This window comes from Erythranthe guttata, chromosome 7, assembly GCF_056151865.1.
Source record: "Erythranthe guttata isolate IM_541 chromosome 7, IM_541, whole genome shotgun sequence".
Classification (NCBI taxonomy): Eukaryota; Viridiplantae; Streptophyta; class Magnoliopsida; order Lamiales; family Phrymaceae; genus Erythranthe; species Erythranthe guttata.
The window spans coordinates 6,758,080-6,827,954 of NC_142539.1; the positions used below are offsets into that span (position 1 = coordinate 6,758,080).

A 69,875-nucleotide genomic window follows, 5' to 3' on the forward strand; every position below is an offset into this window, starting at 1 on the left:
ATAAGAAGTATCTCCAATTTCTTCGGTTGTTCCCCTAACAAAGCATCGCAGATATTGTTCAAGGCAGCGATTTACCATTTCCGTCTATCCGTCGGTCTCCGGGTGATAAGACGTACTCGTCCTTAGCTCTGTTCCCTTAATGTGAAATAATTCCCGCTTGAAATTGCTCAAAACATTTTGATCGCGATCAGAAACAATGGATTGTAGCTGCTCGTCTTTTATTTTTGGCAATTCTATTCTTGTCAAGAGATTTCTAGGTTTGAAAGTCGGATATCATTGGCTATTTCCTCCTTTAAAACAGCCATGAAAGCCCATGTCAAGGCCGCTTCTGACCACTCCGGTACACAGGTCATCAACTTCTCAAATTCACTAAGAAATTGGTAAAAGCTCCCTTTTTGTCGCAGCCTACAGATCGGTTCATTAGGGTCCTCATAATCCCCATGCTCGAATTGTAGCATCACCCCTTGCTCGAAACTTCTCCTCGGTAATCGTCAGTCGCGATTGGTCCGCTCGAACCTTGCCACAATTGATTCGCGTCCCCTTCTATATAATAATAGGCGACTCTACCTTCTTCTCCCATGAACTTCGTTTGCGCTGAAATATTTTTTGGCACGATTAAGCCATGTCCATGGTTCTTCTACTATAAAACATAGAAAATCCATACGAATGGAATTTTATCGCCGTTCTCTTTCCCCATTGTGTGATTCCCTACTTCTCACTGATGTACGTGATGTGTTACTGCCATCGCTCTCGTCGCCAAAGGATCCATCTGACGTCGGCGCTGATCGGTTGCCTCGCCTACCCCATGGATTTTGGCGCACCTCGTTCACTATGTCAAGAAGTTTTTGCATAGATGTGCATATTTCTTGTACATAATATTCCAAACTCTCTAAACGTTCTTTATTTGTTCTCAAAACTTCAAATGTGCGTTGATATTATCTCTTCCTAGATGTTAAGTGTATATTTTTACACTTAATCATATCTTTTAGTTGGAGCTTTTGGTGTATTTTATTGATACTTGGTGCTTAAAGTGTTAATTTATTGTGTTTCAAGTACAAATTGAAGAATTGGATAAATACCTGGTCAAATCTGCAATTCGGGAGAAAATGTGGGCGAAAAGTGAAAAAGTGAAAAGTCTGAAGAACAACACCCTAGACGGCCGTCCGAGAAATACGCTTAGATTTTGGACGGCCGTCCGAATATCCTCCTTGGAAGAATAAAGTCTCTGGAACTGAGACGGCCGTCTGGAATTATAACTGAAAATCCAGACGGACGTCCTAGAAGGCGTAGAGGCACAGTAAATGAATTCTAATTGCACAAGAAAACTGCCTTTTTCTCCAACTTTTCCACCCTATAAAAGACCAATTCAAGCACACAATTGAAGGATCTTTTTACGCAATTTCAAGAGCAAAGAAGCGATAACGAAGACCAAGAATTCGAAGACTCCAAGCATAGTTTTATCTTCTATGAATTATTTTAATTTTTTTTTACTTTAATCATGAGTAGCTAAATCTTTTAATTCCAGGATTTTATTTCGAACCCAATATGGGATTTATGAACCTAGTTCTATGATTTTGTGCAAGTTTTAATTCCGAATTATTTCTTCTACTTGTTTTATTAAGTGCGTGAAACTGGTCACTTTATGTGCTTTTATGTTATTATTAATCGTATGAATCAAAAGGTCGGGTTAATAATTAGAGCATTGGTAGAAGAGCCAGTATGGTATTAACATAGGAATATAGTTAATCTCTTAGGTAGCCATTATTGTGCTTCATGATGTGTTCTAAAATTAATTGCGTGGGAATACAATAATTGAATCTAGAGTATTAGAATCGTAATACACGCGGAAGCGGGTTATGATTAATTTAGCATCTCGGGTTAGTAATCCGATTTAATAACTTGCATAATTGAAGGAATCGGGAAATTAATAATCACATTGGGGGAGAATAAAATCCTAGGCTTGTTTTCTCAGATTAATCTTCGTGTTTAATTGCTTTCGTTGCTTTTTATTGTTTAAATTGCTTTAATTGTTTTAGTTTAATTTAGTTTATTTTCTCAACTTTCGACTGTGTAGGGTGGGCTTGATCATAATAGGTATAATTTAGCGTCTAGAATTAAATAATTGAATATTCTCTGTGGGATCGATACTCGGACTTTTTGGTCCATTATATTACTTGTACGATATTTGCACTGTGTAGGTATTTCCAACCAACAAGTATTTGGCGCCGTTGTCGGGGAATATTTTAATTATTTATTTTATTCTAGCTCTAGATTTGAACAATTTCCAAGCCCCCCACTCTATCTCGTCATGGCCTCAACTCCTAAACCTTTTTTTTCATGAAAGTTTACAGCTCACTAGAGAAGGATGAGAGAATACGATGGGAAATTCATAATTTCGTCCAAGATCAAGGGGAAGCATTATTCGAGGCGTGGGAGCGATTCAAAACCCTTTTGAGGCAATGTCCAACTAACGGAGTGGAGCAATGGCGACAAATCCACATCTTTTACCAAGGAATTAACGAGAATGCGAGAACCATTTTAATGCATCAACCAGAGGTAATTGTATGAGTCAATCTATACCTGATGCATTTATTATGTTGGATCAGATTGCGCATAACCGATTTGCCAAATTAAGCGAAAGGACGATTAGTGGAGCCAAGAAAGTTCCCGGAGTTTTGGAGTTAGATGCAATTACGGCCCTTCAAGCTCAAATGACCCAAATTGCTCAAGAAAATCAACTCCTTTTATAGCACATCAAAGTAAATCCACCACAACAAGTCCAAGCCGTGGATTCTCCATGCTGTGAAACTAGCGGTAGAACTCACCACAAGCTCCAATGCTAACAAGATGTGGAATGGCTCAACTACGTCAAAAATGTGCCTCACCAATTCCAAAAGCAAGGGTGGAGATCACAAGGGAAATACGGAGGAAATCAACAAGGCCAAGGGGTATCAAAGACCGCAATGTCAATTTCCAAATCAATCCCCTCCTCAACAAGGTTATCAAGGCAACAATCCACCGGCCCAAAAATCACAGACGAATGAGGTATTGGCCCAATTTATAACCGCAACTCAAGCCTCGCTGCGAAATTAAGAAACTCAATTGGCACAACTAGCATCCAGTCAATAAAATCGCCCGGCAGGAGCATTGCCATCGAATACATAAGACCCTCGAAAACAGAAGTTTGAGACTTGCCAAGCCATCGATTAAAAGATCAAGGAAAAAATAAGAAATTCAAAGAAAGCCGCAAGTCACTGTAGCTGAATGGGTGGAAGCAATCCCATACCCCCAAAGATTACAAAAGAAAAAGATCGAGGCCGAGACTTGCCAAGCAGTCACCTTGAAGAACGGTAAGCAATTGGAGGAAGCCCCACGAAAAGAGAAGAGAAACACGGTAATCGAGAAGCCAAGAGTGATTGAGGAAAAGTAATCAATTCAAGAAGAACCGCCATCAACAGTGATTGCACAAGCCCGACCAATTCCATATCCTCAAAAGTTTCTAAAGAAGAAGCTCGATGCCGAATACCAAGGATTTTTGGAAAAGTTAAAGGAGATTCACATAAATATCCCTTTTATCGAGGCACTTCAAAAGATGCCAAGGTGGGTGAAATTTCTCAAGGACCTAGTGAGAAGGGGAATAAACTGCAAGGGAACGAGATGATCCAACTCACGGAGCAATGCAGTGCAATTCTTACACGGCCCCTTCTACAAAAACTCGGTGATCCAGGTAAGTTCATTAAACCTTGTACTATAAGAGGTAAAAAAATTGGATCGCTCATTGATTTAGGCGCTAGCATTAATCTTATGCCTTGTTCCACTTATAAAAATCTTGGGTTAGGTTAGATTGAACCGACGGCTATAACTCTTTAATTAGCCGATAGGTCTTTAGTTTACGCAAAATGTATTTTAGAGAATGTGCTGGTAAACGTTAACAAATTTATCTTCCCTGTTGATTTTATTATACTTGATATAGATGAGGATAGGGAGATACCTCTTATTGTATGGAGACCGTTTTTAGCCACGTTGAAAACTCTAATTGATTGTGCTAGTGGTGATCTTACAATGACGGTGCATGATAAAACGATCAAATTTATGTTTTAAGTGCTATTGATCTTATGGATTTATTGTTTTGCTATTGATCTTATGGATTTTTACAAATCTTGAAAATTTTGATGTTTTGATCTTGGACCCTAGGAAAGCATCTTTGAGGGCATGAGATGATGGCGGAAATGGGAGTCGAAAGGAGCACGTTTGTTTTGTGGACTCAATCTCAACTCTTCCAAGAGATAGTCATAAGATTTGGGTTGTTGACGGCAATGAGAGTGCAAGGAATATATTGCCACCCAAAGAATCGAGCAAGCCACTAGAGAAGGCCTATTCAAGCTATTAGGGTCGTAAGGATAAATTCAAAGGGAAATTTCGCAAAGGACAATTGGTGTCATTGTACAAATCCCGTTTTTGGTTATTCCCAAGAAAGCGCAAATTAAAATGGTCGGAACCGTTCATTGTCCAAGAAATTATTCCTCACGAAGTAGTTAAGATAAAGGAGCGAGATTCGGATCGCACGTTCAAAGTGAAAGGGAGCCGGCTCAAGCCTTATTGGGAAGCGAGTAAAGAACGCCAAGTGGCTTTGGTCCCTTTTGCTTGAAAATAAGAAGCAATGTCCCACTGAAGACTCTAAACTTAGCGCTTCTCAGGAGGCAACCCGAACTTTATTGTTTTTCGTATTTTTCTCTAATTTTATGTGTTGTTTTTATTTTTTCTAGGCATGCATACTAATTATATTTAATTAATTTTGATTTTTTAGGATCGAAATTGTGATCAGAGGGTCCAAACAGCCGTCCGAAAATCCAAGCAAAAGCCAAGACGGTCATCGGGGAGACAGAAGGCCAGACTCAGTAGGACAAAGTTTGAGACAACAGTCCGCATTTTAGTTCAAATTCTCGGACGGCCATCTGAAATCCAGAGTCCGAAATTCAACTTTCGGCCTTTGAGATGGCCGTTCGAAATATAACTTACTTTTCCAGACGGCCGTCCAGAAGCCCAGAGTCTGAAAACCCACCTACGGCTTTTGAGAAGGCCGTCTGAAAATTGGTTCAATTTGTGAGACGGCCGTCCGAAAAAAAATTGGGTGTATTAAGAAGGGGAATATCAGATTTATTTCCCAGAATTTCTCAAACCCTTCTACCTTATCTAAAACTCCCGCACCACAATTTTCAATTTTGAATTTCACTTCAAAAATTCACAAATTTCACACACAATTCTCAATCGCCACTTCTCTTAATCATATATTCTCTTAACCAAGTTTGGGGGTTCGATTCTTTTCCAATTCTCACTGAATCTCTTCGAAGCCTTCCAACTTTGTCGTCGAACAAGAGAGGCCACACTAGAGAAGCATCATATTCAAAAGAGAATGGCAAAGGAAAGAAAGGATCCACCAAAGCGACGATTCCCCAACCAGACAAAGAAGCTTTTAGTCTTGAAGGAGCCGCCGCCCTATTCGAGAAACAAACTAAGAAGAATGTCTCAAGGAATGAGCCTTGACGATCACCTTACCACACTTTGCCAACCTTAATCAAGAAATCATAAAACGAGGGTGGCAAAAGTTGTATGAACTGGAGCCAATTTACAATATCTGGATCGTCCGAGAATTTTATGCTAACACATTGGTACTCAAACCTCTAAATTATTCCACAAGTGTAGTACGGAACATATATGTTGGTTGGAAGACGGACGACATCAAGCAATACTACGGACTCCGCTACTTAGGTCACAATTGGAATGTGATGCCAGATGAAGTCACCAAGGATCAAATTGGTGAGGTGTTATGTGATGGGCATCCGAAGTGGATTGAATACACGGATAAGAAGATATATAAACTAAGTTGCAAGAGCATCAACTACGAAGGCAAAGCATGGTTGACATTCATTTGCGCCAACGTGATTCCGACTACATATTTTAGTCGAATCAACCAGGAACGGTGTGCTCTTCAATATTACATCATCACGAGGAAGCCGGTCGATGTCGGTTCCATTATTTACGATCAACTATGGCGGACAATGCACGACAACTCAAAGGGAATCTTCTTCCCTAGCCTCGTCACGGGGTTGTGAAAAAAGAGAAAGTCCCCAAGCAACTGAACGACATCGAGCTCAACATCCGGAAGCTAATTTTTTATTTTGCGGCCTCACAATTCAAGAAAGAAATCCATGAAGAGCCACAAAACTTGGACAAAATTGAAGCCGCTACTCAACCTCAAGCAAGAAATGACCCCGAAGCCTCAAGCTCACGTGCTGATCGACGATTCCGAAAAAAGTTGGAGCGAGAGATGATACTCACGAGGAACCGGTAGGCTACTATCCAGCATATAGTCCACATGGTGGAGGCACTTCAGCGATGGTCGGGCAAGATGCTACAAGCCATCGTACAACACTTGGGATGTGGGACGCCCGATTGTGTCGAGCTGAGACCTTTACCGACACCGATTCTTGAGCCTCTACCCGAGCTTTCCGATGTTGAGGAGCATGAGAGAGCTAGGGAGGAGCACCCCGATCACATCGACTCCGACTAGTCAGTTGTTTTCTATCCTTACACTTTGTTCTAATTTCGTCGAGGGCAACAAAATTTTTATGTTTGGAAGTGGAAAAACATGTTTTTTTTGCTTATTTGCTTTAGTTTGCATGCCTTTGGTTTTTTATTTTCGATGTTTTTATTACTTTTATCGTTAAAAAAAATTTGTTGAGTTGAATGCGTCGATGAGTTATGATGATCAGAGATGACCAATGTTTGATGATGAGATTGCTTGTTTTGTTGTGACAAGGATTATATGTTTGTTTACCATTCGATTCAATGGAACTTAGAAACGAATTATTGCTAGGAATCAGACTTTGTGCATTGTTTTGGTTGAATGTTTTGTATTTTAAATTTAGAATTAATTTGTGTTAGATCATGCTATGTTCGGTTTTAGAACTCACCTTAGGATACTTATGATACGAAGTATTGAGTAGTGAGTGATTTAGGCCTTCTTTCAACCGTTTGAGCCTTTCAAGCCGATCTTTTTATCAAAATTATCTTTAGAACCTTGATTTGAGCCTCCCAGAAAAGGTGTGCTTTCTTTTAGCCAATACGTTTAAGGTAGAATAGATGGAGATTCTTGGAAAATTTTATAAAAGTCCTTCTTCCTCTTCTAAATATATATATATATATATATATATATATATATATATATATATATATATATATATGTAGCACCCCCCTTCTAGACGGGCGATATATCGAACCGGTTTATCGGAATTTCTATTAAACTAGCGGAAGCAAAGGATCTCTTTGTAATTTTTGAAACGTTGGGATGGGGTGAAAATGCAATTACCGAAACTTTGTTCTTATGGGTATTGAAGGCTTTGCATTTTCAAAAAAAACTTTGTTGGATTGATTTAGCCGTTTATAAATCTTGATTTGGAGATGAGTTTCGAAAGGAGGTTTCTTATTTGAGTGCTACATTCTCACTAACTATTCTTTTCGGTTCGAGAATAAATCAGAGTTCGAAAAGGTTATTTTGGTGGATAATTTGAAGTTTTCCAACGAAGGCATGAAAATAGTAATTTACGGAACTTAACATATTAAAGTAGGAAATAAGTACGATTCATAAAGAAATGAGTTCAAAAGTACGAAAGGGAAATATTACGGTTTTAGAGTTACACCACCAAAAGAAATTAACCAAAAGTCTAGCATCATTCATAGGTCCTCGTACGTCTTCCAAAACCCCGGGCAAGACCTCGATCCACTACTCGATCCATCCCGGTTGAGGATTTCTACTACCTGCAATTAAAAGACATCTATATGAGCTATAAAGCTCAGTAAGAAATCCGAGTATTATCAAACTTTAGAAATACGTTATATATAATATATATAATAGCGTATACCCGTTTTTACCCACGTTTCGCACAACAACACAAGACAATCGGTCAAATCATATAACTCACGAAAACACATCATTCACACAAAATCACGTACTTATGCAAAAATGACTAAAATGCCCTTTTTGTGAAAATCATGAAAAACACATTTTTCGGTTTATCGGATCCGTGAAAGATTAATTTCTGTACCGAATAATAAACCTGTTACGAGCCCGTTTTCACTAAGTGGAATCAAACCACTACCACATCATCCTAGTTGGATACCGGCCCACTATATCCGAGTTGTTTATTACCCGATATTCCATTAATCTTTCAAACAAAACTCATTTAATGCAACTTTTCGAAATTATGCTCATGACCCACACATAACATCACAAATGTCAATCAAGTGCCACAAATCACCAAAATACCACAACTTACCACATATTAATGATTTGGGCAAAACTCCCAAATTCACACGCATAAATATACAACCACACACGGTACACACACACCATGCACAATCAGCACCCACTCATTCACACATTTTCAGCATACACACACATGCACAATCAACACATTAAACTTCACTAATTACTCATTAAGGCAAACTCAAGAACAAATACCTTTTTACCTTCATTTAATGGACTTATTACCACATCTAGGTAATAATCCATTTCAATCAAATTCCCACAGCCATTAAACACATCCAACAGCACTTAAAGTACAAAAATACCAAAATTCATAATTCATGACCATTAGATCAAAATATGAACACTTAAGGCACAAAAATATGTAAATGACATGCAATTATCCTAATTTCGAAATATTAGCAAACTAATTCCAAAAATTCTCAAATTAAATCCTAGAACTCCTAACCGACTAATTTTCCAGATTCTGAAATAAATTTGAATTTTCACAAAGTTTCGAATTTTCTTGAAATAAAAACTAGAAAATTCCCTTTATCAATTTAAAAATCAAAAACTCTAGTATACCTCTATTTGATTTAAAAACTTGCTAAATAAAACTTTTTCCTAATTAATACTTGCTGAAAAACAGATCCAAACTTTAAAAATTAGAGATTTTTCAGAAATTGCAGTTTTGACCCAAAAGTTTCGGAATATACACATGCAACCACACTAGAAGTTCAAATTCAACTTTTTCATGAAAACCCCTAACAAATCTGAAATTCCACTTTACTAGATGCAGAAAATGAAGTTGGAAAGTCACTTTATGCAGAAATTTCGGAAATTGCATAATTTGCCCTAAAATTTCTAGATCTACACATGCAAGCCTAATAGAATATTCAAATCAACCTTTTTCTTACAAAAATCTTTTAAATCCGAAATTTTAGTTCAATAAATGTTTGAAAACAGTTTTGAAAACATTTTTCGGACAAACTTTACAAAATTTACAGATTTGGCCCAAACTTTCGAAGATCTACACATGCAACCACAAAAAGTTAAAAATTTCCTTTTTCTTGAAAACCCCTTTTTGAAATCTGAAATTCTCAAGGCTTTTGGCCAATAAATGATGCATCTAACCACTATCAACATAGATTATGCATGCAAAAACAAGAATTTAATAAGAACACTTATTTTCCCATTTTTCATCAAAAAGCCCTAAGTTTTCGAAATCTTCCCCAATCTTTTAAAATTTTATGAAAATCATTTTCATACTATTTGATGTCCCTTAATTACAGCAAGAAATCGAATTTCTTACCTTAAACTCGAAGAAAGAAAAATAACCGAAAGGGATGAGAGCTTTCAAGCACCAAAGTTCATCCAAGCAACCTTGATTGTGAAGGAAATGGTGTGAGATTCAAGGAGGGAGGAGTTGTGGTCTCCCGTAAGAAGGCAAGTGGTTTTGATGGTATTTTTGGAGTAGTCTATGGCAAGAGTTAAATAAGGGATTCTCATTGTTAAGTTGGGGATTGTTTTGAAAATGTGAAGTGAGGTGGAGAGAGGAGAGCCGATGATGGTGGTGATGGTTTCGGTGGAGAGAGGGGAGAGAGACAAGTAATGTGGTTATGTGTTGGAAGAAGAAAGATGAAGGGTGTCTCTTCATCTTTCAAAGGGAGTGTTGAGTGTAGGCTTAGGTAAAATGATTAGGGGTTGCCAAGTGTAATAACATGCACAATTATTCACTAATTAATTTATTTAAAATAAACACAACTTGCATAAATACCACACACACACATAATCCGAATACACATACACACAATTCGGACATACATATATATATATATATAAATGTATGATGCAAGTATTAGTATATGTGTAGGTATACGTATGCATGCATGTATGTACGTGTATATATATATATATAATCATACTATATACATATTTCCCCTAAGTTATCACATTTCGAGAAAAATCTACCAAATAATTAAGATACGCAATTATTCATCTAAGTTACGTAATTCACGAAATTTCCTAGTATATCAATCTACGAAAATATAAATCACACATATAATAGCGCACGTAATCATTCACGTAAGTAACATAATTAAATTCACGTAATGCATATAATTAATTTCACGTAATAATATTACCTAAGGGTTCTCGAGTTAGAAATATTAGTCTCGGGTTTTAGGATTTTCGGGTTTTGGAAAGGTGGGGTGTTACAATATATATATATATATATATATATATATATATATATATATATATATATATATATATATATATATATATATATATATATATATATATATATATATATATATATATATATATATATATATATGTGTGTGTGTGTGTGTGTGTGTGTGTGTGTGTGTGTAAAAGAAAATAAAAGGAAGAAAAATAAGAGTAGAAGAAGAAGAGACTAGAAGGGAGAAAAATAAAAAAAAGACTAGTTGTTGAAAGCTCGATTCACTGCCTCAAGAGAAAAAAGTGGAGACTTTGAACTTTTGAGAATCTAGTTTATTAAAGTCCTTAGAGATGAATTCATTATTTCAAACGCCTATCTTTCAAATGTTGGCGTAATCACCTCAATTCAAGAAGAATAGCCACTTATACCCATATTTCCTACCTCGAACCAAAGAGCCTAACAATTGAAAGCCAAAAAGCCCCAATGATCCCAATAACTTAATATTCGGTATTAGTAGAGTAGAATAATTTTGTTAGTATTTGGAGTCAAACATATGTATGTATGCATAATCTGTTTCTATTTTTAATTTACAAATATTGGATGCTTGAAGCAATTGCATGATTTGTGGTTTTTGGCAATGGTAAGTAAGTAATGGCTTTTGAATTTTGAGCTTTCGAATGCCTAAGAATTTTCATTATAATTACAAGTTCTGAAAACGTGAAGTTGATCATTAATATATTTGATGAGATGCATAAGTTGGGTTATTTGCTTGCGATTAGTTTTTGCTTGAGGACAAGCAAAAGTTCAAGTTTGGGGGTGTGTTAAGTGTATATTTTTACACTTAATCATATCTTTTAATTGGAGCTTTTGGTGTATTTTATTGATAATTGGTGCTTAAAGTAGTGATTTAATGTGTTTCAGGTACAAATTGACAAATTGGATAAATAGAGGGTCAAAACTGCAATTTAGGAGAAAATGTGGGTGAAAAGTGAAAAGATCAAAAGTCTGAAGAACAAGAGCCCAGACGGCCGTCCGATAAATACACTTAGATTTCGGACGGCCGTCCCAATATCCTCCTTGGAAGAATAAAGTCTCTGGAATTGAGACGACCGTCTGGAATTATAAATAAAAATCCAGACGGCCGTGTGAGAAGGCGTAGAGGCGCAGTAAAGGAATTCTAATTGCACAAGGAAACTGCCTTTTTCTCAAAATTTTCCACCCTATAAAAAACCAATTAAAGCACACAATTGATGGATCTTTTTATGCAATTTCAAGAGCAAAGAAGTAACAACGAAGACGAAGAATTCGAAGACTCCAAGCATAGTTTTATCTTCTATGAATTATTTTAATTTTGTTTTTACATTAATCATGAGTAGCTAAATGTTTTAATTCTAGGATTTTATTGTTAGAGTAGGTGACCAACAGGGCAACTTGTGGCTGTGGTCTTTCAATTTATTCTTGTAATAAATAATCATTTTTCGTATTAATGATAAAACACCTTGGCATTCTATATCTTTGTCCCTTGACACAAATATAGACATAGTCCTTACAGTTATTACAAGTACTAGTAATTGATCTTTTAGGATCGTGAGATATTTACTAAAGTATTATAACTGTTAAATCGTGTTCCTAGTTTAAGGGTTACGCCACCAAATAGGATATCGGCATTTTCCCATTAAGAGACTAGCACTTGGTGTATGTGTATTGCGTGTCATCTGTAAACGATATTGCAGTAAACTGTATTGCGATATCGGCATACATAAGTGGGTGCTCATAAGTTGACGAGTTCACTGAACTCTCTCATCCTAGAAATCTCTAAGTGGTTCTCATTAATCGAGTAGAGATCTCTATAGTATATATGTACACCATTAGTCCTTAAAACCTAGACATCACCGTGACTTCACTAGAGGACCAGCTGTATCGTGACTTGTCCCTGAGTTCCAGTGAGAACCGCTCGAAGGGCCGGTGTTCGTGCAGTCCGAAATCTAGTGGAAGGTCTGTGCATTGTAGTCGGGGATTCGATCGCTAGAATAGTCTTGGATGTCATGTGTGCTCTCATAGTTTGTAATCTTAAAGTCTCAGGCCACAGATGACTAAGTGATGATTAGGGAATTCGATTCTCTAAGTCATGCACGTACCGATTACAACACTTAGAACGATCGCACAGTTATTGAACTACTAAGGAGGTCTCGATGAACCAATGCCTCTAGTTCAATCGGGACATATGAATTGAAGGGATCGTACTGTACATTAACTATATCACACGGTTCTTGCAGGCACTTCATTTGTATCTAGGGAATCATGACGCGTAGTTGCTAGACGCTAATCTTGATTGGTTGGGTCATTAAGTTGAAACAAGATTCATCTTAATTGTAACTCTAGGGATGATTTTTAAACATGAAAAAGTAGTGGACCCACGACTATCTTACACCTGAACCATCGAGGGTCGCACTGCTCGTGCACTCAAGTTCTTTGAATAGACGGTCAAAGATAAAAAAAAATAATCTTTGCATGATTGGAAATCGATATTACTGAGTCCAACATTCGTAGTTTGGAATTGTGAATGAGAATAAAAAAAGGAAGGAACTAGGCGAACATCTTAGTGAACTTTCTAAATTGGGAAGTTTACAAATTTAGAATGTCCACTGAATTAGGGTTTCCACTTTTAGAAATTGGAAATCGAGAATTGGCATTCGTAATGACGTGGACGTTTCAATGATTCCGAAAATATAATTGTTATAATTTTCCAATCATTGAGGTGTGAGAAACGAGCGAAGAAAGACTAACGAACTTAAGTTGTTGGGCGCGGTCCAACTTAAGCCCGTTAGGGCTTTTATACAAGACACTATAAATACAAGATTTATAGGTCATGCAAAACACACAACACACATCACAAAACCCTAGCCGCTCACCTCACCTCACGGCCGCTGCCTCTCCTCCGTCGTCGCCGCCCCGTCACCAGAAATCGGTGCCCCACGCGCCGATATTCATTGGTAGTTCTATTCCTTTTGTTTTATTCTTCAGTTTATTAAAACTTTTGCGTGTCTAGTGCCATGTATTTAGGAGAACTTGGTATACGAGGTGAAATCCGAGAGGAGGAAAACAAAGGAGTCAACCTGCCAGAACGGTGCCGCCAAACCACCGTCACACGTGCCCTCACGCGCCACCGCTGCTTCGTTGTTGCTCCTCCTGACTCCACGGATTGGTTTCCGTGGCAGTTTGCTTCAATCCTAGAACTCGCCTCACACTTCAAGAGGTACATTTTTGGATCCGTAATGTATTAGGTTTTAATTTAATTAGATTAAATTAAACATTGATATTCAAAGGAATGGTTTTGATTGAATGTTTTCGTGAAATTGTTTATGTATGATTTTGCTTGAAAATTTATGTGAAATCATTTGTATATATAATTTGATTTACTGCGGGCATGCTACATGTTTTAATTATTGAATTAATATGCATGTTGTAATTTAAATTTCGTTGGAAGTGTTAAGGTACGTAATTAATTGCTATTATCGAGTACGTGTTTATATGAATGAAATCGTTTTTCATATAAACTTTTTTGTTTTCTGATGCGTACACGTGCTCGATTCCCAACAGTGGTATCAAAGCTCATTGCGCAATTAATTGCGTTAATGTATTATGCTTATTTTAATGCATGTTCGATTTATTAAAATTGTGATGGTTGTATTATTTAATTAGGTGTTTTCGAAAGTTTAAAATATTTTTGAAATAGTGTTTAGAATTTTTTCAAACTTATTTTTTTTTAAATTGGAAAATCGGATCTGAAATTTAAATAAAACTGTTTTTTTTTTATTTGGTTTGTCCGGATCGAACCGGTCAGACCGGCCGGTTCGATGGTTCTTTTCGATCCAACTGACCGAATCGACGTGGATTCGGGTGGGTCAGACCGATTCTCGGTCTGACTGACCCAACCCACTGATTCGGCCAACTGGGCCGAACTAAACCGGACCGTTGCGGTCGGAACCGGTCAGACCGGTCGGACTGGACCGGTTTACTGAAATAAAAAAAATTAAAAAAAAAAGCAGATTTCTAAAATTAAACTTAAAACAAATTGATTTTAATGTTTGGAAAATTATTTTCAATTAAACTCAATTAGATTATCGGAATATTTAGTTGTGAAACTTTTGGAACCCTAGCGGCTCTCTTCTCTCTCATAACCCTAGCGGCTCTCTTTTCCCTTTCCGGCGGCATGGAGCCACCGGATCTACCAACAGCTTCGACGGGGCAGCAACACTTTTTGCTTGCTGCCCGACCTTCATTCGCCGCCATGATCTCCTCCCCTCGTTCTGCTCCTCCCCCTCGCCTCAGCCCCGTCCCCCTGGCAAATCGTACATCATCCATCGTTGAACAAGCGCTAGCGGTGTTCTTCTCACCACTCGAGATCGATCAACTCAATAAACAGGTAGATAATACGTTGATCATGAAGTTTTCGGCAGGGCGTCCAAGTCTGCAAGAAATCCGCAGTCATATCAACGCGGAGTGGAACTTAGCTGCTGAGCCAGCAATAGGGTTTTTAGACCCTCGTCATATTACTATTCACATGGGTTCTATAGGCGATGCGAAATTGGCTCTATCGCGAAACACAAACAGCATCAAGAACTGTATGTTCCGGCTATTTAGATGGACGCCGGAGTTTGCTTTAGAAAAATATAGTAATAAGGTAGCGGTTTGGGTCCGACTTCCGAAGCTGCCGCTGCCTTATTTTAATGTATCTTCGCTTGAAAGAATTGGAGGAGCCCTAGGTACTGTTCTTTGTGCCGATGATCGTACCCTCGCTTTCACTCATACGAACTATGCTAGGGTCTGCATAGAAATCAATGTTGCTCAAACCCTACCAGAGGCTATATTCGTTGGATCTTCAAAGGATGAAGGCTGGTGTCAACGCATTGAATACGAGGGAAATCACATGTATTGTTCACACTGTGGACTTTTGGGTCATCTGGTAGGCGCCTGTCGAAAGAAAATTGGAATTCTTAAACATACGCCAGACAAGAAAAAGCCCATAGTACAACCGACGAAAATTCTCCGACGGGGAGAAGATGATCCACCCTCAGACGATCGAACCCGTCAGAACCACGTTCACAATACTCGAACACCTGTTAATCCATCAGAGCTCCTAGTTCCCACGGACCAGACCACGAGGCAAGATAGTGCGGCGCAAGAAAACACTAATTCCACGTTTAACAATACCTCTGAAATGCCACGCACAGAAGTTAGTTTTGAGGCTATTACTGTCAAGGATTTTCGCAAGAACGATGTTATTGCAGATGATGTCATATTACCGGAGAACGTGGAGAATTCTGAACAACATGGAGTTAATGGATACTCCCCTAACAAACACCCAGTTACTACAACATGTCCCCGTGAAGAGAGTGTCTTGGCTGCTAACAAATTCCAGGCTCTGACTGATGACAGTTTGGCTCTGGCCATAATTCACTCGAACGGTGAGCAAGATGACGAAGTTGGTGTCTCATTGTCGCCTAAATCTGATAGTGAAGTATTCTTAATTGCGAAAAAAGCAGCCACTGATAAGAAAACCCACAGTAGAGCATATGTTCCACCTACTGATCGGATTACCAGATCCCTGGCAAAGTTTTCTACCAACCCCAATGTTTAAATGTCGTGTCTCATTTGGAACGCTCGTGGAGAAATCAATCAGCCACGGTGAATCATCTTAAAATTATTATCAGGCAACAACATATTTCTCTTTTGGTTATATTGGAGCCTAAATTACCTTCCTCAAAATTGAAGAATTTTGCCTGGAAGTTAGGTTTTTCCTCTTTTTTGCACGGGAATGATATCAACACTTTTATCTGGATTTTGTGGAAACCGGAGATTGATGTTCAGTGTTTGAATATCTTTGCGCAAGCTATCACGGTGTCTATAGAAATCCCGCAAAAACCCCTTTTTACGGCGACTTTTGTATATGCGAGTTGCTCTCATCGAACTAGAAAGGACCTTTGGGCTCATCTTGATGACTTGAATGGTACTATGGGCACGCCGTGGCTAGTGGGTGGCGATTTTAATACAATCTTGGATGCCTCGGAGAAAAAAGGGGGTCTAGCCGATATTTCCCGCATGCATGATTTCCAGGACTTTGTTATGCAAGCCAGACTTTTGGATGCAGGTTTTATTGGTAACCCATTTACGTGGAGTAATAATCGATCGGGTCTTAATAGGATATGGAAGAGATTGGACAGAGTGTTAATCAATTCTGATTTCTAATTATTATTTCCGTCTCTGCAGGTGCTTCATCTAGAGAGAACAATGTCCGACCATGCGCCGCTTAGTGTTCGTTTTGAAAAGGGCCAACAGATGGCTGGGAAAGGGTTTACGTTTCAACGTATGTGGGTTGACCACCCTACTTTTCAAGCTGTGGTTTCTCATGCATGGTCCATTCCAGTTCATGGTTCCCCTTTTTATGTATTTCAACAGAAGCTTATTTTCGTTCAGAAAGCTCTCCAACAGTGGAACTGGGAGGTGTTTGGAAATATTACTAATAATATTCGGTGTTGCCAAGCTCGCATTGAATCTCTTGAAAATAAATTGCAACAAGGCTGGAGTGAATTAATTTCGGAAAATATTACTTTGGCTAAAAAACAGCTAGTTCAGTACGAAGACTGGGAGTTAGAGCTGCTTAGTTCAAAGGCCCGTATGGCTTGGGACAAATCCGGAGATCGTAATACTGCCCTCTTTCACGCGACCATCAAAGATCGCCGAAAGAGAGCTCTTATCCAAGTCACTTGTGGTGATGGCTCCACATCGACTCAACCCCAGGAAATTGGCGCTCTCGCACAGGATTTCTTCTCCAATCTATTCAAGGCATCAGAGTATGATCTAGACGAGAATCTATTTCTTGGGGTTCAACCTGTAGTATCCGATGTAGTGAATGAAGCCTTTTGCTGTCTCCCAGATCTGGAAGAAATTCTTGAGGCGGTTAAACGGTTGAACCCGAATAGCTCCCCTGGCAGAGACGGTTTTACCGGGCATTTCTATGTCGCCTGCTGGGATATTATTAAAGTGGAACTATCGAATTTTATAATTGACTTTTTGCGAGGGGGTCACATTCTTAAAGAGATGAATTTAACCACTTTGGTTTTAATTCCTAAGATTGATAATGCTCGGACCGTTGGTGACTATAGGCCAATAAGTCTCGGTAATTTCTCCGGAAAACTCTTGTCTAAATTCCTTGCTACTAGACTGGGGAAAATTCTTCCGTTTCTAATCTCAGAGGAGCAAGCAGGGTTTGTCAAAGATCGTAATATTATGTCGCACATAGTCATGGCTCAAGAATTGACGCGTGATATTAATCGAAAGTGTAAGGGCGGCAATGTTATTTTTAAATTGGACATGGCAAAAGCATATGATCGACTAGAGTGGCGCTTTCTTCTTCGGGCAATGCGTGCTTTTGGCTTCTCTCATGCATCATGTGATCTAATTTACAGAAATATATGCAATATATGGTACTCCTTTCGCATTAATGGGGAAATGGTTGGCAATTTCAAATCTTCGCGTGGGGTTCGTCAAGGGGATCCGCTCTCGCCTCTCTTATTTATTCTCGCCCAACAGATATTAACATTTAACGTTAAAAAAAAAATTGATTCTAAGGAAATCTCCCAGTACAAGGTTGGCCATAATGAACTCTCGGTTTCACACCTACTGTATGCGGACGACATTCTCATATTTACGAATGGAGGGCGCCACTCTGTACAATGGCTAATGGAGATTTTTCATTCGTATGAAAGGTCCTCGGGGCAGCTCGTTAATGTGACTAAAAGACATCTTTATGTGGGTAAATGGGCAGAAGTGGAGAGTAGAAATATTGAGCAAGTTACGGGGATCAGTCGGAAAACCCTCCCTCTCATGTATCTAGGGGTTCCCATTTATTCCGGTAGGACTAAGGCGGAATTTTTCGAATATCTCGTCACTCAGATTCGAGGTAAACTTCAAGGCTGGAAAGGGAAATTCCTTTCTTATGCAGGTAAAATTACGTTACTCAAGGCGGTGTTGAGTAGCATCCCGATTTACTCGTTGGCTTGTTAGAAGGTGCCTATATCGGTTATTACTCGGCTCGAGCAATTACTGGCTGCCTTTTTATGGAGTTCTGGCGGTGCTTCGAGGACTCACTGGGTGAAATGGAAAACTATTTGTACTCCGGTTGAAGAGGGGGGTTTGGGTATCGGGGCCTTAATCAGGTGATGTGGTGTTTGCATGGGAAGCTATTGTGGCAGGTTATGCAAAAAAAGTCTTTGTGGGCGAAGTTCGCTAATGCCAAGTATTGCGATAAACGTCGGAACAGTAGCGGCCAATCGACCTCCCTTTTATGGAGGTCGATATATAGTCATAGTGATTCACTTGCCGAGTGTTCCAAGTGGAATGTGGGTTCCGGAGATATAAGATTTTGGGCGGATAATTGGGTTGGTGAAGTGCTTGTTGGGCCTCTTCCAAGTGACCACACTTTAACTGTTGCAACCGCCATGCAACATCTCTCGGAATATCTTAAATTAATTCCTCCTTCCCTGCATGAGTCGGTAAGGAAAGTTACGTTGGATCCTGATCAGCCGGATCGGTTGATATTCACTCTTACACAATCTGGGGATTTCCCGACTAAAGAGTACTGGAGACATATTCGGGTTTTGGGGCGACGAGAGGCGTGGACAAATCGCATATGGCACCAGTTCTTGCCACACAAGACAGGTGGATTCATGTGGAAATTGATACATCACGCGCTCCCCGTTGATCAACGAATTATCTCTAGAGGAATTCCGATGGTTTCCAGATGTGTTTGCTGTAAAAATCCTCAACAAGAAGACGTCCAACATCTTTTTTTCCAATCGGAAGTGGCGGGGCAAGTATGGCAGCACTTTAGCCTGCTATTTCATCTCCCATCGCAGTTTGTGTCGGCGAAGCATGCTCTTGCTGTATGGGTCCCCAAACCACAAATACAATCGCAGTACACAATGGTTCGAACCTCTACTGTGTGTCATATTCTTCGTGAGTTGTGGGTGGCTCGATGCAAAGTAATTTATGATGGGGGAGTCATGCATAGAGAAAATATTATTCGTCGAGTATTCTCTCACGTTCAGCACGTGGTCATCAATCATGTTCCTCGACAGCCGTCTACGAAGCTTCAAAGTCTCCAACTCCAAGCCATTGGAGTCTATTTAGTGCAGCCTAGCTATAAGCGTGGAAAATGGTTCAAATGGGAGCGGCCCAAGGGTGGTGCTTTTAAACTTAATACTGATGGCTCTTCCACGGCGGAGGAATGTACGGGCGGTGGGATTGTTAGGGATTCGGAAGGAGGAATAGTTGCTAGTTTTTCAAAATATTTTGGGGTTGGCACCAATAACTTTGCGGAATTTTCGGCGGTGGTTCATGGCCTTAGATTGTGCAAGCTTCTCGGTCTCTCACAAATTATAGTGGAAAGTGATTCCTTACTGGTCATCAATGCAATTCGGACCAAGTACATTGCATGGGAGCTTAAGTATATTTTTTGGCAATGCTTGAAGGAGATAGAGCCTTCCTTCTCGTTCCAGCACGTCGTGAGGCAAAAAAACACGGTCGCGGATAGATTGGCTAATTAGGCGTATTCTCATAAGTCAAATGAAGAATATTTCTCTGAAATGAGTTTACCGAGGGAGGCCCGGGCTGCATATATAAGTGATAAGTTGGGAGTCGCCAATTTTCGTCCATGACTTTCTTCTACAGTCGGTTTTTGAAGTGGAGTTGGGCATATATTGCATCTCTATCTCCTAGGGTGCAATCTGCAATTACCAATTCTAGAGTTGGGGTTAATATGCAATTTCAGGAGTTGGCTTTGGGAGTTTGCTGGATGAGTAAGTGAAGCTACATGTTTACCTCCACCAAGGGCCACTTTTGCAATTTTAATAGTTCTAGCTTTGGAGGTTGTCATTTTTACCCCGCTTTGGGGCTTTCTTGTAATAGCTTCGATAGGGTAGCTTCTGATTTTTTATTACCATTGTAGGGGTACTCTTTTTCCTTGTGTAGGCCCACAAGGTTTTAACGAGGCCCCATCTTTTATCATAATGGAATAATAAAATCTTTTGGCCAAAAAAAAAAATTAGATTATCGATTCAACAATCATCTATTTTAGTAATTTTAAATTGTTAAATGGATCTTCATTAATAGAATACATATATAATATTGATTATACTTCAACTTAATTATTAGTACATCAATATTATTTGATTGATTTATGCTAATTGCGTCCTGTAATTATTTTGAAAATCCCGATAATTAATTAATGTAATTAATTATATAGTTAGGTCGTATTTTCCTTGTAGGACAATATGCGTTTCCATATACCTTTAGAGAACATAGATGTAGGAATCACATCGACCAATCCAAACCTTCTGATGAGATAAAACTTTCTCAAAAATCCCTCATATATGGGGATCGTCCCCTTTTTTTGTGCCTTTTCTTGGTCATTTTTTTGGCCCATCTAATGCCGAAACGTCGTCGTTCGCCTCACTCTCACCAATCACCGTCTCCAAATTTTTTCTTTTCCTTTTATTTTCCAACATGCTCAACGGTGACATGTGTGCTTGATTTTCACTTTTTTTTTTAATTCTTAATTTAATTAAGAACTATTTCAAGCTATAAAGAAAAACCAAGCTGTTGAATTTTTCTTTCCTTCTGCCAATGGTTGAATTATGTGTAGCCCCTTGCAATAGTGCAGTAAGCCGTGTTAGCGGGGAGCACTATAGTAAGCTAAGCTGTAATTCAGTTGACATAAAGATGATATGTCTGATTAACGTGGTCGGCTAGATTAACTAGGGACTGCATTAGTTTGGTATAATTAAGTTCTATGAGAATCTTTGATTGGTAGGTTAGACTTGACACACGAATATTTTGAATTTTGCGAGATTAACTTAGGTCATTATCAAGTGTGAGAAAATTACTTTAGGGTCATATAAATGATATGATTGATTGTGATCTACCTTTGGGCAAATATAATCGGGCTAAATTAACTACTGGTTATATTTGTCTATTGGACCTAAATCCCATTAAAGAAAAATCGGTTTTCTCGTTTGTCTACTAGAGGGAAGTGGAACTCTGTAAAATTAGTGGGAGAACAATTAAATAATAAAAGTCCAAATATTTAATTGTAAAATCATTTAATATGAATCTCTAATAACCTTCTTCTCTAACCTCTTAGATAATCATGTCTAAGAATCCCATAATATATATCCTCGACCAAAAACTCAATGGCCCAAACTATCTGGATTGGTTACGTAGTCTAAAACTTGTGCTCACTGTTGAGTGGAGTCTCTAAGTGCTAAATGAGAGACTTCATTCCACTATATCTGACACTGCGACCGATGCTGGAAAGAATACTTATGAAGCATGGAAAAGGACGACACTCATGCTAGATGCTACATGATAGCAGCCATGGAGCCCGCGCTTGCGAGAAAATATGAGTCTCACTTACAAGCTTTCGACATCAAGGCTCTTCTTGATAGCATGTATAGTGATAATATTAGGGCGTCTAGGTACTCTGCTAACAAAGAGTTGACCACTGCGGGACTGTGAGAAGGTGCTTTGGTCCACGAGCACTATCTTAAAATGATCACTCTCCTTGAGAAGCTAGTGAACCTTGACATCACCCTCCCTGCTGAGCTCTCGTCGAATTTGATCCTGTTGTCCCTTCCTAGTTCCTATGAATCATTCATAGTGAACTTCAACATGAACAAACTTGATCCTCCATTGGATGAGTTAATGAACATGTTAGTCAGTTTTGAGTCCACCATCAACAAAGAGAAATTTGTTCTCGTTGCTGCCACTTGTGGAAAAAAGAATTCTTTCTAAAAGAAGATAAAGGAATGAGTTCCCTTTACAAACAGCATGTTCGAAGTGGGTGAAGGTAGTGGAGGCCCTAAAGCGAAAATTAGCAAGCAGACTTTTGATGCTTGCCATCACTATGGAAAGAAAGGGCATTGGCGCCGCACTGCAAGGCTTACCTAAAGAAGAAACGTTATGAAAAGGGTACGTATTTCATTGACGTAAATTTGTTTGTAAATTATTCTTCTTGGGTATTAGATACGGGCTGTGGCTCACATCTATGTAATGATTTGGAGTTAATGAAAAGAAGTAGAAAGCTTAGAGCGGGTGAGACCTACCTACGGATGGGGAATGGAGCAAGAGTTGCTGCTGAAGCCATTGGGACTATTTACTTAAATTTATTGGATTCCAGTTTTCTTATTGTTTTGAACGATTGTTTATTTGTTCCGTCTCTCATTAGAAACCTTATTTCTATTCATGTTTTGGATATTGAAGGTTTTACTTTTATTTTTGGAAATTCAATTTGCATTATACAAAAGAATGAAAATGAGATTTGCAAGGCACGACTATTAAACAACTTATATAAACTAAATCCAAGTGAAATACCTATTAATGTTATATCAGCAAAACTTAAGGAGATAGATCAAAACCCCGCACAACTTTGGCACGCTAGATTAAGTCAAGTCTCTTTAAGAAGGATGAACGATTTTGTTAGTGAAGGATTGTTCACTTTGGACAACGTGAAATCACTACAAACTTGTGAATCTTTCCTTAAAGGGAAAATGACCAAGTCACCCTACAAAGGGAAAATGGAGCGGGCCGAATGTCTTTTGGAGTTGATCCATACAGGCGTACGTGGTCCACTAAGTGTTAGTGCGAAGGGTGGTTACAACTACTTCGCCACCTTTACCGACGATTACTCTAGGTATGGATACGTGTACTTGATGAAGTACAATTCTGAAATATTTGAAAAGTTCAAAGATTTTAGACACGAAGTAGAGAAACAACTCGGATGAAGTATTAAAAAACTACAATCCGATCGTGGTGGAGATTACTTGAGCATCAAGTTCTTTGACTATCTAAAAGAGAATGAAATACAATCTCAATGGACTCCACCTGGAACTCCTAAACTAAATAGATTTTTCTGAACTTTGGAATAGAACCTTGTTAGACATGGTTCGATCTATGATGGGATTCACCAACTTCCCGGCATACTTGTGGGGTCACGCACTTCGCACTGCCGCATATTTGCTGAATACAGTTAACACCAAAGCAGTTATATTGGGAATCGGGCACGTGTACGCAGCGGAAAATTTTTTTATGCGAATTAAAAGAATTTAAATCACATAATCACATGCCCGACAATTATTAAACAATTAATTGCGTACCTTTGCGCTTCCAGCGAAAATTAAAAATGACAATCATGCAAATTACTTTAATCGACAGTAAATCAATTAGCATGCTTGCATTAAATTATTTAGCATGCTCGCAGTAAATCATGAATTTCATATAAACACGAAATACATATTAATTCATGAAACATACTACGAACATGGATAATTTAATCTAATTAAATTAAAAACCTAACGAATACCGGATTCAAGAATTACCTCTTGAAGCGTGAGGTTGACGCACGAATCGAAGCAAGACTGCCATGTAAACCAATGCGTGCAGTCGGGGAGCGGCGACAGCGAAGCTACGGTGGCGGTGGCGACGGCGACGGCGGCGAGTGTGGATCACACGCTATCTTCGGGCGGCGCGTGGGAGCGCGTGCATCGTCGGCTCGGGGCTGCTCCTCGGTTCTTCGAATCTTCGATCTTCCTCCTCTCGGATTTCACCTAGTATACTTCGATCTACTGAATATGTGGCACTAGACACACAAAAGTTAGTATATATGGAAGAAAAGAAAAGAGGAAAAGAACTACCAAGACAATCGTCCAAGGGGGGGCCGATTCTGGCGACTTAGCGGCGGCGACGGTGGTGGCCGCGGGAGAGATCGGCCGAGAGAGAGAGACCAGCGGCTAGGATTTTGTGATATGTGTTGTGTGTGTGAAAGACCTATAAATCAAGTATTTATAGTGTCTTTATAAAAGCCCTAACGGGCTTAAGTTGGACCGGGCCCAACAACTTAAGTTCGTTAGTTCTTTACTCGCTCGTTTTCTCTCAATTCAATGATCGGAAATTTGTAACGATTACATTTTCGGAATCATGAAAATACCCTCGTCATTAGGAGTGCCAATTCTCGATTTCCAACTTTCTAAAAGCGGAAACCCTAATTCAGTGCACTTTCTAAATTTGGAAACTTCCCGATTTAGAAAGTTCACTAAGATCTTCTCCTATACTTTTCCTTTTCTTATTCTCATTCATAATTCCAAATTACGAATGTTGGGCTTAATTCCACTTTGCACCCTTGAAATATACCATTTTGGCACTTTGCACCCTCGAAAAATAATAATAGCACTTTGCACCCTTGAAATATAATAAATCATTCACAATGCACCCTCAATTGAATAATAAAGGCAATTTCATTTTTCATTGGTGTTTTTATTTTCCGGGTACAAAATAAAAAAAAAAATTGTTATTTTCTTGAACTTCAAACATAATTTCGAGCGGACAAAGTGCGAAACAATAAAAATTACACCGGATTATTAAAAACAACTACATTTTCTTACAAAAGAAAAATAAAAAATAAGCTTTTATCACTAAATTATTCGATTAATGGATCTTTTATGTAACTGTTTAAAAATATTAGGTGAAAATATTTAGAAGGAAATATGATTTTCAGATAACTTAATAACGGAATAGCCGAATGATTTTTTTTTCGTAAAATATTTTATTTTGATAAAAATATAATTTTTAAATATGTTGATGAAATGTATTTTTATTATTAAACTTTATATTTTCACAATGATTGATGAATAAAACAAATATTTGACATTTGGCGTTCTAAAAAAATATCACTAAAAATTTTAAATTTATATTTTTTAGCTTTAAAAATTCATTTGGGATGCATTATGCATGATTTATTGTATTTCGAGGGTGCAAAGTGCTATTAATTTATTTCGAGGGTGCAAAGTGCCAAAATGGTATATTTCAAGGGTGCAAAGTGGAATTAAGCCCGAATGTTGGACCCAATCATATTGACTTTCAATCATGCAAATATAAAACATTTTTATCGCTGGCCGTTTATTCAAAGATCTTGAGTGCACGAGCAGTGTGACCCTCGATGGTTCAGGTGTAAGCTAGTCGTGGGTCCACAACCCTTTGTGGTCAAAACTCGTCCGTTAGAGTTACGATTAAGATGATGCTCGTTTCACCTTAATCACCGAATGAATCAAGATTGGCGTCTAGCAACTACGCGTCATGATTCCCTAGATACAAATCAAGTGCCTGCAGGAATCTTTTGATATAGTTAACGTACAGTACGATCCCTTTGATTCATATGTCCTGATCGAACTAGAGTCATTGGTTCATCGAGACCTCCTTAGTAGTTCAATAACAGTGCGATCGTTCTAAGTGTTGTAATCGGTAGAGAATCGAATTCTCTAATCATCACTTAGTCAGCTCTGGCCAGAGAATTTAGAGATTACAAACTATGAGAACACACAGGACATCCAAGACTATTCTAGCGATCGAATCCCCGACTACAATGCATAGACCTCCCACTAGATTTCGTACTGCACGAATACTGGCCCTTGGACCAGTCCTCGGTGGAACTCAGCGACAGGCCACGTTACAGTTGGTCCTCTAGTGAAGTCACGGTGATGTCTAGGTCATAAGGACTAATGGTGTTCAACTATACCATAGATATCTCTACTCGATTATTGAGAACCACGTAGAGATTTCTAGGGTGAGGGAATTCAGTGAACTCGTCAACTTATGGGCACTCAATTATGCATGCCGATATCACAATACCGTTTACTGATGAGATGCAGTACACATGCACCAAGTGCTAGTCTCTTAATGCAAAAGGCCGATATCCTCATTGGTCGCGTAACACTTCGACTAGGAACACGTTTAACAGTTATAATACTAAATGAAATATCTCACGATCCCAAAGATCAATTACTAGTACTTGTAATGACTGTAAGGATTGTATCTATGTTTGAGACAAAGGGACAAAGATATAGAATGCCAAGGTGTTTTTATCATTAATACGAAAAAGGTTTGTTTATTACAAGAATAAATGGAAAGACCACAGCCACAAGTTGGCTTGTTGGTCACCTACTCTAACAATCTCCCACTTCACCTAAAGCCAACTCTCGATGTTTCTCGTGGACCGACCTTGGTAAAGGCTTCGTGAAGTGGTCTACAACGTTCTCTTTTGAGGTGACTCGTTCTACTTTAACTTCACCTCTATCAACGATCTCTCGGATCACATGATACTTTCTCAGAATATGCTTGGACTTCTGATGACATCTCGGCTCCTTAGCTTGCGCCACGACTCCGGTGTTATCACAGTACAACGATACTGGATCATTAGCATTAGGAATGAAACCCAACTCTTGGATAAATTTCCTTATCCAAGTCCCTTCTTTTGCAACATCGGACGATGCAATGTATTCAGCTTCGGTAGTGGAATCAGCCGTCGTGCTTTGCTTGGAACTCTTCCAACACATAGCACCACCATTAAGCATGAATATAAATCCCGAGTTTGACTTTGAGTCATCCACATCCGATTGAAAACTAGATTCGGTGAAGCCTTTTAATTTCAATTCGGCACCCGCATAGACCAAAATATATCCTTAGTCCTTCGTAAGTACTTGAGGATATCTTTCACAGCCTTCCTGTGAGCTGGACCGGGGTTAGACTAATATCGGCTTGTGACACTCACAACATATGCGATATCGGGTCTAGTACATAGCATGCCATACATTATGCTTCCTATGGCAGAAGCATAAGGCATCCTTTTCATCTCCTCGATTTCGCTAGGTGTCTGTGGACACATGGATTTCGAGAGACGAACCCCATGGGACATTGGCAAGAATCCCTTCTTGGATTCTTCCATGCTAAACCGTTTCATAACGGTGTTTATGTACAGGCTTTGAGATAAGCCAAGCATCTTTCTTGCTCTATCTCTATAGATGCGTATACCTAATACGTAAGATGCTTCTCCCAAATTCCTCATTGAGAAATGTGTGGACAACCATGCTTTCGTTTGTTGCAACATACATATGTCATTCCCAATGAGAAAAATGTCATCAACATAAAGCACTAAAAATATCACTGCCCTCCCACTAACCTTCTTGTATACACAAGGTTCCTCCAGGTTCTTCTAAAAATCAAACTCTTTGATAGTTGAGTCGAACCTAATGTTCCAACCACATGATGCTTGTTTCAATCCATAAATGGATTGCTGGAGTTTGCAAACCTTTTGCTCACTTCCAGAAGATATGAAGCCTTCCGGCTGCGCCATGTAAATTTCTTCCTCAATGTCTCCATTAAGGAAAGTGGTCTTCACATCCATTTGCCGTATCTCGTAGTCTTACCACGCGGCTATGGCTAGCAAAATCCTAATGGACTTCAGCATCGCGACCGGTGAAAAGGTTTCCTCATAGTCAACACCTTGCCTTTGTGTATATCCTTTCACTACCAATCTAGCTTTATAGGTCGATACCTTTCCATCTACTCCAATTTTCTTCTTATAGATCCACTTGCAGCCTATGGGAACTATTCCCTAAGGTGGATCTACCAAGGTCCATACCTTGTTGGAGTACATGGAATACATTTCGGATTTCATGGAGTCCACTTCACTAACAAAATTGTTCATCCTTCTTAAAGAGACATGATCTAATCTAGCGGGCCAAAGTTGTGCGGGGTTTTGATCTATCTCCTTACGTTTTGCTGATATAACATTAATTGGTATTTCATTTGGATTTAGTTCATATAAGTTGTTTAATAGTCGTCCCTTGCAAATCAAATTTTCATCCTTTTGTATAATGGAAATCGAATTTCCAAAAACAAAAGTCTAACCTTCGATATCAAAAACAGAAATAGAAATAAGGTATCTAATGAGAGACCGAAAAAATAAACAATCGTTCAAAACAATAGGAAAATTAGAATCCAAAACATTTAAGTAAATAGTGCCAATGGCTTCAGCAGCAACTCTTGCTCCATTCCCCATCCTTAGATAGGTCTCACCCGCTCTAAGCTTTCTACTTCTTGTCATTAGCTGCAAATTATTACACAAGTGTGAGCCACAGCCCGTATCTAATACCCAAGAAGAAGAATTGACAGACAAATTTACATCAATGAAATACGTACCCGTTTCAGAACGTTTTTGCTTTAGCTAAGCCTTGCAGCTGCAGCGCCAATGTCCTTTCTTTCCACAAATCAGGCAAGCATCATCAACTTGCTTGCTGACTTTCTCCTTGGGGCCCCCACTACCTTCACCCACTTCGAACTTGTTGTTTGGGAAGGGAACTCTTTCATTTCTCTTCTTATGGGAAGAACTCTTCTTCCCAGAAGTAGCAGCAACGAGAACAGACTTCTCTTTCTTAATGGTAGACTCGAAACTGACCAACATATTCATTAACTCATCCAAGGGAGGATCTAATTTGTTCATGTTGAAGTTCACCATGAATGATTCATAGGAACTAAGAAGAGACAACATTATCAAATCCAACGAGAGCTCGGCAGGGAGGGTGACATCAAGGTTCACTAGCTTTTCAAGGAGAGTGATCATTTTGAGACAGTGCTCGTGGACCAAAGTCCCTTCGCGCAGTCTCGCAGTGATCAACTCCTTTGTAGCAGCGTACCTTGATCCCCTAATATTCTCACTATACATGCTATCAAGATGAGCCTTGATATCGAAAGTATGTAAGTGAGACTCATATTTCCTCGCAAGCGCGGGCTCCATGGTGGCTATCATGTAGCACCTAGCATGAATGTCGTCTTTCTTCCATGCTTCATAAGTTTCTTTTTCAACATCGATCGCAGTGTCAGTCGGGTATAGGGGAAGGAAGTCTCTCATTAAGGACATGGAGATGCCCCTCAACGGTTAGCACAAATTTAAAACCACGCAACTAATCTAGGTAATTAGGGCCATTGAGTTTATTGTCGAGGATTGATATTATGGGATTCTTAGACATGATTATCTGAGAGGTTTAGAGAAGAGGATTATTAGAGATTCGTAATAAATAAAATTTACAATTAAATGTTTGGACTTATATTATTTAATTGTTCTCCTACTAATTTATCGAGTTCCACTTCCCTCTAGTAGACAAACGAGAAAACCGATTTTTATTAAAGGGCTGTAGGTCCAATAGACAAATATGACCCGTAGACTACGTAGACAAATACGGGCCGTAGTTAACCTAGCCCGATTATATTTGCCCAAAGGTAGATCACAATCAATCATATCCTTTATATGACCCTAAATTAATTTTCCTCACACTTGATAATGACCTAAGTTAATCTCGCGAATTCAAAATCTTCGTGTGTCAAGTCTAACCTACCAATCAAAGATGCTCATAGAACTTAATTATGTCAAACTAATGCAATACCTAGTTAATCTAGTAGACCATGTTAATCTATCATAACCTTTTCTATGGCTACCTTCATCGTTATGTCAATTGAATTACAACTTACTTTACCGTAGCACTCCCCGCTAACACGGCTTACTGCACTATAGTAAAGGGCTACACATAATTCAACCGTTGGCAGAAGGAAAGACAAATTCAACAAATTGGTTTTTTATTTATAGCTTGAAATAGTTCTTAATTAGATTAAGAATGAGAGAATTTTAGAAAAAGTTTTATCTGATCAGAAGGTTTGGATTGGTCTATGTGTGACACCCCTATCTCGATTACTCTTATTATATGTAATTTCAGCGGAAGACTTTTTAAAAATGATTATTGTGGATATAAATTTACGTAAACAAATTTCTTTTTAAATCAGAGGGAGAGAGGTCACACTATATTAAACCTTAATCAACAAATTAACACAAATACATGCTACATGCAAGACTAGAAAATAACTAGGCATGATGGACTTAATGCAAGTTCGGACAGATTCAGTGCATAAACTTTAAAAATTAATTCCTCTTAAACTACTCATGAAAATAACCCCAACATACTACCGTATCATCTAACATAGGTCTAGATCACTCAGCTAAAACAGTTTTAAAACATGGTTGGCCATTTGGGAGATTTAAATAAAATGGCACAATCACTCAGTTTAAAATCGAGAACAGGGAAGGGAGTTTTGAAAACTCATAATAAATTCCTCACTGACCCAAAAACTATTAAATTATACCCAAAGGCATAAAAACAAGTTTAAAACATTTCTCAAGTGGAAACAAGGCATTTGAGTGAGTAAAACTCGAGTTATACTAGAAAACACCCGAATGACCCTGTTTCAGTGCAGTACTGAGAGATAAATCATAACTAATTGAATACTTACCCAAATCACGCAAACGACCTATCAAAATGATGAAAACAGAGAGATGCAAAAACTTCTTAAATTTCATGATTTTCTAAGCAGAGCACCTATATGAAAATAATTTCCAAACATCGAGACAAAACACAGAGAGGTTACTAGCCGAAAAGCGTGCATGCATATAGATAATAAAAATTCGCTTTCGCTTACAAAATACTACGGATTACCGATTAAATATTCAAAATGGGGTAATCCTATTTACTATTACACATATCGTCTTTTAATAATTTCCACCGATCGGAGGAAGCGAACGGTAGAAAATACCTAAAACCGTATCGAAAGTTGTTACAAGCATATTATACAAATAAAACCACATAACTAAGATAAGAGCCAACACAATCCACAACCCCTCCATACGATCTGCTTCCGATTCTCGAGCTCGATTCCCAACTTCACTCCTCGGGCTCCAAATCGGGTATAACTACAAACATACAACACCTATATGAGCCTTTGAGGACTCAATGAGAATCTTGAAGTATTATCGAATACACATAACACATAGAGCATACATATATCTATATATATACATGCATATATCTTATACATGGACATGCAACATAAATTAAAGCAATCATATACTTCCCTTTTTCGTCGGCGTTCTTCATCACATAATTGTCACACGCATAGAGTGAGATAAATTCCCACTTTTATAACCCTATGATCCCAATACCATAGAGTGAGAATATCCCATCTTTATAACACTATGCCATGACACGTATTGAAGATTATAGAATGAGAACCCCACCTTTATAACCCTACGATCCCAACCATAGAGTGAGATTTTCCCATATATATCCTCAACACCATAATGCGACATGCATGACATGAAAAATCATCGGGAATCCCTAAGTTACCGGTAAATAACCTCATATATTTTGAATCCGTCTATCTACGTGGAATCAAACCACCCCTAGGCCCTACGGTACCGACTCGGCGTACCCGGGATATTTACCGTAACCTCGAAAGACTTTCCATCATATTTATACCTTTTAAAAATTCATGACACTAATTCACCCACACATGCACCCTTCTACTTACCCTTCTCTCATCCTCACACCCAATGATTCATATAAGCAAGCAAGAGCACATAGGAAACTACAAATAAAGTTTCACAAAATCATTTAGCCATAGAAACATAAAGTAACCGAAATCTTAACATGCAAAGACAATCTAACATCAAAAGTTCATTAAATCTATCATTTTTACAAGAATAAAAATTCAAGACTTCCATCTTTGCAATATTTCAAGTAAATACACTAGATCTTAACATGCAAGAATTTAGATCAACCATCAATCACTAGATCTTAACATGCAAGACCTTAGATCAACAATCAATCACCAATCTTAACATGCAAGGACTTAAAATAACAACCAACACAAGATCAACACATGCAAGATATCAAATAAGGCAAATAAGCAATTTTAAGCACTTCACCTCAAAAATTCGAAAGTTCCCTAGTTAAGCCAAAAATTCATTTTCTTTTCACAAATCAACAATCAAACACTAGATTAACACATGCAAAACACTAATTAAGCCAAATAAGCAATTTAAGCATTTTACCCCCAAAAATCCGAAAGTTTCATGGTTAGGCCAAAAATTCATTTTATTTTCACAAATCAACAATCAAATACTAGATAAACACATGCAAGGTACTAATTAAGCCAAATAAGCAATTTAAGCATTTTTCCCCAAATTTTTCGAAAAAGCATAAAACTTTAAGAGCAAAGTTATCTTTTCAAAACACTAACATGCAATCATCATCTAAGCCATATAATCACATAATATGCAAGGATAAACAATAAAAACACATAAAAACCGAAAATACTAGTGGTGTTGCATGTTTGAGCAAGAATTCAAGAATTCTCACCTCTATCTTTAGGGGAAGGATTTGTTAGCTCTTTTCTCTCTAATACAAGAAGAGGTTAAGAGTTAGATTATGTATTAAGAAAAGAAGAAGAAGAAGAACAAGAAGAACTTGGATGAATAAGAGCTTGGCTCTTTTCGAAAAAAAGAAAAAGAAAAGTGGAAGAGGAAGCTTACTTAGCCTTGGCCGAAAATTCTTCTTCTATTGAAATAGAAGGATACTTTGAACTTATAAATAGTAAGAGTGAGGTTTGAGAGTGCATTTTAATCTTGGGCATGGTAGGTATTTATAGAGTTTTTGGAGAGTTCAAAGCCAATGGAGAAGAAAGGAAAATACATCTTTTGTGGGGGTGATTTTGCAATTTTTGAAAATATGGGTGGTGGTGGTTCTTGGGTGGTTCAAGCTTGAGAAGGTGGTGGCTATGGTGGAGGTGTTATGGCTGCCGAAGAAAATGAAGGGAGAGGAAGAAGAAAGACCTTTGGTCTTAAAGTGGTGTGTGGGAGTGGAAAAGCAAGCCTAGTCTAGAGGGTAGGGATGCTAGCTTTTAGGTATTTCTTTCTATGCTTAAAGTACAACCACTAATCCATGTCTTTTCTTAATTAATATGCAATTTTCTTTAAATCATGTGTGTGTGTGTGTGTGTATGTGTGTGAAAATTCAAGAAAATGAGGGGAGAATTTTCTAATTTTCTACATTAACTAAAAATCCTACAATGCATGATAAAAAAATTATTTTCTAAAATTTTGTGCATGCACAAATATGATGAAATGCTCATTTAAATTTATATGCAAGAATAAAATCCTAGTTTATGAAAAATAATTTATTTCGACATAATATCTCGAAATATTTCATAAGCACATAATTCACATAATCACATAATCACATAATTCACATAATCACATATTTCACATAATCATATATTTCACATAATCACATAATTCACATAATCACCTAATTCACGTAAATACTAATCATGCAAGAATTATTATAAATTCTAATATCACAAATATGCACATAAAGGTGGTAAAATTAAATAATATTATTTTACCGAAAATGCGAGGTGTTACACTATGTGATTCCTAAATCTATGTTCGCTAAATCAATTTGTTTTAAGTTCAATTTTAGAAATATGAAATATATTTTTTTTTCTATTATCAGTGAACCGGTTCGGCCCGACCGGTCTGACTGGTTCGGACCGAAAAGGTCTGGTTCTGATCGGTCTAGTTGACCCAAATCAGTGGGCTGGGTCAGTCAGACTGAGAACCGGTCTGACCGACCCGAATCCACGTGTATTTGGTCAATTGGATCGAATAGAACCATCGAACTGGCCGGTCCGACCGGTTCGATCCGAATTGATAAAAACCGACATTTTAAAATTAAATTTCAGATCTAATTTACCAATTTTAAACAATTTTAAAGATGGAAAAATTCTAAACAATATTTCAATAATATTTTAAACTTTTCGAAAACACCCAATTAAATAATACAACAATCACAACTTTAATAAATCAAACATGCATCAAAATAAGCATAGCATATAAAAACGCAATTAATTGCGCAACGAGCTCTGAAACCATTGTGAGGAATCGGCACGTGTACGCAGCGGAAAACAAAAATTTTATGCGAATTAAACGAATTTAAATCACATAATCACATGCCCGACAATTATTAAACAATTAATTGCGTACCTTTGCGCTTCCAACGAAAGTTAAAAACGACAATCATGCGAATTAAATTAATCGACAGTAAATCAATTAGCATTCTCGCAGTAAATCATTTAGCATGCTCGCAGTAAATCATGAATTTCATGTAAACACAAAATACATATTAATTCACGAAACATACTACAAACATGGATAATTTAATCTGATTAAATTAAAAACCTAACGAATAATGGATTCGAGAATTATCTCTTGAAGCGTGAGGTTGGCGCACGAATCGAAGCAAGACTGCCATGGAAACCAATCAGTGCAGTCGGGAAGCGGCGACGGCGAAGCTACGACGGCAGCGCGTGCGTCGCTGGCTCAGGGCTGCTCCTCGGTACTTCGAATCTTCGATCTTCCTCCTCTCAGATTTCACCTCTTATATTTCAATCTACTGAATACGTGGCACTAGACACGCAAAAGTTAGAATATACGGAAGAAAATAAAAGACGAAAAGAACTACAAAGACAATCGGCCAAAGGGGGCCGATTCTGACGACTTGACGGCGGCGGCGGCGGTGGTGGCCTCGAGAGAGATCGACCTAGAGAGAGAGACGAGCGGCTAGCCTTTTGTGATACGTGTTGTGTGTGTGCGAGACCTATAAATCAAGGCGAGCGGCTAGGGTTTTCGTTAGTTCTTTACTCGCTCGTTTTCTCTCAATTCCATGATCGGAAAATTGTAACGATTACATTTTCGGAATCATTATAATGGCCTCGTCATTACGAGTGCCGATTCTCAATTTCCAACTTTCTAAAAGTGAAACTCTAATTCAGTGCACTTTCTAAATTTGGGCACTTCCCGATTTAGAAAGTTCACTAAGATGTTCGCCTATTCTTTTCCTTTTCTTATTCTCATTCATAATTCCAAATTACGAATGTTAGACCCAATCATATTGACTTCCAATCATGCAAAGATAAAACATTTTTATCTATCACCGTTTATTCAAAGATCTTGAGTGCACGAGCAGTGTGACCCTCGATGGTTAAGGTGTACGCTAGCCGTGGGTCCACAACTCTTTGTGGTCAAAACTCGTCCCTTAGAGTTTCGATTAAGATGAAGCTCGTTTAACCTTAATCACCCAACGAATCAAGATGGGCGTCTGGCAACTACGCCTCATGATTCCCTAGATACAAATGAAGTGCCTGCAGGAACCTTTTGATATAGTTAACGTTCAGTACGATCCATTTGATTCATATGTCCCGATCGAACTAGAGTCATTGGTTCATCGAGACCTCCTTAGTAGTTCAATAACTGTGCGAATGTTTTAAGTGTTGTAATCGATACGTGCATGACTTAGACAATCGAATTCTCTAATCACCACTTAGTCAGCTGTGGCCAGATAATTTAGAGATTACAAACTATGAGAACACACAAGACATCCAAGACTATTCTAGCGATCGAATCCCCGACTATGATGCACAGACCTCCCACTAGATTTCGGACTGCACAAACACTGGCCCTTGGGGCAGTCCTCGGTGGAACTCAGGGACATGTCACGATACAGGATGTCTAGTGAAGTCACGGTGATGTCTAGTCATAAGAACTAATGGTGTACAACTATACCATAGATATCTCTACTCGATTATTGATAACCACTTAGAGATTTCTATGGTGAGGGAGTTCAGTGAACTTGTCAACTTATGAGAACCCACTTATGCATGTCGATATCACAATACCGTTTACTGATGAGATGCAGTACACATATACTAAGTGCTAGTCTCTTAATGGGAAAGGCCGATATCCTCATTGGTGGCGTAACCCTTCGACTAGGAACACGTTTAACAGTTATAATACTAAAGTAAATATCTCACGATCCTAAAGATCAATTACTAGGACTTGTAATAACTGTAAGGACTATATCTATATTTGAGACAAATGGACAAATATATAGAATGCCAAGGTGTTTTTATCATTAATACGAAAAATGTTTGTTTATTACAAGAATAAATGGAAAGACCACAGCCACAAGTTGGCTTGTTGGTCACCTACTCTAACAGTTAAATCCACACCATACGAACTTTGGCATTCCCGGAAGCCCAACATTAAAAATATTAAGTATGGGGTTGTCCCGCTTATGTGAAGCGACTAATGGGAGAAAAGTTGCATAGTAAATCCGACTTATGCTACTTTGTGGGGTATCCCGAGAACTCAATTGGATATGAATCCCAGTATATAAAGGAAGCAAAAAAGTTTGTTTAAATAAATGCCACCTTTTTAGAAAGGGAGTTTCTATCAGATAGAAAAGGCAGCCTAGAAGTAGTTCAAGAACCGCAAAGTGAAGTTCAACACAAGAACAAGTAATCGAGTGAATACAACAAACCACTAATATACCTCTTGAACCTTTAGTACGCAGATCCGAAAGAGTTCGGAAAATGCCTGATAGGTTATTCCTCCTCGAAAATGATGAAGATCATATTGAACTTGGACAAGATCCAAGAACATACAATGAGGCCGTATCGGATGCGGACATGGGACATTGGCTAAATTCCATGAAATCGGAAATGGACTCCATGTACTCCAACAAGGTATGGACCATGGTAGATCCACCCAAGGGAATAGTTCCCATATGCTACAAGTGGATCTATAAAAAGAAAACTGGAGTGGATGGAATGGTATCGACCTATAAAGCTAGATTGGTAGCAAAATGATATACTCAAAGGCAAGGTGTTGACTGTGAGGAAACCTTTTCACCAGTTGCAATGCTGAAGTCCATTAGGATTTTGCTGGCCATAGCTGTGTGGTACTACTATGAGATATGGCAAATGGATGTGAAGACCGCTTTCCTTAATGGACACATTGGGGAAGAAATTTACATGGCACTACTGGAAGGCTTCATATCTTCTAGAATTGAGAAAAAGGTTAACAAACTCCAGCAATCCATTTATGGATTGTAACAAGCATCCCGTAGTTGAAACATAAGGTTCGACTCAACGATCAAAAAGTTTGATTTTGAGAAGAACCCGTAGGAACCTTGTGTATACAAGAAGGTTAGTGGGAGGGCAGTGATATTTTTGGTGCTTTATGTCGATTACATTCTACTCACTGGGAATGACGTAGGAAAGTTGCAACAGACTAAAGCTTGGTTGTCCACACGTTTCTCAATGAAGGATTTGGGAGAAGCATCTTACGTATTGTGAATACGTATCTATAGAGATAAAGCAAGGATGATGCTTGGCTTATCCCAAACACTATACATATACACCGTTATGAAATGGTTTAGCATGAAAGAATCCAAGAAGGGATTCTTGCCAATGTTCCATGCGGTTCATCTCTCGAAATCCATGTGTCCTCAGACACCTAGTGAAATCGAGGAGATGAAAAGGACACCTTATGCTTCTTCCATAGGAAGCATAATGTATGACATGCTATGTGTTAGACCTGATATTGCGTATGTTGTGAGTGTCACAAGCATATATTAGTCTAACTCCGGTCCAGCTCACTGGAAGGTTGTGAAAGATATCCTCAAGTACTTACGAAGGACTTAGGATATATTTTTGGTCTATGGGGGTGCCGAGTTGAAATTAGAGGGCTTTACCGAATCTAGTTTTCAAACGAATGAGGACGACTCAAAGTCGAACTCGGGATTTATATTCACGCTTAATGGTGGTGCCGTGTGTTGGAAGAGTTCCAAGCAAAGCACGACAGTCGATTCCACTACCGAAGATGAATATTTTGTTACGTTCAAAGCTGCAAAAGAAGGGACTTGGATAAGGAAATTAATCCAAGACTTGGGTGTTATTCCTAATGCTAATGATCCAGTACCATTGTACTGCGATAATACCGGAGCCGTGATGCAAGCTCAGGAGCCGAGATCTCATCAGAAGTCCAAGCATATTCTGAGGAAGTATCATGTGATCTGAGAGATCATTGATAGAGGTGAAGTCAAAGTAGAACGAGTCACTTTGGAAGAGAACGTTGCAGACCCCTTCACAAAGCCTTTACCAAGGTCTGTCCACGAGAAATATCGAGAGTCGATGGGATTACGATTTATGGGTAGTTGGTTTTAGGTCAAGTGGGAGATTATTAGAGTAGGTGACGAACAAGCCAACTTGTGGTTGTGGTCTTTCAATTTATTCTTGTAATAAATAATCATTTTTCGTATTAATGATAAAACACCTTGGCATTCTATATTTTTGTCCCTAGCTCAAACATAGATATGGTCCTTACAAATATTACAATTTCTTGTAATTGATCTTTTAGGATCGTGAGATATTTACTTAAGTATTATAACTGTTAAAATGTGTTCCTAGCTGAAGGGTTACACTACTAATGAGGATATCGGCCTTTCACATTAAGAGAATAGCACTTAGTGTATGTGTACTGGATCTCATCAGTAAACGGTATTGTGATATCGGCATGCATAAGTGGGTTCTCGTAAGTTGACGAGTTCACTGAACTCCCACATCCTAGAAATCTCTAAATGGTTCTCAATAATCGAGTAGAGATCTCTATGGTAAAGATGTACACTAGTAGTCCTTAAGACCTAGACACCACCGTTAATTCACTAGAGGACCAGTTGTATCGTGACCTGTCCCTGAGTTCCACCGAGGACCGCCCCAAGGGCCAGTGTTCGTGCAGTCCGAAATCTAGTGAGAGGTATGTGCATTTTAATTGGAGATTCGATCGCTAGAATAGTCTTGGATGTCCTGTGTGTTCTCATAGTTTGTAATCTTAAAGTCTCTGGCCAAAGGTGACTAAGTGATGATTAGGGAATTCGATTCTCTAAGTCATGCACGTACCGATTACAACATTTAGAACGATCCTACAGTCATTTAACTACTAAGGAGGTCTCGATGAACCAATGCCTCTAGTTCAATCGGGACATATGAATCGAAGGGATCGCATTGTACGTTAACTATATCACATGGTTCTTACAGGCACTTCATTTGTATATAGGAATTCATGACGCGTAGTTGCTAGTCGCCAATCTTGATTCGTTGGGTGATTAAGTTGAAACGAGCTTCATCTTAATTTTAACTCTAGGGACGAGTTTAAACCACAAAGAGTTGTGGACCCACGGCTAGCTTACACCTGAACCATCGAGGGTCACACTGCTCGTGCACTCGAGTTCTTTGTATAGACGGTTAGAGTTAAAATGTTTAATCTTTGCATAATTGGAAGTCGATATGATTGAGTCCAACATTCGTAATTTGGAATTGTGAATAAGCATAAGAAAAGGAAAGAACTAGGCGAACATCTTAGTGAATTTCTAAATTGGGAAGTTTCCAAATTGAGAAGGTCCACTGAATTAGGGTTTCCACTTTTAGAAATTGGAAATCGAGAATTGGCATGTGTAATGACGAGGTTCAATGATTCCGAAAATATAATTGTTATAATTTTCCAATCATTGAGTTGTGAGAAACGAGCGAAGAAAGACTAATGAACTTAAGCTGTTGGGCACGGTCCAACTTAAGCCCGTTAGGGTTTTTATACAGGACACTATAAATACAAGATTTATAGGTCTTGAAAAACACACAACACACATCACAAAACCCTGGCCGCTCACCTCACCTAACGGCCGCTACCTCTCCTCCGCCGTCGCCGCCCCGTCGTCCGAAATCGATGCCCCACGCGCCGATAATTATTGGTAGTTCTATTCCTTTTGTTTTATTCTTCCATTTATTCTAACTTTTGCGTGTCTAGTGCCACGTATTTAGTAGAAATTGGTATACGAGGTGAAATCTGAGAGGAGAAAGAAAAATGAATCAATCTGCCGGGGCGCCGCCGCTGAACCACCATCGCACGCACCCTCACGCGCCACCCGAAGATAGCGCGTGAATCTCACGCGTCCGCCGCCGCTGCTCCTCCCGACTCCACGGATTGGTTTCCGTGGCAGTTTACTTCAATCCGAGAACTCGGTTCACGTTTCAAGAGGTAAATTTTTGGATCCGTATGTATTAGGTTTTAATTTAATTAGATTAAATTAAACATTGATATTCGTAGTATGATTTTGCTTGAATGTTTTTGTGAAATTTTTTATGTATGGTTTTGCGTGAACGTTTTGGTGAAATCGTTTGTATATGTATTATCATTTACTGCGAGCATGCGACATGTTTTAATTATCGAATTAATATGCATGATGTAGTTTAAATTTCACTGGAAGCGTTAAGGTACGTAATTAGTTACAATTGTCGAGTACGTGTTTATATGAATGAAATCGTTTTTCATATAAAAAATTTTGTTTTATGCTGCGTACACATGCCTGATTCCCAACATTTATTTGGAACCCTATGTGGGATTTATGAACCCAATTCTATGATTTTATGCAAGTTTTAATTTCGGATTATTTCTTCTACTTGTTTTATTAAGTGCGTGAAAGTGACCACTTTATGTGCTTTTATGTTATTATTAATCGCATGAATCGGAAGATTGGGTTAACAATTAGAACGGTGGTAGAAGAGCCTTTGTGGCATTAACATAGGAATATAGTGAATCTCTTAGGTAGCCATTATAGTGATTTGTGGTTCATGCTGTGTTCTAGAATTAATTGCGTAGGAATACAATAATATAATTGAATTTAGAGTATTAGAATCGTAATACACGCAGAAGCGGGTTATGATTAATTTAGCATCCCAGGTGAGTAATCCGATTTGATAACTTGCATAAGAAGGAATTTGGGAATTAATAATCACATAGGGGGAGAATAAAATCATATGCTTGTTTTCTCTGATTAATGTTCGTGTTTAATTGCTTTCGTTGCTTTTTATTGTTTAAATTGCTTTAATTTTTTTACTTTTAATTTAGTCTATTTCCTTAACTTTTGACAATGTAGGGTGGGCTTGATCATAATTGGTAGAATTAGCGTCTAGAATTAATAATTGAATATTCTATGTGGGATTGATACTCGGACTTTTAGTCCATTATATTACTTTTAGAGAATTCTCGCTTGTTTCAAATTGTATTGATTCAAAAATTATTGGAAATCAGACTTCTGTACATTTTGATTACGATTATGTAAAATTTTTTTTTTTTGTAATAATAAATCATTCCACAAGGTGCAAACGGATCTGGTTGAAACTCTACCGCAAGACGCCATGGTAGCTTGTTATAAAGTCTGTTACAACATAAAAATACATCTTGTGAATAGCTTATCACAACATAATGTGTTTGTTGTTATTCTTCAACTGCAACATGCGTCGCAATACTCATAGCGTGTTGTTAAAATTGTAAGGCTTTAACAACATGTTGGTCTACCACGTTCACGTGCGTCTTGTCTATATGTTTTAACAACACGTGTTGTATGTTGTCGAAAGGTCTTTTTCTTGTAGTGTGAACACCCTATTGTTGACTTCCTTCTCTTCGCTCCCCTAAATCTTCCGAACAAAGAATCCATTTCCTGAAATCATTAATAAATATCAACGAAAAATATTAAGTTAGGAAAAAAAATCCCGTATCGTGGCATCAAAAGATCAGTCCAATTTCTAAACTCAGATTGGGGATTCGGGCTGTCTAGTTGACTAGTTCCATCATGAACTTCAACACTTTCAGCCCACATCTTAGCAACACCTATTCATGGTATTCTAAGCTATAGAATCTCTAGTGGATAGAGAGAGTCGAGCTTCTTGAGAAAGAAGAAGAATTTTATTAAAAGAAGAAAGTTACCAGAAAAGCTGGATATCTAAAGCTATTTATAGCTTTAACTAATTCATAACTAACACTATTATAGACAGTATAATAGTTGTTAATGCGGATTATCTAGAAGTTGCATTTTTAAATGCGTTTATAATAAAAAAATTACAATTTATTAATTATATATTATATTAACACCCCCCCCCCCCCCCAAGATGGATGGTAGATATCTCTAACATGCATCTTGGACAACAGCGAATACGATTTGCAACGCGGTAGAGCCTTGGTAAACAGATATGCCAACTGATTTTCGGATTTCACTGTAAGAAGCTTGATTATGCCAATTTGAACTTGATATGTAATGTAGTGACAGTCAATTTCAACATGTTTTGTCCTCTCGTGGAATATAGGATTGCTGGCAAGATGAATAGGTGCTTGGTTATCATAGTATGCGACTGTGGCCGGAAGTGGTGATGTTTGTCTGCAGGTCCTGAAGAAGATGTTGAAGCCATATTTACTCACTAGCTAAATGAGCCAGAGCCCTATAATCTGCTTCAGCTGAGCTTCTAGAAACTGTTGCTTGTTTCTTAGCCTTCCATGAGAACAAGGACTCTCCTATAAATATGCAAAAACCTGTAGTGGATTTTCTGGAATCAAGACAAGAACCCCAATCAGCATCAGCAAAGGCTTTAAGAGACATTGCTGGTGAAGAGGACGAGAAGAAGAGGCTTTGTCATGGAGCTGCCTTGAGATACTTCAAGATATGTTGAGCTGCATGAAGATGTTTTAGAGTTGGTTTGGAGACAAACTGGCTGAGCTTGTGCACTGAATATGAGATGTCAGGTTTTGTGGTAGTTAAGTAAAGGAGCTGACCAATAAGTCTCCTATAAGAAGAGATATCTAGCAAAGTCTCTCCAATGTCTGAAGCTAGTTTTCGGTTGGAATCTGTGGGAAGTTCTGTTGATTTAGGGCCAAGATTACCACAGTCATGTAGCGGTTGCAGGGTGTATTTCCTCTATGAAATGAAGATGCCTTGAGCTGATCTGGCCACTTCTATGCCAAGAAAGTGCTTTAAAGCACCAGGATCTCTTGGTTTATTGAAGGTAGTTAAGGATTGTGTTAGTGTAGAAATTGTTGTGGAATTAGGTCATGTAATCAAGATATCATCTAGATAGACCAGAATGGCAACAAATGTATCATTAGAACCTTTTGTAAACAAAGTATAATCTGTTTTGGACTGTGTAAAACCAAGAGTAAGAACTACTTCAGTCAATTTTGCATTCCATTGCCTGGAAGCCTGTTTTAATCCATATAGAGATTTGGTCAATTTACAGACCAAGGGTCTATGAGACTAAGAATTAACATGAAAAAGAGTAGGTTTATAACCTAGAAGAAGACACATGTACACTTCTTCAAACAAGTCACCATTTTAGAAAGAATTACTGATGTCAAGCTGATGAATATGCCAGTGTTTAGATGCAGCTAAAGCAATGATGGTTTTAACAGTAACATGTTTAGCTATAGGACTAAAGGTTTCCATATAGTCTATACCTTCTTGTTGATTATATCCTTTAGCTACAAGTCTGGTTGAACCTTTCTATAGTACTATCTGAATTTGTTTTAATATTGTACACCCACTTAGAGCCAATAGGTTTGTTACCCTCTGAAAATGGTACAATAATGCATGTGTTATTAGATTCTAAAGCATGCAGTTCATCATTCATAGCAGTTCTCCAGTGATCATGCTTCACATCAGTAAGATAAAAAGTGGGTTCAACATCAGTAGAAATATTCATAATGAAATTATGATAAGAAGGAGATAGTTTGTCATATGTTATGACTTGAGATGAAGGATGTTTGACAGTATCAGAAGCCTGATTGCAGTGATAAAAAGTAAGATAACCTGGTTTCTTAACTTGTCTTGAGTATCTTCTGTGAAGAAGAGCAATGGTTGTAGAAGTCTGGATGGGAGGATCTGGTGATTGAGAGGCAGATGTATGATCCTCAAAAACATAAAGATTTATTGATAAGTCTTCATGAAGGTGTACAGGAGGTAGAGAAGCATCAGAAAAAGGTAGTACTATATCTTCAAAAGGATTATGAGTAAAAACAGAATCCAAATTTTTATTTAAAGAAAATGGAAATACAGTTTCATGAAAGATAACATCTCTGGATATGAGGACTTCTTTGGTTTGAATATCATAAAGTTTTTATGCATTTATGCCTGTAGGATATCCAATAAAGACGCAAACTCTTGCTCTAGATCAAATTTAGTTATGGATTGAGCAAGATTAGAGGCAAAGGCTAAGCAACCAAACAGTTTCACCATGCCACAAGGAGCTGGTTGATTGTCTAGCTTCTGATAAGGTGCAGATCCCTGTAAAATCTTAGAAGGAATTATGTTTATAAGATATTTAAGTTACAGTCAAAATACATTATAACCATAATTGTATAGGAATATGAGACTAAAAATATAGTGCTCTAACAACATTGAGCAAGTGTTGATGTTTTGAACACAACTAAATTGATGAACCACACCTAAATCATGAAAAAATTGAGTGAAAGCAGTTCAGGAGCGTTGTCTGATTTGAAGGCCTTGATTTGAATCCCAAATTGGGTTGAAATCATTTGGAAATTTTTTAGAATGTATGTAATATCTGCTTTTGGCCTCAGTAAACATATCCATGTATATTTACTGTGATCAACTATAGTAGCAAAGTACCTATGACATGTGTGAGAAGCAGTGTTGTAAGGACCCCAAATGTCACAATGAATTAAATTAAAGGGAAAGTAGAAACATGATTATTTGATTCAAAGGATAATTTCCTTTGTTATGCCAATGGACAAATATAACAAGGATCGAGTTTACAACTATCTTTAGTAGAAATAGGAAGCAAAGATTTAAGGCAATCAAGACTGGTACTGGAAAGATGGCATAACCTATTGTGCCAAATAGATGTAGAAACTGCATTACAAGGAAAAAAAAAAGGTGAATTACAATGATCTATGTCTAAAACATAAAGACATCCACTTTGTTATCCTTGCCAATCATCTTCTCGCATTGATCCTGTAAAACAAAGCCATCACAAGACAAAACTATGTTGTTTCCGGATAACTGTAACAGAGCACTGACATACATAAGATTGAATTTAAAATTAGGATTATAAAAAAAAATCATATAGTGTGATATTATTTCAGGAAATATCTCCAATTTCATGTACTGGAAAACAGGTATTATCTGAAAAAAAAACAGAGGCATTATAAACAGGTCTCAAGGTAGAAAATAATGACTTATCATTAGTAATATGTCTAGAAGCCCCTGAATCTAAAATACAACTAAGTTTATGAAGATGAAGAGACTTACCTTGAATATTACCTGAAACACAGCAAGTCACATTATTGGAGGTAGAAAAGTGATGAGAATTGGAGCCTTGATCAAGAGTGAGCTGGGAATCAAAGAGTGTCATGAGTTGTTGACACTGGGAAGAACTCAAAGATTGAAGCAAATTGTCCATTGATACAGGTTCAGCTGGATTGGGAGCATCTGCAATTTCAGTGATACTGGCCTGATTAATAGCATGAGGCCTAGTAGGAGGCAAAGAAGATCTCCTAGTGGCATATCCTGGAGGATAACCATGTATCTTGTAACACATATCCACTATATTATGTCCATGATAATTACACAGAGTGCTAAACGGTCTATCCTTTTTTTTAGCAAAATTAGGTTTTGAACGAGGCAACTTATACCCGTTCAAATAGACTATTTTGGAAGCTTATATTATATGTTTCAAGGGGAGCACATAATACTATGGTTGTACTATTTTTCCCTTTTGACTGGTTTTTTTCATAGGGTTTTCCAGCTCAAAGTTTTTAATAAGACAACCAGAAAATAGATTGACAGCCCATATCGGGGGCTTACATAGCTGATTCCAGGGGGAGCAATATTTTTTTCCCTTACGAATGGTTCTTATTCCATTGGATTTTCCAATTAAGGTTTTTAACGAGGCAGCTTATACACGTGACTTGAATTTGAGTTATGCACTTTTTTTTTTTCCTTCCGACCAGTTTTTCCCACTGGATTTTCTGGCTCAAGATTTTTAATGAGGCATCAATTTCATTGATCCAAATTTACAACCAATATAATAGTGCTAAATCCAAGGGGGAGTATTATAAATGCATTTAGACTTTAGCATTACAGGGGACCATATGGCTTTCTCATTCTTGTACAAGTGCTCCACACGTGTCAAGTACTTAGTAATGGTTAGGCAATATTTGACAAGTGTACTAGTGACTAATCCCAAATTTGTGTATAAATAGTGTACAAAGTGATGAAATAAAATCAGTCTTTCCTTGACTTTCTTATGCTCGATTACCATAGCATTATTCTCTATATTACTTTATGTTTTTGTTATATTGGATAATACCATGAATTTTGTTGGCATATATATGTAGGCAATTCTTTATATATGTATATTGCTCTAGCTTCCGTTCACTCGCGTAATTGTTATGTATATTCATTATGCTTAGCTAATGGGCTTTATTTTACAACAATTGTTTTTAAAAATAATTGATGTAGTCGGCCATTAAATATTGAAGTACTCACCCTTTAGCAATCATCTAAATTCCATGTCAATAATAATAAACAAAAAACAGGTTTATTACAAATAAGTTGATTATGACCTACTTATGTATAAAGGGGTCCATAGATTGTTCTGAGGTGTGTAAAAGACAAAAATACCCCCTCACGTTTTAATATACTCTAATTTAATTCTTAATTCAATTTAACTTCAATTCGACCCCAAATTTCACTAACTATCCAATTTTGACCCATAACCCAATTTTATGTACAATTTCGCGCGTCGCCGCCGTTGACCGCCGGTTTCCGACATTAATATTTTTTTTTCAAAACTTTTTTCCAACATTTTTTGGCCCCTTTAAACAGTAAGATTGTTGTGGTTGACAGTTATATTAATTATATTACAGTTTAACACATTAATATTGTTTTATACAGAGTAATATTAACACAACAAAAATCACTATTATTGTGCAATAGAGTAATATTAATATGTTGACCGTATAACAGCAGCGGTAAACATAATAAAAAGCCAAAAGAAATAATATTGATGTGGTTGACAGTAATATTATTGTCAACCACAGTAATATTACTGTAACGACATTAATAGTACCGTCAACCACAGTAATATTATTGTGTTTATAGTAATATTACAATAGTAGACAGTAATATTATTACGTTAATCGGTCAACAAATCAAATAAAATAAAAAAGGTCAAAAAAATAATCTTGATGTAGTTGACAATAATATTATTGTGTTTACAGTAATTTTACCGTCAATGACAATAATGTTATTACGTTGACTTGTCAACAAATCAAACAAAATAAAAAAATCCAAAAAAATAATAAATTGATGTGTTGTCAACGACAGTACAATTATGTAAATGTATTGTCAACGATAATATTATTGTCAACACAATAATATTATTGTGGTTGACGGTAATATTACTGCTGTTACAGTAATATTATTGTGGTTGACATTAATATTACTATTAACCACATCAATATTAATTCTTTTGGTTTTTATTATGTTTGCATTTGTTGAACGGTCAACATATTAATATTACTCTATCACATAATAATAGTGATTTTTGTTGTGTTAATACTACTTTGTTAGAGAGTATATAACAATATTACTATGTTAAACTGTAATATTGTTAATATTATTGCGTTAAATAGTAATGTAGTTAATATCAATGTCACCCACAACAATATTATTGTTTAAACGGGCCAAAAAATGTTGAAGAAAAAAAAAGTTATCAAAAAAAAAAATTAACGCCGTCGGCCAGTGGCGGCAGAAAGAAGAAAAACAATAAAATAAAATAAAATAAAAATTTGAAAAAAGTCAACGCCGGAAACCGGCAGAATAAGCAAACATAATAAAAAAAATAAAAAATAATAATAAAAACAAATAAAAAAGCTAACGTCGGCGACGGACGAAATTGTACTCAAAATTGGGTTATGGGCCAAAATTGAAAATTGGTGAAATTTGGGGTTAAATTGAATTAAAGGATGAAATTGAAGCGTATTAAAATATGAGGGGGTATTTTAGTTTTTACCACACCTATGGACAATGTCTGGACTTCTTTGTAAAAAAACATTTGTCTGGACCCCTTTATGAATAAGTAGCCCATGATGGACTTATTTGTAATAGGCCCTTAATAATAAACGAACAATTAAACTCAATAGAGCTTATTACATTTACTACCCCTGTGAAAATCGCAACTTTTCACCTGTCATAAAAAAATTCCCAAATACCACCCCCCTTCATTTATTAGTCAAAAAGGCAAAAAACTCCCTTGTCGCAAATCGTGTGTCTCACTCGCGGTTTGTGCGATTTTTCTTCCTCTTTTGTTGCTTGAAATGACAGAATTGCCCCCAACTTATTTTCTTTCTTTCTTTTTTTCCTTTACTTTTTAATAAGTAGTCGGTATAAATTAAAAAATAATTAATTGAATAATATCCAATTTTCTCAAATAAAACCACCACCATTCTCGGCCATCATCCATGGCGGGGACACCAAACCACCACCACTCTCTGCCGCAATATACACCGTTCTCTTATGGCAGAATCGGGTTTGTGAGGGCGCCAAACACCTCTCCTCTTCGTCAATTTTTCTCAACTCCATCACCTGCAAACTAACTTCCAACAAACGCGCACCAGGCGATCAATTTCTGCAGCACCAGAAGATGTCTCTTGTCGATTAATCCGCATTTTCCCAGCCACAGAAACGGCAACGAGGTGTCTGCGGCGAGAAGAGCGGAGGAGACATGTTGTGGGAGTTTGTTGGTAGTGGTGGCGATTTCAATGGGAAGAAGAAATTTGGTGAAGACGATATTTTTTCCCAAAATAGTATTTTCAGCTCCCATAATTTTATAAATATAATGTATTTTCCAGAAAATTACAATTCAGTCTCCTAACTTATTATTTGATTAAGTTTCTACAATTTTTTAGTAATTCAATTTGGTTCCCAATTTTTTTGCAGAAACCTCCCCAGGGTATTTTTGTCCTTTAACAACCAGTCAACGGGAAAAAGGGAAATGGGTCGAGTATGCTATCTAAACATAAATACAGGGGGTATTTGCTAACTTTTTTATGACAGGGGAAAAATACACTGTTGCGATTTTTACAAGGGTAGTAATTGCATTAAGCTCAAACTCAATACCTAGTTAGAAGAATAAATATATTTACCCCTATTAAATTAGCCTGTCAAAAAAAAGTCTTCATTTTCACTCTCTATGAAAACATGATTGGGGTCCGAACTCTAGATCTTATATAATCTAAGAACTATCCTCACTTGCAATATCTACGGGTGAAAGTCGGATAGATTGGATTGGAATAAGTGTTTTGGGAAAATTTTCAAAAAATTTGGAAGTACAAAATTAATTCCAAGTCCAAAAGTTTTGGAATCTAATAATTCATTCAAATTCCAAAAAGCCCGGAAATTTCGGAAAAATTTCGAAAATCGCATAAGTTTTAAAATTTCAAAACTTAGAGGGGTTTTTTGTTTTTTGATATTCATAATTTTCCAAAAATAAGAACACCCACTTCGATAAAAGTGAAACTAATAACTACTAAATTTCAGTTCAAAAAAATAAATAAAAATAAACCACATCATAGTATGCAATAAAACTTCTAAGAACAATTCAATATGCCAAAATCCTAAAACAAAACTTAAATCAAATAACTGTTTCAGAGAAAAAAAAAACTTAATATAAGTATTATATAATATATATTATTTATAGGGGTATTTTTCGGGGAAAAAAACAAAATTTATTTGGGAAATTAAATCAGATCGAAAATCGAAAATTCCAATTCTCTTTATATAATTCCAATTCCAATTTAAAAAAAATTGGAAATCGAAATTTGAGAAGTCGGAATGGAAAAAAGTTGGTTCCAAAATTGAAGGTTTTCGGATAGGAACCGGCGGAAATTAGAATTTCCGTTCCAACTTTCACCCCTAGTAATACCGTATGACTTATATTGTTCAATAATTCTCATGTTTATAATACTTCTTTATGAATTGAAGAGTTGAAATTTTTCTTTCAAATCGTCCATGATACTGATAAACAATCTAAAATGGCCAAACAAATGTGTTTTTTTTAATAGCAGTAAATGTTTTTTTACATTTATTTTCACAAAAAAACAATAATTTTCATAGTAACACTAAAAAAGATTAACACTTTTTTCTGTGACGGACGTAAAATAAAAAAGTCAACTGTCGTGGCAGTTAAAATTAGGTCAATGTCAACATTCGTGATTTGATGAAGTAGGGGGGTTAAAGAATGCCTTATAATCATGATTTAAGTGACTTTAAAAGGTTGAGTGTCATCTTGGCATAACAATTAGGTATGGGTGGATTTATTTGCCAAAAAAAGAAACATTCAGTATCTCTTTTTTAATTAAATGCTTGTGTGGGTGACCTCCATGTAGGGGTGGGAATTGGAACCGAATTTCTGAATTCCGTCAATTCCGATCCGAAAATATTCAAATTTGGAAACTTTTTTTTCATTCCGGTTTCTGATATTTCGATTTCCGATTTTTCCGATTACTTTTGGAATGGAATTGGAATTACATATAAAATTATTGGAATTCCGATTTCCGATCCGATTTTATTTCCGAAATATAATATATATATATATATATATATATATATATATATATATATATATATATTATATTTCTGAATTGTTTTTCTATTCGTGTTTTGCAAGAACTATGTTTGTTTTGAATAACTGATTATGTTCTTTTTACAAGTGTTTACATTTCATCCTATTGATCTTTGTTTTGGATTCTTGCATTTTGCCGGAAAATTACGAAAATATTAGGAAATAAAATCTTAAAATTACTATTATTTCCGATTGTGGAACAAAAAGGATTAATGCAATTTCCAAAAATTCCGAAATTCCGCCAATTCCGAGGTATTCCGAAATTGGAATGGATTTTGAAATTCCGATTTTTTTGGAACGGAAATTGGAACCTATTTTTAACTTCCGAATAAATTGGAAAATTTCCGAAAAAGGTATTTCCGATCGATTTCGTCTGATTTCCACCCCTACCTCCACGTCATGATCAAGAAAAGAAATCGCCTATATTCATTAATTTTAAACCAAGCAGACCACATAAACTAAATATTTGTTTATAGGAATAAATGGTATCTTTATATATAAGGGGTCTTTACAAATAAGCTCATCAATAGATACTTATTCATAAAGAAATCCACACAAAAAACTCCTTTACAAATAAGTCCGCACATGGTTAAGATTTTTGTAAAAGACTAAAATAGTCCCTCATACTTTAACATGCTCCAATTTCATCCTTAATTTAATTTAACCTTAATTTGACCCAAAATTTCATAAATTATTCAATTTTGACCCAAAACTTTTTTTTTTCAAAACATTTTTTTGCCGCCGGATTCCGGCGTTGACTTTTCGAATTTTTTTATTCTTCCGGATTTTTTCGCTCAGGCTTTGACTTTTTTTTGTCTTCTTTATGTAACATTTTTTTTCGTTTAAACAACAATATTGTTGTGATTGATAGTAATATTAACTATATTACTATTAAACACAGTAAAATTAAGGGTTAAATACAATATGCACTCCTGTACATCACCACCGTCGCATTTGCCCCCCAATATTATCAAATGCGACAAAAAAACCCCTGTTGTTAGCATTCGTTATCTTTCCGTTTATCATGGATGATGTGGCACATTGACCAAAGTTGTTGACCTTCTAGTGACAGTTTTACCCTTCCGAAAAATATAAAACCACAAGGTATAGAAAAAAGTTATATTATTTCATAAAAATGACAAAATAATTAAAGAAAAATAAAAGTACTCTATTAAAAAAATTGATTAAATATAAAAAATACGTAAATATTTGATTTTATTTTATTTTTGAATTTTTGATACGTAAATTAAGATCAATTATTTCATCTTCTAATATATACTTTTCCGCAAAATTAAAGTTTTTCAATTAAATTCAGAATTATTTTATTATATTTTAATTATCCCAAAAATACCTCACCATAAAAACATAAATTAAGTGCAACAAGATAAAAACAGCATTCATTGAACAAAAGAAAAAAAATATTCGCAATAATTCTTCAAAACAATTCTAAGCTCTGCACCCACTTTCTTGGGTTGCTCTGATTTTTAAACCATTTCCAACAGTCTATTGCGGTTACTGCAACTATAAAAATAAAAAGAAATCATCGATGAAGGAGATTCTTGAATTTGGAGGTCCATAAAAATAAGGTGTAATCAGAGAACTGTTTTTCGTCTAAAGCAGATTCTCTTTAAATGGCTTTACAAATGGAGAATTTGTGTTCATTCGAAATGGAGAAGAAGAAAGGGAAAGGAGAAAAAATTCTCAGTTACATTGTCTCGAAAAATGGTTAGAAAATGTTGTTTTGATGTTTTCTGTATTATAAGGTAAGGGTAAAAAGGTATTTACACAACACAAACTAACGGTGTTAAAGTTCTAACAGTTGACTGGTAATGTGAGGGGTCATTTCGTCGCATTTCGTAGTTCAGGGGGGCAAATGCGACAGTGCTGATAGTACAGGGGTGCAAAGTGTATTTAATCCTAAAATTAACTAAACTACATTTTAACAACGCAATATTGCTATATTAATCTCTAACACAGAAATATTAACACAGCAAAACTCATTATTATTGTATAATAGAATAATATTAATATGTTGACCGTTCAACAAATGTAAAAATAATAAAAAGCTAAAAGAATTAATATTACTGTGAGTGACAGTAATATTACTATAACAACAGTAATATTACAATAATAGACAGTAATATTATTACGTTACTCCGTGAATAAGTCAAACAAACAAAAAAATCAAAACAAAATAATAATATTGATGTGGTTGACAACAATATTACTATAACAAATGTAATATTACCGTATACCACTATAATATTATTGTGTTTACAGTAATATTACAATAATAGACAGTAATATTATTACGTTACTCCGTGAATAACTCAAACAAAACAAAAAACCTAAGAAAATAATAATATTGATGTTGTTGACATTAATTTTATTGTGTTCACTGTCAACGACAGTAATATAATTACGTTGACTTGTCAACAAATCAAACAAAAAAAAAATTAAAAAAAAATAATATTACGTTAATTTACTGTCAACGGCAGAACAATTACATAAATGTATTGTCAAAGGCAGTACAATTACGTTAATTAACTGTCATTGACAGCACAATTACGGTAAACGTTTAGCGGCGGAGGTAAAAAAAAACAAACAAAACCATAAAAAAAATATAGAAAAAACTAAAAAAAACACTAAAAAATCAACGCCGGAATCAGGCGGCGAAAAAAAACATACCAGAAAAAAGAAAAAACTCAACGCTGGAAACCGGTGAAAAAATCTAGAAGGAAAAAAAAAACGAAAAGTCAACGCCGGAATCCGGCAACAAAAAAAAATTGAAAAAAAAAAGTTTTTGAAAATAAAAGTCAACATTGGATTTTTGTGGACAAAATTGATTAAATTGGGGTTACAATTAAGAATTAGGTATAAAGGGTTGAGGGTAATATTGTCATATACATGAATGTTTCCTTTATTTATAATAAATATTAAATGAATGTGCTTATTGGTGAAAGAGATAAGGGGTTGTCTAGGGTCCGAGAGGGGTTGTACTACTCGGACCCAAACGATTGAAAATCAACCAATAAAAATGTGACACGTATGATTTGTACGAACCCCACAACAAAAGTACGATACCTACCTTATAAGTGAAATTACATAAAAACCCCTATAACTAAAACTTAAGTAACAATTAATAATAATTAATAATTAGGGCCATGACAAGGGACTTAAATGCATTGGTCCACATAAACAACAATCTTTCAAACAAACCCATTACCATGTATTTACTCTAAAATACCCTCCATAATATATTTTTTTATCAATTTCATCCATTATACTCTAACTTCCTTAATATTACACATTGACCCCGAATTTAAACCAATATATCACATTAACCCCCATTTTAATAATTTTTTGAAAAATATTTTTTTTTAGAAAATAAATTTTTTTTTGAAAAATTTTTTCTGGCCAGATTCCGGCGTTGACCTGGCGGGCGTTGTCCGGCATTGAATTTTTCTTTTGAAAACATTTTTTTTTCTGAATTTTTTTTTCGGCCAGTCAACCGCAGTTGACCGCCGCTCTGCGACGTTGAATTTTTTTTTAATTTCGTTTTTGAAAAAAAAGTTCTTTCATAAAAATATTTTAATTAATGTTACTATCTTGCCTACTAAATTACTGTCTCATACATTAATATTACTATTTCAGACAATAATATTACTGTTTCGGACAGTAATATTATGAATATTATTTCCCGAACCGTAATATTACTAAAATTATTGTCCAAACAGTGACATTATTGCTTGAGACAGTAATATTACGGTCGGAGACAATAATATTACAGTCGAAGACAACAATAATGCAGGCCAAGACGATAAAATTAATTAATACAGTAATATTATTGTCTAAGACAGTTAAATTACTGTTGGAGACAGTAATTTTGAACCAAGACAGTAATATTAATTAAAATATTTTTTTTAAGAAAAAACAAAATTTAAAAAAAAAAAGTCAATTAACAGTTCAATTATTGTATATATCCGAAAGCTAAATTACTGTAGCCAAGACAGTAATATTAATTAAAATATTTTTTTAAGAAAAAAAAAAGTCAATTAACAGTTAAATTACTGTCTCCGACAGTTAAATAACTGCTGAAGACAACAATTTAACAGTCAATACATTAATATTGGTTAAAATAGTTTTTTTTAGAAAAAACAAAAAAAAACAAAAATCAAAGCCGGAGACCCTGCGATTGAGCTACCGGAAAAGAATTTCAGACAAAAAAAAAAGTTTTGAAAAAAAAAAAGAGTTAACGCCGGAGACCGTGGGTCTCTGGCGGTCTCCGGTGGTGGCGAGTCAAAATTGGGGTCAAAATTGAAATTATGGTAAAAAATTGGTTAATTGGTGAAATTTGGCTAAATTTGTTAGTCGAGTTATGATCGTGGAATTTTTTTTTTATTTGGGGGGCAAAGTGCAAAAATGACCAAAGTTGGGGGCAAAGTACAGTTAACCCTACTTTTAATTCTGTGGTTTAATAATGTAAGGTTAATGAAGTAATTTTACATGAAGTACGATGGAGTACGACCTTTGTACGATCTATTTTTCCAGGTTTCGTACTTTAATTTATAAATTCATAGGTTCGTACTGGATCGTACTAGTTCGTACTTTAAATCAACGACTATAAATTTTTACTAAATATTTTCTACGCACCAGATTAAATCGTTTGGGTCCGAGTAGTACAACCCCTCTCGGACCCTAGACAACCCCAAGAGATAAAGGGCCATATAGCCCCTAAACCTAGAATAATAAAGATGTTTGGATGGGGACTTATGCTCAAAAACCCCTATATATAAATATTTCTCCATCTCAACCCCATATTTTTCTCTATTTATACATGTTACCAAGGACATCGAAGAACACTATCACTTTATAGAAATTATTATTATTTGTTTTGTCCTCTCTTTCATCACATCAATCATCTTCAGCGTAAGCAATTATATATTTGTCTTTGTTAACAATTCAATTATGTTATTAGAGAAGACTGTACGTTTGTGGTCCTGAATGAAGAATATAAAGTGAGTAGGATTGTTGTTGCCTAAAATGGCCATGAAATTAGATTACCACATTGTAAACTATCAGTAACGACTAGACCAAGACGACTAGTGCAAAAAGTATCAATGACGACTAGAGCAGACAACACCTGGGAAGTTCTCACCACAACACTACTATATTTGCCTATAGAATTAAGTTAAAGAATGACAAATTCGATGTGCTGAGGTACTTGTGCTTCAAGTTGTTCCTTAGCGTAATCCCTTGAAGTTTGTTCCTCAACTAATTCGGTATCTGATGGTGTTCCACAGAAAAAAAATGGATAACGTGGATAACGTGGATCAATAACTAATTTCTCAAGCGCCATACAATTATCTAAAATGTATCCGACTAATTCAACATCACTGGAGCGACCGTAATAGCCACAAAACTGGAACACTTTAAGGTGCTCGTGGGGAAACTTTATAGAATTCTTCACTTCTTCATTTGACCTCAAATGATCCCACACCCTTAACTGCAAATGGAGAAAAAAGAAATCTAAGAGATAAATATATTGCTACTATGTAAAAGAAAACAAAGGTCCACTACAGAAAATATAATTGCTCATAAGCACATGATAAAGAGAGGTAGTATATATATTTGATAGACAATTGAAAAACTAAATAACATGGAAGAGGTATATATTAACAACATGAAAGCAAACATACCTTTAAAACAAATTCCAGCAAGTTGGGAGATGCCCTTATCAAAGGGGTCAGTCCCATAAGACTTTGCTCACCTTTTGCCCGAAATTTTATGACCAACTTCTTCAGTTTAGGAAGTTGAGGAAACGTGGGTAGAAATATTTTCTGTGGAATAAAACATACCAAAACGTAATTATGTATAAATGAAAAATAAAGAAATAACAAGCACAACTCCGTTGTCTAACCTTTATGTCGTTATCCAGGTTCAAGATAAGAATCTCCAATTGCAAAATGCAGCAAGAAAGTGTCGGAAGTAAATTCTTGACAGAATGTTGATCAATTATACAGTTAACCGATACCTTAGCAAGTGCTGGAACATTTTCGAGAAAGAGTCCTTCCACTTTAGGAATACAAAGTGAAGTAAGATTTGGAGCAGAAACCTTAACTGATTTCAAATCGTAGCAGTGTTTTAACTCCAAGTGTTTTAAAGCAAGCGATGAACCACAAACTTCAAGATTTGATATCTGACTTACGTAACGAACAACCAATTTTTCGAGCAGAGGGCAGTTGTATAGAAAGAACTCAATAACTTTACGAGTCACAATAACAGATTTCAAAGACAATTGTTTGAGGGACTTAAAGTTAACAGAGGAACTTTGTGAATGGGGTTTAAGGAACTTGTTCGGGAAAACATAACATGTATCATCCACTATCCCGACTCTATAAATTATGGGTGAAAAGTCCAACTCCAACCTCTCAACATTTCTCGCAAACGCAAATTCAAGCCATTTAGTTATAGCATTCTTGAAGTTTTCACCTAAATCGAAACGCACTCTGAATTCTTTCAATGGGGATGCTTTATGTGATTGGAGGACGCAATTCACCCATTTTACAAACTTGAGGCTCTCTTCATTGCTTAACTTGCGGTTATCTGCAATCTTGACCAACGCACTTTCTTCATCAAAATCAAGGGACGAGATATTTTTCCACAAGTATATCCAGCGTGATGAAAGAACAGTTGTACGTGAAGCTTCCTTCATCGGTAGCAGATGTATTATAGCCATCAGAATATCGTCCGGCAACTCACTTATTCGATCATTATTATCACCGTTGCATCTCATTGCACACTATTAAACAAAATGAAATACTATCAGACTTAAAAGAAAAAAAATGCAGTAAGCGGAAAACTACTATTCAAACTCTTGAAGATGAAACTTGATTTAAAAGCTTATAAGTTCGTTTTTGGCTAAGCTTATAAGATGTTAAAAAGAGCTTAAAGGATGCTCAAGAGCTTAATAAGAGTTTATAATCTCTTCCAAGGTGTTTTGTAATTATAAAAAAAAAAAATCTTATTTTTTTTAAAAATAAGCTATTGGAGAGCAAATAAGATCATTTTAATAAATATCTCTACCCCACATTTTTTTTAAGATATATAATAAATAAAAATAGCAAATAAACTCATTATCCGAACCCTTTAAAAATTAATTTAAAAAATAAAATGCAATAGCTTATCAACTCTTCAAACATCTTAAATATCATAATACATAAGAGCTTAGTAGCTGTTTGAAATAAGTTTTGCCAAACGGACCCTTAATTTTTTATTTTATTTTCCCTATTGACAACTTAGACAACTTTCAAATCCCAATACAATTTCTACTTCGATAGCACAAACAGGAATCCTGCATACATGTATACAATATGCACGAGCAATTTTGAGAGCGCACCTGGTTGGGTTGAAATTTCTGATGAATTGGGTTCCCCACCATCAATTTTGAATTATTAATTAAAACAAGGTGCGAATTTCGTCGGAGCGCTTAAAATTTTATTTTTCAATGAACTGATCTGCGAAGGAAATAAATACTAGGTTACGATTTTAAAAGAACTAAATACTAATAACTGTTCTTGGGCCGCTCTAAGCACTTTTTCCGATGGTTCACTAAGGCCCGTTTGGGAAGTTTATTTTTAGGATAAATTACAAACATCTCTGAGGTATGGTCAAATTACGAAAAACCTCCTTATGTTTGGGTAATTACAACCATCCCTCAACTATAAATTTTTTTACACGTCCACCCTTGAGGATTCAAATTTAGTGGAATCTTCGAGATTATATGGAATACTATCACTTTTGTACCCGTTTTATCCCATTCGGACTCCACATTTTGAAGCAAGATGATCATAATATGTGTTTTTTGGCTTGTATATATGAGATTGTGGTGCATCAGAACAATATTTTTACACAAAACGAGTACAAACTAGAGCGCATTCTACAAGATCTAGATGATTATGTTGAACTTGACACCATAAAGGTGGAGAGATGTAAGAAAAAAATATAGTTGAGGGGATGAATGTAATTATCCAAACAAGAGGGGGTTTTCGTAAATTGATCATACCTCAGGGGGTGATTGTAATTTACCATTATTTTTATTTATTATAAGATCTTAAGTAGAAGGGCGAATGGCAAAAATGCTCATCATATGGACTTAAATGCACATTGGTCCACAAAAAAACAGTCTCTCAATTAAACACATTTTCATGTCTTTAGTCTAAAATACCCTCCATAAAATAATTCTTATCAATTCCATTTGTTACGTTCTAACTTTTTTAATATTACACATTGACCCCAGATTTAAACAAATATATCACATTAACCCCAAACTATCTTTTTTTACAGAAAATAAATTTTTTTATGAATTTTTTTTTCCGGTCTCATTCCGGCGTTGATTTTTTTTTTCTTAAACTTTTTTTTTCCGGCCGGTCAACCACCGTTGACCGTCGGTCTCCGGCGTTGGCTTTTTTCTTTCGAATTTTGTTTTTTCTTAGAAAAAAATATTTTAATTAATATTACTGTCTTGGCTACTAAATTACTATCTTAGACAGTAATATTACTGTTTGGGACAGTAATACTATGAATATTATTTTCCCGAACAGTAATATTATTGTCTAAGAAAGTTAAATTACTGTTGGAGGCAGTAATTAGCAGCCAAGGCAGTAATATTAATTAAAATATTTCTTTTTAAGAAAAAAAATTTAAGAAAAAATAATAATCAATTAACAGTTAAATTATTGTCTCCGACAGTTAAATAACTGCTGGAGACAGTAATTAAACAACGAATACAGTAATATTAATTAAAAATATTTGTTTTAAGAATAAAAAAGTCAATTAACAGTTAAATTACTGTCTCCAACAGTTAAATAACTGCTGGAGACAGTAATTTAGCAACGAATACAATAATATTAATTAAAATATTTAAAAGAAAAAGTCAATTAACTGTTAAATATCTGCTGGAGATAGTAATTTAGCAACGCATACAGTAATATTAATTAAAAATATTTTTGAAGAAAAAAAAAGTCAAATTAACAGTTAAATTACTGTCTCTGACAGTTAAATAACTGATGGAGACAGTAATTTAGCAGCCAAGACAGTGACATTAATTAAAATATTTTTCTTAAAAAAAAAAACAGAATTATATAAAAAAAAAGTCAACGCCGGAGACCCGGCGGTCAGCGGTAGTTGACCTACCCGAAAAAAAAAGTTTAAAAAAAAAAAAAAGTCAACGCCGCAGACCGGCGGTCAACGGCGGCGACCGGCGGTCTCCGGTGGTGGCGGGTCAAAATTAGGGTCAAAATTGAAATTAGGGTTATAATTGGTTAATTGATGAAATTGGGCTAAATTGGGGTGTAAATCATGAAATTGAAGTTGAATTGGGTTTCAATGAATTGGGTAGAATTTTGGTATATATAAAAGGATTGCAAATAAGTTTGAATGAACTGAATTTATTTGAAAGACAAAAAAGTTGGATGTCCCTCTTTTAATTAAGTCCCCTTGTCATGGGCCTATTTGCCATTTGCCCTAAATAAAAAGGTGGGAGTAATTTGAAAGCTCTTAAACATTCTATAAGATCGTTTTAATATCTTATATGCTTAGCCAAACACCCTCTAAAATTGCGCCCATATTTTTTTTTCTTTTTACTTTGCATATGATTGATTTCCTATGTGTTAGTGAAGTGATAAAATAAAATCTTTTTCTTCTTTGGCAAATCGTCTAAGTTAACATAAATTAACTGAGTTCTAATTTTATAATTTTTAGTTGAGAGATCATTACTAATTGAACTGTGGATTTAAGATATTCCTCCTAGGCAACTACTATTGGACCCCTAATAAGAAGTTACGGAATGCGTCTTGAGAATCGATATGCATACACAGCAAAAGTTTAAAAAATTTATATCATGCGAATTCTATGAACATAAATTCATCAACATAGCATAATCAATTAACATGCATAACAATTTTTTTTAAATTTAAATTGAAATAAAGCATAGCACGCAAATCATATAATTAAGTAATCAGTTTAATTCATATTTAAATCAAAAGGGTTTGATTACTTAATCGCAAAACGTATGCACCTTAGAACAATTATGTGGTCTCGCCGAAGTCCTTAGTTAGAGCAATCATAGTCAATTTTCTTCAATGTAGTCAGGTTTCACCTTGATGTCATAGGGATGGCTAAGAAAACCGTTCCGCTAGTTACTCATGGGTATCCGCCACGTTTAAAACCGGTTACCGAGACCATTACGGTTTGATAATGGTTTTGGTAAAAAAATACAAACCGTCACGGTTTTGGTAGGGTTCTGATTTTACCATGTATGCAATTCGGTAAAATTTTGAATAAACTATTAAATAATATAGGAAGAATATAAGTTTAACATCTAATGAATTGCTCAAGTACATAACAAGTTTTGTATGATTCCAATCAATTGTATATCCTAAGTTTCATACTTCTGAAGTTAATTATTTACATTTTCGATATCTTGAATAAATATTGCTATTTTAATCATCTTTTTGTTGTTGCGGAACTTCAATTTTGATGAAGCGTCTTATTTTATTTTGTATAATTCACTTAAATTTGTTTTTTAAAACCTTACTTAAATGGTAAATGCATACCTGTGGGTCTCCGAATATTGGTGGTAATAGTTCAGGTATTTCGATTAAGTTTTTAAATAGATTTGGTATTGTTCTAGTTTGAGATATATTAAAGGGGTAATATGCTGCAAGTCCCTCAAACGAAACTTAATTTGAACTAAATGACAAATCTAAATTCATTCTTTTAATTAAATCCTTAATTTGAAATAATATATGAGCCACATCCCTAATTTTTTTTATATCCCAATTTTGCCCTTATACCCTAAATTTTCTAACCTACATATTCACGTTTCTCCTATTCAGATTTATTTTATTTTTTGCTATTCTCTCACGTTCTCTCTCTCTCACACGTTGTCTCTGTATATTCTTTTCTCTCTCGTTTTTTTTTCTCTCTCACCTCTCCATCTCTAATTCTCGATATCTTTCTTGCTTTCTTCTTCAGCAAGAGGCAAAGGACTGTGGTGCACGAGACGGCAACAGGGGGCTGTGGTGGTGGAGGTGCGGCAGGGGGCCGGGCTGTGATGGTCGATGCAAGCCGAGGGGCTGTGGTGGTGGAGGTGTGGTGGAGGTGCGGCAGGGGGCCGGGCTGTGATGGTCGATGCAAGCCGATGGTCTGTGGTGGTGGAGGTGCGGCAGGGGGCCGGGCTGTGATGGTCGATGCAAGCCGATGGGCTGTGGTGGTGGAGGTGCGGCAGGGGGCCGGGCTGTGATGGTAGATCCGAGCCGATGGGCTGTGGTGGTGGAGGTGCGGCAGGGGGCCGGGCTGTGATGGTAGATCCGAGCCGGGGGTCTGTCCCGCTATGGTGGCCGCGGCGGCGGCCGTGGCTGTGGAGGTCGAGGCAGCGACGAGTGATGTGGTTATGGTGGAAATTTAATTGAAATTATATTTTTTACTAATTGCATCTGATTTTCTTGATCTTCAAGAGATTTTGTTTGATTTAAATTAAAATGGTAAATCTAGGTTTTCTCAAACTTGGTAATTGACTACGGTTGCGACGACTGCGAATGTAGGCGGCTAGGGTTTGACGGCTGCTGCATTGACAGCTAGGGTTGGCGAGATTGGTGTTGTTGGTTGCTAGGGTTTTGTAGTACACCGTAGTATATCATACTACAATGTAGTAGACCAGTATTGACAAAACAATAAATTAAATAAAAAAATAAAAAAAATTGTAGGTTGAATTACAAAAAACGAAGAACGAGTTGTTTTTGTAATTTTCAATATTATGTAGAAAAACAGATTTTTTTTAATAATAGTTTAATCTATAATACCACAGTATACCATAGTATACTATAGTACACCATAGTATTTTTTAATAAAAATGAAAAATATTTTTTCTCATAAATTTCAAATAAAAAATAAGGAAAAAAAATTGTTTATAATAATGTAAAAAATAATAATATAAAAAACAAAAAAATAATGATAAGTGAAAGGGCATTTTTGGAATGAATTTAATAAAGGATGTGAAGCAAATGTTTAGTTGAGGTTGTCATTTAGTTCTATTTAATTTTGTCACCAGGGACCTATCTCTTAAGACCCCTATATTAAATGGTAATGATTATGGTATTTCATTTTTTCGAGGGTACCCGCTCCGCCGCCATCCCAACTTGAAGAGATTAATTCACCAAAGTAATTGTACTAGAAAATACTAAGGTTTAATAGGTGAAGGAAACGGAAGAAGAAACAAGAGAAGTTGCGATGAAGACGCGGCAACAGAGTACCAGCGACGGCGGCGCAATGAAGGGAGCGAGAGAGCGGGCAAGCCGAGAGGGCTATAGAGAGAGATTAATTGTTGTGTGTTAATTCTCTATTTCAAACATCTAATTTATAGAGTTTTGACTTGTAGGTTAAGTCTCCTAATTAAGCCAGCAGACAAAAAATCAAGCTCATTAAAAATCTTCTACAACCCTTCATTTAATTCCTAGTAACTCTCAAATGGTAACTTCGAAAATTATAGCAATTATATTCGTGAGCATTATAATCTTACCGTGATTTCAAGTACCATATTCCATTTTTAAGTTATCCACTTCTGGAAACCTCTAGTTCAGTGGTACTCGCCAAAATGAAAAAAAATTCAATTTTTAAAATTCCCATGAAATCTATACAAATGATTTCCTCGTTTTCTTCTAATTCATAATCAACTATTATGAATTTTAGATTCAATCATATTGAATTCAATTTAGCTAAGATTAAATAACTAATCTTAGTTTACCATATTAAGGAATCCTCTCCCCAATAAGTATGACCATCAATGGTTTAGGTATAAACTAGTCGTGGGTCATAACCAAACCTATAATATACCTACTTCTCATCCTACCACTATACCATTGCCAAACAAATCACTATGCATCAAATAAAATAAAAATGTATGCATACAAAAATTGTGCTATTACTTATTACTAATTCGAGCAACTAAATTAATTTTATAAAGAAGAAGAAATCGAGATATAATAATTTTATAATTGATTTCGTAAAAACTTCACATCCATTTCCTTCATCGTAGTACTCAATTTTTAGACTTTATAATTCTTAGCCAACATATGAATTTATCCACTAAATGCACTAACCCACTATTACTATCAAAACATGACGTGCACTAATTAATAAAACTAATACAACTAATTTATGTCATAAAAAAAAGTAAAAGGTTATATGACACGTAACTCTAACATGTTCACTCCCATGGACAACCTCCTTGTTGATGAAACATGACATCAATCGTATTCCCATCTTCGATGTCGAGCTTTGGAAACAAATTCATTTTACATCATTACTATTTTCATGCCTAAAAACTGAAATTCCACATTTTATCAGATGAAATCAAATAAATAAAGTTCAACAAAATTCCATTGTTTTTTCTTTCATATTCATCCTATTTCAAGCTAACTTTCCGAGAAATTATGTTTTTTGTACTATCTGCAATTTTAAAATTTGAATGATCATTTTTATTTTCTCAATCTACATATAATTAATTAACTTTCACAAATAGAATGGGTAATTATTAGAGCTAATTAGTGAGAAGAAAATTTTAATCATATAAATACATATATTTCAACGATCTGTGCATATTGAATAGCTATTCAATACTTGTGTTGCAACCTTAATTAAACAATTGTTAATTTGAAACCATGGGAGATGCATATAAGAAAAAATTAACACATTAGTGTGTAAAATTCTTTACGGTGAAATAAGATTTTTTTATATATAATACTAGCAAGTACACGTGTGTTGCACGTGATCACTTATGATTTTACTTAATATATAACTTATGGTTAATTAATAAAATTTACATACTATATTTTACAAAAAAATATGTTTTTAAATAAAATTAAATAAGTACAAAACTTCATGTTCTACTTATGTATCAAAACGTATGATGAAATAAAATTATGCTGAAATTGAAACCAATAAAAATATAAAACCACAAGAAAACATCTAAAATAAATTGTTATGCATTAATTCATGCATGGAAGATGCTCACATTAAAATTTCTCTTATTTTGTTGTGATAGTTGATCATTTCATTATCTTCAATTTCTCTGCATAATTATTGTTTGAAACAATTAAGTCTTTTTTTCGTGTTACTCGTATGTTATGATCACTTTGGTCAAATATACCAACAACTTCCTTAAAGAAAGTGTAAATTTACTACATCAGGGCACTGATATTTGGTGTAATTACAGCTAGACTGCCTCTAATTTAAAAACAATTATGCATCCTCCGTTTGGTCTAATTATATGTATACACCCTTATATTTACTTTCTTTCTTAGACCTAAAAAATGAAAATAGTTTTGATCATCCACGTCTATTACTTAAATTTTTTCTTTATTTACATAAATTCCTTTATTAATATTGATGTTTGAGTTACATTATAAATTTATAAAATGCAATTAAGTAAACATAAGACTGATTATTAAATACTCTTTTTGTCCCACATTATTGTCTTTCTTGGGTGTGTTTTTTGTCCAAGATTATTTGTCATTTTAGAGTTCCAATAAAACATGAATTGCATTTTTATCAAATTTGCTCCTTATCACTCTTAATTAGTTAATTGAAAAATAATTAGTCACAAGGATATTTTAGTATTTACTGTGTTATTTTTGGTATAATATATGCATATTTATTGAGTTTCTTAATATGCGCAACCACCCAAAACGTCATCTAATATAAGACGGTGGAAGTATATAATAAGGCTAATTATTACATCTAAAGATTAAAAATACATTAAACGTGGAGCCCTCAATTTAAAAATGCAAAGTCATTTTTATCTGATTACGTATTTACAGGGCCGGCTCAAGCCCATATGAGGCCCTAGGCAAATAATTTTTTGGGGGCCCTTATAGTAATTTTTCAATTTAAAAGTAAATATTTTTTTGGTATTTTCTTATTTGTTGAAGTACGAATATTAAAATTATTAGATCTTATGTTATATTTTGTATAATTTAGCTTTCATATAAATATTTTTGTTTAGTTTTATGAAAATATAAATAAAAATATTTCAAATTTGGGGGCCCTAATTTATAATACACATAATTTAGGGGGCCCTATAGATATTACAAATAGTTTGGGGGCCCTAGGCAGAGGCCTAACTTGCCTATGCCTAGAGCCGGGCCTGCGTATTTATATACATATGATATTATGATGATTGAAAAACTCTTGAAATGTAACTTTAAAGGAAAAGCATTGTTGAAATTTAATGTATAAAAATAATTACGATAACAGAAAAATATAACTTTTAACATATTTTCTAGTACACTAACATGTTCTTGACATTAAAATTATATTACTAAAAATAAGTAATATATATTATCATTTATTTACTTATTATATTTTTACGTTTTTTTGGTTAAATCATGTTATCACTTATACTAGTAAAATGCATAAAACAATAGTAAATAAACTTTAAGAATTACTTAACCTCAAAATATATAATCAATCTCCTCGTCATTCACAACTAGTTTTTCTTATTTCTAGACATATTTCTTATATATGAGTATTTATTTTAAAAATTATTTTTGTTATTTTCTAAATATTCCTTCATTAATTTGACATCTACAATAAAAATTTCACCAATTTGAAAATCAAAAGTACATTAAAATTCTAATACTGAGCTAAACCTTTTTTTTTTTTTTACATGAAGGTTCACTTACATGTTTATGATATGTCACTGAAAAACTCTATCATGAGTTTTATATGAAATAATTTTTCTTTAAAAATTTAATTATTCCTTGACTTCTGAAAGAAATTATAATATATGAAGATCCCGAATAATAAAATTCACATGCTCAAGGAATGGACAGGTTGCATTCATAATTCGCTGCCTTTGAATATCTTGGGGTTCCGGTGTATAAAGGGCGATGTTTGGTGGCACACTTTGATTATTTGATACATCGAGTGCATAATCGACTCACAAGTTGTCAATCGAAGGTTCCTTCGTTTGGTGGTAGAATTACTCTTGTGAGATCGGTTCTTTTAAGTCTTCCTAATCATACTCTTTCGTCCCCTGTAGTTCCCAAACAAACCCTCGTTTGCATGGAAAGACTATTTCGCAAATTCTTATGGGGAAAATTTGAAGGCCCTCGGATTAATTGGATTGGTTGGAAAATGACTTGTCAACCAAAGGCAGAGGGAGGCCTTTGCTTTCGTTCTCTCATGAATACCAAAAACCTCATGGCGCGAAATTGGCACGGAAAATTATGGAGGGTAAAACCCTATGTGCGCGATTGCCAGAGCTAAATACGAGGATAATTTTCGAGCTCCACTTCCGACACATGCATCGTTTCTTTGGAAAGAGATATTCCCTCATATTAGATGTTGTGGGAGCATCACAGCTGGAAAAGGGTGTATAGATTTATGGAAAGATAAATGGCTTGACGACGGTTGTCTCGATGAAACTGGATCCTCCTCAACCGGATCACCAAAATTAGTTTTGATCTAATACAACTTGACGATAGGGTTGAAGTCGACTAGTCTTTACAAATTCGGTGTCTAGGCAGTTTAAGGTGGCTGCTTACTCGGAGTTAATCCGAACCAACCATCATACGGCGCTCTTCCGGTCGATATGGCTCTTTGTCGACGGGGCTGCATGGCGCCTTCCAAATGTCGTTGTTGTGCAGATCCCAAGCAAGAAAGCCTCACCCATCTCTTCGCTCAATCGGATATCGCTAGAGGAGTTTGAAGCTATTACTCAAGGATTTGGCAAATACCTTGTTTCTATGGTTTCATGCAACACGTGGTACAAACTTGGATGGCGATTGACATTTTAATGTTGGGCTGTTAGGAAATCCGGAAAAGCCGGTGTATGGCAATTTTCGAGGATATCCCGAGAACACGGTTAACATTATTTGAAGTATCTTTCCATATCTTCAAGCGATGAATGGTGATTTCTTGGCTACAAAATCGCTCAAACCATTGTTCAACAGTTGAATTTGAATATTAAGTCACCTTCTGTTGTTAGGGGTTGTTGGATTAACTGGACTCCCCCAACTCCATTGCAAGTCAAGTTTAAGTCACCTTCTATTCTTGATAGTCTGCGAGTTACTGTGGAATCGGATGCCAAGTTTATCGATGACATGATTTATAATAAGGTTTCATTACAAATAAGCCCATCATGGGCTACTTATTCATAAATAGGTCAGAGAAAAAACTCTTTTACAAAATAGTCCAAATATTGTGTTTTTTTTATGTCGGCGTTGACTTTTTTCGGTTTCTTTTGTCTTCTTTCTGTCGCCGCTGACCGGCGGTCAACGGTCTTCGGCGGCGTTGACATTTTTTTTTTGAAAACTTTTTTTCTTTTCGAACATTTTTTTGGTTAACACAACATTTTGCTATATTACTCTCTAGCACATATTGATGTGATTGACAATTATATTACTGTTAATCAGAGTAATATTACTATAACGACAGTAATACTATTGTGTTTACAGTAATATTATTACATTAACCGGTCAACAAATCAAACAAAACGGAAAAGGCCAAAAAAATTAGTGTTGATGTGGTTGATAGTAATATTATTGTGTTTACAGTAATTTTACCGTTAACGACAGTAATATTATTACGTTAACTTGTCAACAAATAAAACAAAAAAATCCAAAAAACTAATAATATTGATATGGTGGTTAGCAATAATTGTACTGTCAACGGCAGTACGATTACGTAAATTATGTGCTGTCAACGATAGTATAATTACTATTAATGAAGGTACAATTACGGGCAAGTTTCAACGGTGGACGTAAAAAAAAAGTCAATGCCAGAAATCAGTGGAATAAAAAAAAAAAGCAGAAAAAAAGTTTAATAAAATAAAAAATGAATTTTTGTGCTCAAAGTTGATGAAATTGAAGTTAAATTGGGGTTACAATTAGGAATTGGTTTTAAAGGGTTGGGTGTAATTTTGTCATATACATTAATTTTGCCTTTATTTATAATACATATTAACGGGATGAACTTACTGAAGAAAGAGATATAACTCCTGAACCTAGAATAATAATGATGGGTTATCAGGGACTTATGCATAAAACCCCTTATAATAAAGCTGCAGTTGCATGTGAATTATTTTAAATTATCGGAGGCAATAGAAGGCTGCTCAAGGAGGGTTGGGAGATGGTGCATATTTATCGAGAGGGTAACAGAGTGGCAGATGGGTTCACTAAGTTGTCTCATGAACACAAACAAATGAAGTACTTCACCGAGGTAAAGGACTTCCCCCGTCATATGCGACGTGTATTATTTCTAGATAGGATCGGGCTTCCACATTTTCATAAAAGATGCAAATGAGAAGATTAAGCTGGTTGAGTTGGTTGGGTACGCACTACGGCAGTTTCGTTAATTTCATTTTCGACCTTGGTGGGGTTCAATTTGGCAACTTCAAATAATTTTAGTTCCTGTAGGCATGTAAATTTAAGTTTATTTATTTTTCTCCATTGCATGGGGTTGCGTTGTGACAGAATACCGAGAGTTTTCTCTGACTCTTTATTACCATTTTATGGGTACTCTTTTTCCTTGCTGTAGACTCCCAAGGTTTTAACGAGGCCCCAAAATATTTTAAAATAATGGAATAATAAATCTTTTTGATATATATATATATATATATATATATATATATATATATATATATATATATATATATATATATATATATATATATATATATATATCATGATTGTATTATGATATAAAAATTGATAATATTGTTAATTTGAAAAGAAATTAGCTAATTTGCATTATCGTCCATACTTCACTAAGTACACTAAGTAATTAGTTACATTAGTCCTACACTGAGGCGTGCTTAGTAATTTGAAAGGATGTTTTTCATTCTTTTAACACTTAAATCCACATTTGTTCTATTTCTTCTATTACCGTCCGAAGCAACACCACCTCCGTCGGCCAACCACCTTATATTTATTCAAGAAACTAAATAAAGAAAATCAAAATGCGAATACCCTATATAACTATATCTTTGGAGTAAGACAAGAACACCATCAAGAACACTTGCTCCCTCTCGGGAGAGCGAAACACCTCTCAATTTTACACTCGAACGCTATTTTTCTCCATTCACCTAGTTCGAGGTGATTTGGAGCTACCTTATAAAGAGGTAACATTTTGTTGAAGAATATAGTTTCCATTTCCGTTATTTTTTCTCCCCACAGAAAT

General features: G+C 35.9%; 2 protein-coding genes, 1 long non-coding RNA gene and 1 pseudogene across 3 annotated transcripts; 3 read left to right on the forward strand and 1 right to left on the reverse strand.

Annotated features, from left to right (window-relative positions):
• The first annotated feature begins 18,712 nt into the window (after nucleotides 1-18,712).
• LOC105956232 (uncharacterized) lies at nucleotides 18,713-20,098 on the forward strand. Its single transcript, XM_088820229.1, has one exon. The coding sequence runs from the start codon at nucleotides 18,713-18,715 to the stop codon at nucleotides 20,096-20,098; it is 1,386 nt and encodes a 461-aa protein (XP_088676355.1).
• Nucleotides 20,099-37,549: 17,451 nt separating this feature from the next.
• LOC148769099 (secreted RxLR effector protein 161 pseudogene) lies at nucleotides 37,550-38,330 on the forward strand (annotated as a pseudogene).
• A 3,787-nt stretch (nucleotides 38,331-42,117) lies between these two features.
• Nucleotides 42,118-43,139, forward strand: LOC148769100 (uncharacterized). Its single transcript, XR_016032012.1, has 2 exons — nucleotides 42,118-42,214; nucleotides 42,303-43,139. It is a non-coding gene; the product is annotated as an uncharacterized LOC148769100 (long non-coding RNA).
• Nucleotides 43,140-55,654: 12,515 nt separating this feature from the next.
• Nucleotides 55,655-58,153, reverse strand: LOC148769101 (F-box/LRR-repeat protein At3g26922-like). The gene is made up of 4 exons (XM_088820836.1): nucleotides 58,033-58,153; nucleotides 56,554-57,435; nucleotides 56,333-56,473; nucleotides 55,655-56,139 (listed from the first exon to the last, which is right to left on the reverse strand). The coding sequence occupies exons 1-4, from the start codon at nucleotides 58,072-58,074 to the stop codon at nucleotides 55,825-55,827; spliced, it is 1,380 nt and encodes a 459-aa protein (XP_088676962.1). The 5' UTR covers nucleotides 58,075-58,153; the 3' UTR covers nucleotides 55,655-55,824.
• Between the last annotated feature and the right edge of the window lie 11,722 nt (nucleotides 58,154-69,875).

Coding starts and splice junctions, on each gene's coding strand:
- LOC148769101 (XM_088820836.1), bottom strand. CDS start 58,074: ATGGTGGGGAACCCAATTCATCAGAAATTTCAACCCAACCAG. Junction 57,436..58,032: donor AGAAATTTCAACCCAACCAG/GTGCGCTCTCAA, acceptor TTTGTTTAATAG/TGTGCAATGAGATGCAACGG. Junction 56,140..56,332: donor TGCTGGAATTTGTTTTAAAG/GTATGTTTGCTT, acceptor CTCCATTTGCAG/TTAAGGGTGTGGGATCATTT.
- LOC105956232 (XM_088820229.1), top strand. CDS start 18,713: ATGTGGTGTTTGCATGGGAAGCTATTGTGGCAGGTTATGCAAAAAAAG.